The following is a 72,089-nucleotide window of genomic DNA, read 5'->3' on the forward strand; positions in this document are numbered from 1 at the left end:
ACATTTAAGAATTGCATTCATGTGTGCGTCCCTGATGAGTCTCACTCCTAGATTTTCCTGAAAGTTGGCAGCCCTTATCAGACATGCAGCCTTCCTATAAACCCACTGTAAGTCCTTTTTAATCATGTTAGATTCACTGAAAACACACTCTGGTGACTGATGTTGTCCTTCTAATGAATGAGGGGGCTGTGTTATTTACTGTTTTCTTATTTTACATATATATCTTTCAATGAAAAAAAAAGAATACATTAGATAAATAAATCTCCCCTAGACTTAGTAAACTGGGCCTGAGTTGGCTGGAATGATTCTGCAATCTGCCTTGGCCTTGGGCACACACTGAGTGATTGAATTGAACCCTCTTTCATGCTGTTTTAATTTAAGTAATCCCCCAGGTGCCCCAGTATCCTCCCCTGTGTGTGTGTGTGTGTGTGTGTGTGTGTGTGTGTGTGTGTGTGTGTGTGTGTGTGTGTGTGTGTGTGTGTGTGTGTGTGTGTGTGTGTGTGTTCCTGTCTGTGGCTCACTCACCTGCATCCTTCACACCTGCCTTCAATCAGGTCTTCACCTCCCTCAGCCATCAAGCCCAGCCATCCCATATGCCTTCTAGAGAAAACACATCTCTTCTCTTTCCACTAGTGAAATAACATCCTCTCTCCTGCATAGGCTGTAAACCCCAGCTGTTATGGGTCCACACCAAGCATGATAACTTTAATGATAATTATGTGAGCATCCATACTGATGTTGTCGTTGGCTGTGGTGTGTTGTGGTGTGGACTCTGACATCCACTTGAGTTAGAATTATACATTTCTAAACAATATGTAGTTATAAGTACCGTGCTTGGTGTGCACAGCCCATTAGTAAGATTGTTGACTCAGCTCCAGTGGTAGTAACACAGCTCCAGAGACCAGAGTTCATTAGTTCTTCGTGTTCGATCCTTGTCTGGTAACTTGCCACTCTGCCTGCCCTTCCAGCCAACCCTCACCATTCAACCCCCAGCCATCCTCTACAAATACGCCTTCTTATGTCTCTGTCTATAGGATATCTGCATATTCTTTTTTTAGGGTTCTTTTTTTTATAAAAGAATAGCTGAGCTTCAATATCTGCTAAAACTAAAACAATTTCACTGTCAAAACCGCACTGTTCTTTTTTTGTAATTACGATGTGGTTGTTGAGATTTGACATGTCATTTGAGAATGGCTTGTAGCTTGCACCTGTGTGTGTCATCTCTGTATCGCCTGATACCTTGGGTTTACCAAGATATGGTACAGCTAAAAGGACAAAAGGCTTTTTAAATGTGGAATTCTGGATTGGAACTTTATTACTCTACATTATCCAGACTCCATGTGTGCCAGTTTTCTGTTTTTTTTTTTGGGGGGGGGGGGGGGCTGGAGTAAATCTGAGTTGAGGAAACATATTACATATTAACTATGTGGCTCTCTATTTTGCCCACCTTTTGGACCCTTTAACCACTTTTCCAAAAAAAGATTAAAGTAGAAAATAGCCGATCTACAAGCTCACAGGGCGTTGCATTGCGGGGGTTGTGGTCTTGTAGCTTGGCTATTTTTGCTATTCATCGAAAGTCCAAGTCTATAGGGTTTAAGTACTTTATTATGTTGATATGAGGGCTTTAAGGTGTTGTGAACAGATAAGGGAATTCATTCAACCTTTAAGATTATCTGAGCAATCATTGAGTGACCCTCATTTACAATGACGCCAAGATTGCAAAATATAAATAAAAGTGAAAACACTTTTGAGTGTATTTCTAAATCGGCCAATACCTAAGGGTATTCAGTTTTAGGTCACGTTGCAAGAGATTCCATGAGTCTGCTGCACAAATACTAAAAGCAGTCAGTAGGTCAGACCTGGCATGAGGTACCTGAAGGACCAGCCCGTTATTGGAGTGTGCTAAAATGTGACCGTGGTTCCAGTGATGTGATGTATGATGGTAATCAAGGTGAGTGAGTGAATGACATTCAACCAAAACAGATCGATAAGTGGAGGAAAGGTGGTAGCTCTCAGACATGTAGAGTTGTTGACCCAATGTGACTTCAATGTGACCCAATGTGATTTCAGCTTTCAATTAACTGTTCCATAATCAATCAATCAATCAATCAATCAATCAATCAGGTAAATAAATATGAATCTATGCAAACCATCTACATAACTTTGTACCATGTGGTAATCAACTTAGTCATAGTTCAGTTAGAAATAAATGATGATTGCTGTATGTCTTGTATTTTGCAAATTTTACTGCAAAGTAAGTAACCCTTATGCAAATTGTGTCCTTCACATTTCGTGTTTTTTAATTATGCTGCTCTATCTACAGGTGTTCATGGTGAGACAAGTGTGAGCCATTTATTTGCTGTTAGAATAATTTAACCCTGGCAGAAAGATTATTAAAACACACTCACTCACGCACACACACACACACACGCACACTCCATCCAATTAAGCCAAACTTTTACTTAGTCTTGCAAAGGTGTCCCGCGTAAAAAATAACGGATCTATAATCGTCAAGTTGTAGCTCTGCCATTTCTGCCGCGGGCGACAACAAATAACAGTACGTGACATGTTCCATTTGAATGGGGCCAAATAAAATGTTGAACACACTCATGTGAGCTACAGAATGCATATTGGTGACTGATAATAATAATAACAATACGTCATGTGTGATGCTAGATCATCAGTGTGCAGGTAAACATCATGATGCTGTGTGAATGTGACCCTGCAGCCAGGAGCCAGAGGGGGCAAAGAGCAGCCTGTGTCATACACAAAACAAAGACACACGCTTATGAAAACACAGGCAGAGTGGGACCCGCTGAATGACACACTGTGGACCACTGACTGACTGGTGTGTGAAATACACCTGGAAGACCGTGAGTACAATATGACTCAAACTTATTACTAACCTCTTAGTATTTTTGGGATATACGCAGCAAATTTCTGTCTGCCTGATACAGCCTATATTATTTGATCTGCTTGTAATTACTGCAATATTTACATTGATATAAAACAAATACATATCTCCTTAACATTCAAGATTGTTGAAAATGTACTGCAGTGGGTAATGTGAATGTACTGTAGGCCAATATAAACATTTTGTCAGTCAATCAGTATGTCTATTGTGCTTGTATAGGTTCTCTAGTGAGAATGTGACATTCCATTTCATTCAATACATTGGCGTATGCTTAAATTACACCCCCATTAGGCCTCTGCCTGCCATTCCAGATACTGCAAAGATGTTTTTTTTATCAGCAGTTCATACGTTTTGGATTACTGATCATGTCCATTCATGATGAAATCTCATCCACTATAATATAAAACATAGATTCATTTAGACATGTCTCTTCTTTGATATGTGATTTGGTGTGTGTGTGTGTGAGGGGTCCCCCAGGGGTCTATCCATGGCCCCTTCCTTTTCTCCCTCTGAGTCTACACCAAATCTCTTGCCCGGAAATAGCCAATCTACAAGTCGTGTTGCAATGCATCGTGAGCTTGTAGATAGGCTAATCTCGCAGAATTTTAGTTTATTCTGACAAGCCCAGAAAAGGGACACGAAGGTTCATGTTAATAGTTGTTTGTGTGTTGTGCTTGATGATCCAGTTGTTTGTGTGTTGTGCTTGAGGACCCCCTTGAAAACGAGATGATGAAACCCCAGGGGCTTATCCTCTCAGTGAAATTTGTGGTTCACCCAAAAAATTACTTATTGTCTCCGACAGGCCAAAAGGCATGGTGAGAGAGTATGTTTTGCACCCTATCCGTCCATCCGTCCGTCCGACCGTCCGACCGTGTGTACTGTAATTGAAGAAAAATAAAGTAATTTTTTGGGTGAACTACTCCTTTAATGGCAATAAAAAATAATCTATAGTTTTGTTCTGGTTAAGCTTGTATAAGGAATATGAATATTTCCCTACTCATACTGTACAGTATAGCAAACAGCATAACTTAAAAACAACAACAACACATATTTTAGATAAACCCAAGTAAATCTTGCCAGTATGCCACATTCCCTCATAGTGAAGGATGGGATCAATGCATTATCTATGGCATAATTTAAAAACAAATCCCTCACATAATGGTTTCCATGTGTCCACGTTTGACTGAACTTGAGGTTTAAACATAAGTTGCGCTTGGGTGGTGCAGTGTTAAAGTTCCTGCCCACCACTGCGCAGGTCGTAGGTTCAAATCCACCGTGGTGCATCCGGCTTTGTCGAGCGTCTACATGAACACAATTAGCCTGTGTTCAGGGTAGGGACGCCGGGCGGGAGAGTGATAAATGTCACTGCACGTAATCCTACCAGCTGGGGCGGCACCTGTCAGCCATGAGTGTTGGGCATGAGGAGTAGGATGAAGGCTCTACATCCTCCCGGTGGGGGCTCCTCACTGGTAGGTGAGTCAGTAGAATACAATAGCAGTGACAACGCAGAAATGTGTGTGTACTTGGGGAGAAAAGGGGGTAAAAAAAAAACTAAACATAACACACCTACGTTTATTTATTCCTTTTTCTGTGACACATATATGAGACACCTGTATCCGGGCTTAGGTTAAAATATGCTAAAACTACAAGGGAATTGAGGGAGGGTCATTTTCAGCCTCGACAACCATTGAGTTCATATAACAAATGTATTATCAGGACTGGACCAAAGGTCACACCCTCAGGTTCACAGGTTAGATTAAGAGCTTTAGATAAGACCATCGCCTAAACAAATTGTCCAAGTTGCCCAATCAACCTCTCCTTCCCAGCTAGCGTTCAGCCCCCCTAAAACCCCTTCCCTGGATATAGCACCACAACCCCCCACCCCAAGGTCTTCACCCTGGGTGTTTGTGTCAAGTGCAGGGTGTCACACTTACGTTACTGATAGCAATGTCTTCATTCTCAATAACGGGCATATTTTGCTGGCCTCTCATTGATTTAATGATTTATTTACGTTTATATTGACATAAATACATATAAATGAACATATATTTGTACAAACAAACAAAAAAAGGCTCCAAAGCTTATTTCCATTGTGGTCCTTTGAGTGCAAATGTGTGTTCATCAGCACCAAGTGATTCTTGAACCTTCCCAATTCCTGTTTTGACGACCAATGGATATACTGTAGAAACCTGTGTTACATGTAATTTGACTCTTGTACTCCTGTACAAATGTAACTAAATTACAGTACATGTATACACTCTCTGAGTTGCAAATGCATAAATTAATACTGAGGATTTTACTGTGCTCTTTTTAGGCCAAATTATAAAAAAAACAAAAACAACAAAAACAAAACCACTCACCATAATTATGCGGATGACACTTAAATGTATATTAATCTCTCGCTGAGTGACTATGGTCTCTCTTCGCTGAGTCAGTGTATTGGACTAATCATTGACTGTATGAGCCAAAATTTCAACTAAACAAAGACAACACTGAGATGACTGTTTTTGATGCCAAGGATGAGAGGCCAAGACAGATATCTTGGTGTAATTATGGATTCATATATCTTAATTTTATTAGCCATATCAAGTCAATAAGAAAGTCAGCCTATTATTAAGAAGGGCTCCAATAATGTGGCCAGTCTATGACAGTGGTTCTCAAAGTGGGGTCTGGGTACACCCAGGCGTCCTTGAAGGGGTTTCAGGGGGTCCCCAGTAAAATTAGATAATATAACATCAAATTCAGTTCTACCACTTTAACCCTATTTTGTTCTCTGGCTATTTTAGGGGAAAAAATAAGATTTGGAAGAATTTTAGATTTGGGGGTTCTTGACATGAAAATATTTGAGAGCCACTGGTCTACAGTATATAGTAGCTTACAATATCTGTGAGGAATGACTGAGATGGCTTGGCACCCCCCCTCGCTTAAATTTGGAGAATCCAAGCCCTTTTGATTTCTATTATTAACAAAGTGAAAGTTAAATATCGTCACTGTTTGGCGCAAACCTTGTATGTCCAAAAGTGCCGATGCGACACTTTGTGAGTGCGTAGATCTACTATTTTCAATTCTTTACGAAAAAACAATAAAAGTTTAAATATGGAGGTACTAGGTCTCTGTAATAATATAAAAAAAAGTATAGAACATAATGTGAACAAACAAATTAGTGGCACTGCCTAGTGGCAGTGTGCACATTACATTACATTACATTACAGTCATTTAGCAGACGCTTTTATCCAAAGCGACTTACAATAAGTGCATTCAACATAGGTAGGGAACGAAACTACTAATCACCAGAAGTCTTAAGTACATTTCCTGCAAAAACAAGCAACCAAGAGTATACCTAGCGCTAAGGTAAAAGTGCTATATATCAGCTACCTACTTTCTTAAACAGATGAGACAAAATAGCAAAATCAAATGAGCATGAGCTAATACAAAACGTGTATCGACTAAACAAGATCCAATAAAACAGTACAACAATAGAACAAGAGTTCGTACAACTAGTTAACAACAAGTAAGCCAGCCAAAGAGGAAGGGTAGTGTTTCCTGAAGAGGTGGGTTTTCAGCCTGCGGCGAAAGATGGGCAGTGACTCTGCTGTCCTGACTTCAGTGGGAAGTTCATTCCACCACTGTGGGGCCAGAACAGAAAAAAGTCGTGACCGTGTCGATCGACCAGAAGGACCCTTGAGTGACGAGGCAATCAGTCGCCCCGAGGTGGCAGACCAGAGTGGTCGGGCAGGGGTGTAGACATCAACCATAGGCCAACCATAGGCAACCAACCATTATTCTGGCAGTGAATGAGTTAATATCAATGCATTGTTGTATTGACATGCCACTGATCTATTCTGTGGTTAGCAAGAGATTAGCTTCGGACAGACACACGGACAGACCCGACTCTATCAGAGTCACGCTGTAAAAATGCTTTAGTCAACTATAATAACCCTGGTTTGGCCAGGGGGTTAGAGCCCCCTTTGGTGTGCGGGTTAAAGTCCCATGTGTTTTCTGAGTATGAAATGCTTACACAATCCTGAAAAATATGAGTTTATTGCTGATAATGTGAAAAAAGTTCAACCATATCACACGTTGACCTTTATTTTTCATGCCCATCCTATTTATGCTCATCTTATCCAAGACATGAGTGCCATTCCGAGTCATTGTAAGTTATACTACACTGCAAGTTATACTACACTAATGTAAACAGATCATAAGCCTAGTCTGCCTCCCTGCATGGATGTTGACCCGCTATACATAACTATGCAAGAGAGAGCGGGTGATTAGGAACGTAGAAACCTCATCTATCTTCGGCGAGGCACGCCGCTTGGGGAACGGAAGGTTACTGGTTCGATCCCCGGCTTTCCCTCAGTTAGCATCGAAGTGTCCTTGAGCAAAACATTGAACCCCTAACAGCCCCCGATTAACAGATTGATGCCTTGCATGGTTTCCTCCGCTGTTGTTGTGTGAATGGGTGAATGTAATGTACATTGTAAAGCGCTTTAGATAAAGGTCCACTGTAGCAGTTGGGGGTTCAGTGCCTTGCTCAAGGGCACTTCAGCGGTGTTGGGGGTGAGGTTAGAGGTTGCCATTCACTTTAGTTTATTTATTTCTCTATTTTATTCCGTCTTATCATGCTTTTTAAATACCCTTCTTTTGATGTCTTTAAATGCCTATTTATGCCTCATGTAAAGCATTTTGAATTGCTTTGTGTATAAAATGAGCTGTAAACCTACCTGGCCTTGCCTTGTATAAACTAGAGGTTCTCGAATTGGGGTCCAGGGACCCCCAGGGGTCCTTGTGGGGATTCCAGGGGGTCCCCAGCTAAATTAGTTGAATCAAAATCTGTTTAACCACTTTAACCCTATATACATTGGCCATTTGAAAATTGTCGATCTACTAGCTTGTCGTGCCGTGTTGTGATCTTCTATTTTCAAAATGATTTGGAATCATCTGAAACATTTTAACAACACAAATCTTGTATGGGGGTCCCTGGCACAAAGTATTTTCTGATGGGGGTCCGTTCTAGTCAACGCCAGTGTCATTTTTTAAATCTCTTATCTTGATGTCTCACCTTGTGCACTGGACTGCAATATACCTCAAACTGTATCAGCATGGAGTTTCTACACTGCCAATCGAGCCCTCTCTCTTGCATAGTTATCTATAGCCTGTCAACATCCGTGCAATGGACGCACACAAGGCTTATCATCTGTTTACGTTGTGTAGTATAACCTCCTGCAATGACTCTGAATGGCACTCATGTCTTGGAGAAGCACTGTGGGTAACCACAGTTCAAAACCCATAACTTATATACTGTTTCTCAATGTCAGCTCCGGGGATTACCAGGATGTCTGTGTCCTATTGCATATTAAACTGGTGGTCCTTAAAATTAAAAAGGTTGAGAATCACCGTTGTACTGTATACAGTATATACGCTGTGTTATACATAAATAATTGGACCTCTTGCTCATTAAAAGAGGATAATCTTATTGTATGTGAACCTGATACTGTTGAGCTGTAGACCTTCACGTGCAGTAAGCTGACAGTAATTAGGCTAATCAGTTGTATCACAGTCCAAAAAAGGCAGCATATATTCCCAATAGATGCTAACTAGGAAAGTCAACATTAGTACATGAACGTATTGAACGTGTCTTGCATGACATGGAGAGGCTTTCAACTGTCAGCACTGCAGTAATATCTTTAACCACATGAACCCTAGCATCCCTGTTCTCGTCATAATAGACGAACATCCGGGAAAACAAGTGAACGTTGGGTTTCAAAGCTTGTAGATCGGCTATTTTCAGCCAAGACATTAGTGTAGAGCGTGGGCTCTACGAGGGTATTGCAAGAGGGCCCCTAAATTATTGGCAAAACACTACAATTTGAATGATAATATAACATTAATATTAAAAGCAAATATGTGTTTCCATTGTGATACTGATAAATAGGAACTTACTATGTTGGTTTAATTGATACCCATCTGTCCACTTAACAAGGCTGCCATTCGGCTGCCGTGTTAAGTGGTCAAGATGGGTGGGCCGGGAATGCTCTCAAGATTTTCAATGTTGTTGCAGGTTCTTCTTGCTGGATCTCAGCAGACAGCTCTAAAGTGGTGTATCCAACAGCAGGTGAAACCATGGCAACTGCAGAACCACCTAATGGAGTGTGGCACAGAAAGAACTTCAAAGGCCTTCATTCTAATGAGATGTCCAGTCATGGTAGGGTCAATATTTGGAAATGAATACATTATTCCTACGTGCACAAAGTCCCTTACTGAAGGAAATGTGGTGGACAGGAGGTGTCATGACGAAGCCCCATTGAGGAGAATCATAAGGCCTGATTGATACTTAGTTGCATGCCGGTGTAGCAAGTAGCACAGCCATTCTCGTCCTGTGAGCCGGGGCACACTGATGAGCAGTGAGGATATTGCAAGTGGGGCCCCAAATAATTGCCAAAACATGGGTGAGCCACGTGCGATCCAGAAAAGGTTGGGAACCACTGAAATAGCAGATCTACAAGCTCACAAGGTGTGAGCTTGTAGATCTGGTATTTCCGGTGCATGACACGATATGTAACCAAGTATAAATCAGGCATAACACATGTCGTCGCTTCAACAGTATTTTTGGTTCCTACACTTTGAAATGGACTCTGAAGTATATATATATATATATATATATATATAGGCTATATACAGTATACATAGTATTCCTTTCACGTTTTCTTTCTTCAGGTGAGAGTCTTAATGAGATGCAGGTAGAAGATTTGAGACAGTGGCAGACACACTTAGAGGTAAGCCAGTCGTATCCATTAGCTATTCAGATCATAACTCACCCTGTGCCAAATGTCTTCTTGATATCAGATTGTCGCTGTCGGGCAAACCTTGTACCTCAATATCATTTTATGTCATCTTAAATGAATGCTGTATTTTATACTTTGTGGTATGATAGTGTAATACAAAGTTAGTGAAAATTGCTGATCTACAAGCTCACAATACGCTGCAATGATACTCGTTGTGATGTTGTAGATTGGCTATTTTTGAAAATATGCCCAAAATAGGTATCTATTTTAACACAGGATATTTTTTTCATTTCCTGAAAAGTAATGGTTTTGGACATACAAGGTTTCTGCCTGAAAGTGACAATGCCAATATTTCCCATCTCCCTTAAATGGACTGCCTTTGGCCAGGCACAATTGGAAATAAGAATCTGTTCTTAATTTGTTTAAAAAAGGTAACCACTTCCAACATGGCATCATAAAGTATACTGTAAAATAAATGTGATTAATTTGGCTATGTTTTGTTCCATACCATCCTCTCACACAGGGTGAAGTGATACAGCAAAATATCTTTATGAATCCTCTTAGCTCTTGTCATAGTCTTGTCTAATTTATACTGTGTGAGACAAGCCATGGCTCATGGCTCATGGCTGAAAGCGCTGGGCATTATTACAGAGCTATCAGCCATGGCTTGTCTCACACAGTATAAATTAGTCTGATTCATGTCTATATCCCTTCAACACTATCCATTCCATTTTTCTGGGATCACAGGAATATTGTACATGAACTCTATGGCTCTCATTTGTACTCCTTACTATTGGTTTCCTGTCATTATTTTGACCTGTAATTTAAATCAGTGGTTCTCAAACCTTTTCATGTCAAGGACCCCCAAATTGATATGTATTTAGCCACGGACCCCCATCCCCAAAATAGTGTGCGAGGGACCCCCAGAAGCAACGATTTTAGTTCAAAATGTTTGCTTTAAAATGATATTTAAAGATTTGCACACATTTTCACAATTTTTCAAAAATAGCAGATCTATAAGCTCATAGAGCGGCATTGGTGCCGCGCTATGAGCTTGTATATCTGCTATTTTTGAATAGCCAAAGAATAAAATATGGTTAAAGTGGTTAAAATGATTGTGACGCTTTATTAGATCATTTTGTTGGGGACCCCCTGGTACCCTCCAAAGGATCCCTGGGGGTCCCCGGACCCCACTTTGAGAACCAACAATTTAAATCTCGTTCCACTGTCGCAGACACAAAAAAGCCACTCTAGACACAACAACCAGCTCACTGAAATGTAAAGGCTGAGGACAATTGCACTTTTTATGGTCCGTCTCTTCTCTCATAGAAAGTGAAGGCGACAGTCCTAGAGCAGGTCCATGGTCAGCTCAATGACCTTCTAGACAAAGCCCTGAATGAGTCAGTCCAGCTCTTCACCCAGAAGAACCACACAGCAGAAAAGAAGACAACAAGCAGGTGAGGAGACAATGAAGGAAGAAGTACTCAGATTTTGGACGTTGGTAAAAGTAACAATACCACCATGTAAAAATACTTGGTTCCAAGAAAAAGTCCTTCATTAAAAATTACTTACCACGTCCAAGTACAAAAGTATCAAAATATACTTAAAGTAACAAAAGTAAAAGTGGTCATTATGCAGAATGCCCAATTCAGAATCATGCATATCATGTTAGCGAAAACATTTAGAAGAAGTAACTAGTAACAAAAGCTGTCAAATGGACGTAGTCGAGTAAAAAGTTCAATATTTGTCTCAGAGTACAAGAAATGGAAATACTCAAGTCAAGTAAAAGTACCTTGACATTTTACTTAAAGATGGAGTGCCATGATATTTTTCAATCCTAAAACCTGATCATAAGGTATTATTATTATGTAAGGATGTTTTTCAAAAAAAAAAAAGTGTACAGAAATAGTTTAAAAAAAAAATGTTTATGTGGACACGCCTCCAGTTCATTAAGTATGCCTGGTTCTCACCTTAGCACCTCCTCCACCACCTTAGCACCACCCACCTGTCCTAGTCCCTCATCCTCCTCATGCCCACACCTGTTGTGTTATGATAATGACGGGGAGGGTATGTTTTTTGGGGGCTCTGTGATGTCACTATGCCCCTGTTTTTGGATTGGCACGTTTGACTCTCAAGGTTTCAGCCTCCAGGAAAAAACTCCAAATAGTCAGAGAAGACATGAAACACCATAAAACCACCAGCGGGGGCCTTAATGAAGTTCTATCAACCTCATAGACACATGAAAAACAGAAAAAGTGCAAAACCATGGCACCACCTCTTTATGTACAGAACTTGAGTAAATGTACTTTGTTACTTTCCACCACTGTGAGGAGAAGTAGGAAGATAATTCCTGTCCCATATGGGGAGTGGGTGCATTATGTCGAGGCAGGTGCATGCTGGGTGTCACAATTCTAAGTAGGACCCAAGCACAGCAACTGTTGCATGAAACAAGTTTACTTTCAAAACAGGCTTAATACAGGAATAGGACACACAAGCTGTGTCCCAATTCAGTGGCTGTGTGTGCACTTCGAAGGGTACATTACGTCACAGCGGCGTGCCAAGACCTGTCCCGTTTCATAGGCTTCTTCAGGCGCACCCTTACAATGCGCTCTGCTTTTCCCCTATTTGAAGTTTGCAGATGATGGTCACCAGTGATGGACAAAGTACTCAACCTCGGTCCCCGGTACAGCAGTACTTGAGTCAAAGTATTGGTCTCCCTGCTCTTCTATTGAGACATTTGATCCTGTGCCTGACTTGACAAGACTGGTTGACAAGTGGTACTGCCTGAAGGTCAAAATTTAATTTCTCCCCTGAGCAAGCAGGCAGACTCTATAGACCCCTTAACAGACGACATCACACTGATAAGAACCAGTATGCGCGCAACCAGTATGCGCTCAATGAAACCCATTCTGTCAGGTCTCGCTAGGACGTGCCTCACTAGCCAACACACAAGAGGGGGTTGAGGTGTGCTGAAACCAGTGCACCCCAAAACAACAGGTTGAGAATTGATTGCATGAAACAATCACCTGTGTCCAGTCTCAATGTTGGTAAACAAATAATTGGTCTATTAGCTCAGTGGTAAAAACTTTAGCACCTGCACTTTACTTTAATTTATTTATTTATTCATTAAGGTCGGGACAGTGCACATTAATGAACACAAGACAGGTGTAATACATACACATGAGCAAGTGTAAATGTGCCGGATTTAGCAAAAGCTACTTTCCATCCGTAGCCCCTCCCCCCAAAACAATCAGCTTTATTGTCACATCACAGGTTTACAGAAGTTAAAAAAGTGGGTGAAATTCGTTTTCGTGCATAGTTCCCAATCGTATCGTTGTTTCCATAGAAAAAAGAAAAACGGAAGAAGAAGAGGGGGGGGGGGGCAAGGGGTAAAGGAGATCAAACAAGAGAACAACAAAAAAAACGTTATCCACATATTTCACATGGTACCTGAGATAAGATAAAATCGTATCTCTTATAAAACATTACAATATAACAACGATACAACATAAGTTAACAACAACACTCAAGGTACATCAACAGGAGACCAGGGTTTGAATCTGGGGTAGAACAAGAAAGAATGCAGCTGTAACACATCATGAGCGAACAGTGACATCTGCTGGACAGGTAGGAGCAGTACAGCCATGACACTAGGTCACAGAAGCACTATTGTGGGGGGTTAGTTTGCTTAAAAAATGCACACACTTAGAGTAGCCTAGACATCTTTAATGCCCCATTAGTTGATACCCCTACTTTTGAGGCCAGTCCTGCTATGCATCTGTATTGAGGTTGAGGGATTTGTCCTCCCTCGGCTGAATTTTATAGAGATGATGTGTACCAATTTGCGTGATGTTTGGACAAAATCTGTAGGAGTAATATCAAAACATTTGTTTAGGAAAACTCTGCCTCCTGAATGTAGGAGTAATATAAAAAAATATGTTTTGCAAAAATTGGGTGGTGCTGTAGCACATGTGAAACATTTGGGGCAGAGGTTCTGCTCTGGCAACCAGGGAGTGTGTGTGCACAGTTTCAGGCCGAATAGGCCAACGGTGCCGGAGATTAGCTGTCCACACGGACGGACAGACACAAACGTATGTGTGTGTGTGTGTGTGTGTGTGTGTGTGTGTGTGTGTGTGTGTGTGTGTGTGTGTGTGTGTGTGTGTGTGTGTGTGTGTGTGTGTGTGTGTGTGTGTGTGTGTGTCCGTGCATGCGTGCGTGCCGTGCATGCATGTGTGTGAGAATCCTGTGGGTGGGAATGGAAGTTCTCTACGGCAGGTTATATTTAGCAAATCAATATTTGAAGGGAGCTTACTGTACTTCATACATATTTCAAAGAGCTATGGGGGGCTGTTAGAAACATTATTACTGTAGTGTTTGTACTTTCCGCCTTGCTCAAGGTTCAAGGTGCAAGGTTGTATACTTTATTGTTACATCCTGTGTAAGGGTAATAACTCATTGTTGTTCTGCGTCCTTCAGACAATGTAGCGGCATGGGTAATAATAATAATAATGATAATAATAAGTAAAGAAAAATAAAGTGAAAGAGAGATATTTTAGGATACCGAATCAAATAAATCCCATGGAAATGATCAAGCTCTTTCTGTCTGTCTCAATACTGCTTTAATGATCGAATCAGTTCCTTTCCTCCATAACACATCAAGGATCTAAGCTGTTGTCCAAAGAAATGTCTCTAATGATAGTGTGCTTTGCAGACCCAGCCTTGACAAAGAGTGATAACAATAAAGCCTGTATGGGAATGTCAGAAGTGGATTAAGAATGCCAATACTAATCTATATACTAATCTCTCATTGTAGACCAGCGGGGGGATTACTGTATGACTGCCAAAACAGTTCATTCAGTCCAGTGTGTGTGTGTGTGTGTGTGTGTGTGTGTGTGTGTGTGTGTGTGTGTGTGTGTGTGTGTGTGTGTGTGTGTGTGTGTGCGCTTGTTATGAGACCTGTCAAAACCTTCATCTAACTTCACCAAACTCTCCAATATGAATGTGCGTGCATGTGTGCGTGCATGTGTGCGTGCTTGCGAACCTCATTTCAGAGCCCATAGAATGGAGGACGGTAAAGTTTTCATGGACAGGAGATCACTTTTAGAGTAAGTATTTCAGTTCAATATATGTACAGCTCACAGTACAATGTAGGTAATGCCTCAAACACTATAAGCTTAGTATACTGTGGTGGGAGACCTCTCTCCATAACGCTGTGGCTATTAATGCGTTTCTGACCAAAACATCTTGCAGGTATAGTTCTGAGGCATGACACAGTAAACATGTTATGTCCTCGCTCTCCATCTTGTTGCATGAAACAATAACATGTGTTTTGTCCTCTCTCCATCATAATGCAGTTACATGTTTTGTCCTCTCTCCATCAGTGAGCTGTTTGAGATCAACCACATCAGAACCATTCAGCACATGTTCATAGCTGTGCTCGTCCTCTTCTGTGCCAGCACGCTGATTGTCGACTATATTGACCAGGGCAGGTTTGTGAGTTTATGTGGCGTTTGTGTGTGTGTGTGTGTGTGTGTGTGTGTGTGTGTGTGTGTGTGTGTGTGTGTGTGTGTGTGTGTGTGTGTGTGGGTGGGTGGGTGGGTGGGTGGGTGGGTGGGCGGGCGGGCGGGCGGGCGGGCGGGCGGGCGTGTGCGCGCGCGTGTGTGTGTGCACACACACGTGTGTGAGTACTCGTGCGTGTGTTTTTATGACATTGACGTGATGCAAACCTCATGGCCCTGTACCAAGTCTCACAGAAATGTCACCCTCTGGCATAAACAAAAATCTCTCACTTCTTATCTTCTTTTCTGAAAACGTCAAATGTAATCTTTATTGCCTCTCTCCCTCTCCCTCTCTCTATCACACACACGCACGCGCGCACACACACACACACGCACGCGCGCACGCACACACACACACACACACACACACACACACACACACACACACACACACACACACACACACACACACACACACACACACACACACACACACACACACACACACACACACACACACACACGCACACACACACGCACGCACATTCCCTCATAGCTTGTCTGGGCGTCTGGCCATAGATAAATAGAGCAATCAATCCATTTGAGAGTATCTGCTGTTGCTTTGGGGCAGCACTGTAAAGATTTGGTGAGTGTTTTCACATGCAGGGCTGTGGTTTTGATTCCCACAGGGACAGCTGCCAGGGGCAAATGCAATTAGCAAAGAATATTCAATAGAAGTACTTACCATTAAATTTAAATTTACAAAAGATGTAGTATTTTCCCCTACACATTATCCTGGAAGAAAATCACCGTGAATTTCTTGTATTTTATTATAATGCAAACATGGCACAGGTGAACATGCGAAGCATTATGATTTTCTTAATTAGTTCAGTGGTTCTCAAAGTTTTCGTGCCCAAGGCACACTAATGGGCAAGTCAAAAACCCCACCCATAGCTGTATTCATAGCAGAAATAGCAGTTCTACAAGCCCACAGCGCATTGCGTTGTTTCATGTTTCTTCCCACGTACATTTTCAAAACAGCCTATTTGCAATTTTTGTACAGTGAAGCATATTGTCGCTGTTAAGTGGAAACCTTGTATGTCCAAAACCGCTACTTTTAAGGAAATAGAAAAAGGAGCCTGTGTTCTAATGTATCACTGTAGTTATCATTTAGTGACAAGCTCTTGTAAATACTTATCATTGGTTCAGTATTTATAAAACCCACAGATAGAATTAACACTTTAACTTTCACTTCAAACATTTTTCAAAATTTGTGAAAATAGCAGATGTACAAGCTCACAATGCACCTGTGACGTGACATAAGTCAACGCAGTGTGACGCATTGTGAGCTTGTACTGTACTTCGGCTATTTTAGCAATTTTGTGCAACACTAAACACAGCTGTAGGATGAAGTAGTAGGGCATTAATTTACAAAAAAGAAAAGCTGAAATATGGAAATACATGGTTTCTGCACAACAGCAACAATATAGTGGTTAAACTGAGCACCCTTCCATGAGTACATCCCTTGATTAGAAAACAGAGGAGCACTCCCTCCACTCTATCTTGTTAAACTGTTACTGTCAGGAAGAAACCTTGTATGTCTAAAACTGTGACTATTCAGTTTAGATCTGCTTTTGTTGCTGCTTGGAGTTATTTATGTTTTTTGTTAGAAGAAAACATAAAAAATAGAAATATGGACATACAAGGTTACTGACCGACAGTGGCAAAATGTGATCTCTTGTTGGGTTGTTGTTCTTCTTCACTCTCAGGCTGGTGCTGGACTTTGATCTGTTGTTCTTTGCCTTTGGGAAGCTGGGAACGGTGACGTGGGCCTGGACGGTGATGTTCTGTTACACCCTGGTTGTTCCCTACTACGTCCTGACCCTCTGGGGGGCTCGCTATCACCGCTCCTCCTTCAGGATGGGGCTGAACCTGGTCACCGTGCTGCTCATGTCCGCCCTGCAGGGCTGTTTCCTGGGGCTGTTCCCCATCTATGTGGTCCGACGCAACCAGCTTCCTCCTGCCTCCGGCTTCATCGTCATACTGGAACAGGTGTGTGCGCGTGCGTGTGGCATGTTTTGGAGTAGATCCTGATATTGGCCATGATCCTGACATCATCAGTATCATCGTCAGTATCATGGCCACTGTTCAGTATCATGTCAGTATCATTCAGGGCCTGTCACAGCCATGTCAGGCTGCCGTGACAGTGTGTGTGTGTGTGTGTGTGTGTGTGTGTGTGTGTGTGTGTGTGTGTGTGTGTGTGTGTGTGTGTGTGTGTGTGTGTGTGTGTGTGTGTGTGTGTGTGTGTGTGTGTGTGTGTGTGTGTGTGTGTGTGTGTGTGTGTGTGCGTGCGTGCGTGCGTGCGTGCGTGCGTGCGTGCGTGCGTGCGTGCGGCTCCTCAGATTCGATTCCTGATGAAGAGCTATTCCTACATCAGAGAAACGGTTCCAATGGTCATGAAGAGTGAGCTGAAGGAAGGTACTGTAGCGTTCTCTGCCTTATGGTGTTCTGTTTTAGTCCTCTCTCTAAATAGGTTTGTAGTGTCACAGCCTGGGGAGTGACATCTCAAAAGTGTCTCCCAGGGAAAAGTACAAAAATACATTATGAATCAATCACTTGAGACCTATTAAAATACAAAAGGTGAAAGGAACCTGGCATCGCAATTTGGGACATGTTATTATGTCTAATTATTGCTCATTCAGTGCCAAACATATTTCTGGCTTTATCATCCCTGTGCCAAGGCCAAAATTACATTGTAAAAAAAAAGTGCGTAGGAAGCGAGATACAGCCTTTTTCAGTAAGATGTTAAACAAGAAGTGAATGAAGTGAATGGAGCAGCAACTCTTCAAATCATGATATCTTGGGTTCTGAACATTTAAAAAAAAAATAATAATAATAATAATTTCATGACGTCGGCGTCGTCATTGGCACTCTGGGCTTATAAAAACGTGATGTCAATGGCACTGAATGAGTTAAACAGAGAATAACATAGCACTATTATGGTAATAACTAACGTCAGGATGCTGTGTTGGTTCTGCTTCTCAGGAGAAACCCCTCGGTTTCCTACATTATCCAGTTATCTCTACTTCCTCTTCTGTCCCACTCTCATCTATAGGGAGTCATACCCCAGGTATGGAACATAATGTACACAACATAAACATAAGTGTTCAATTTACTGGGTAGGATGGGGGGGTTTGTTTACATAAAACATGCGAAAAAGCACGCACATCCGCTGTCTAAAGTGCCAGGCGCAGGGCAGAAGTCAACATCTAATAAAAAAGGCTGTATACATTTTTATGGCCAGTAGGGATGGTCACACTGAATTAAATACATGATTTTCCCTTTGGGAAATGTAGACTGTCTGCTTGATACTATCACTATTTAACAATTCACCACATTAACCAGTGCTGTTTATGGAAATGTGTTTAAAAAAAGTTTCTTTAATTCAAAATTAGTGAAAATAGCACATCTACAAGGTCACACTGCAGATCTTTTTGCTATTTGTCATAGAAGTGTATTAGGGCTTAAGTGGATAAGAAAATGTAGCCAATTCAAACCTGCATAAACACTATACATCCATGATTAGAAATACAGTTTTTGTGACATAAATGGGTCCTCAATGAATAGTGCTTTGAAATGATAGAGTAAAAAGTCAAAAGAAATCCTACAAATAAGACCACACTGACAGATTACTGACTTTGGGCAGACAAAATGGGTGCATTTCGGCTGAAGGATGCAGTTTCTACTTTTTAATAGTTGCTCAGAAAGTATTCTAATATCTAATATAATTCCTCAAGTAAGAAAAGCCTGCTCTCTCTCTACAGGAATCCCTACATAAGATGGAATTATGTTGCCGCTACCGTTGGTTTGGTAAGAGGACATTTTTTGCTTTTTGAGCTGCACCCATTGCAACCACACATGATTGCCCTCTCTTGGTAGAAATGTGGAGCGCAGGTTGTGTGATTGAGGTTAACGACCCAGATGAGATAACGGCTGCTCCTTTGACCCAAAATATCCAGCCTATGCTCCAGTAACCTTTTCAACTCATGTCTGCTTACAGATGTTTAACCACTTAAACCCCATATGGTTGACCGGAGTCCCTCAGGGCTCTATACTAGTGTATTTTCTGTTTTCTGTTATTGTGGGGAAGGTTTTCGCAGAAAATAGCCGATCATCAAGCTCACAACGCATTGTGCTGGGGTTTAAGTGGCTAAGAGCCTATATGGCAGGGGTTCGAGCATTTACATGCCAAGGACACCCAAATAGCAGTGGTGGAAAGTAACTAAGTTAATTTACTCACATAGGCCTTGTGAGCTTGTAGATCTGCTATTTTCTAAAGATTTGTATACATTTTGGAAACTTGTGAAATGGGACATTCTGCCTAATGAGTACTTTTACTTTTGGAACTTTAAGTATATTTTGACGTGGCTAAATACTTAATAATTTGGGGGGTCCTTGACATGAAAAGGTTTGAGAACCACTGCTGTACTGCATGGTTTTCATTATCTGATGCGCTGTTTGACTGTTGCCTCTGTGCAGCTCCTGGCCTGTCTGTTCTACGGCTACTTCATCCTGGTGCGTCTCTGTGTGCCTGTGTTGAACACCGCCAACCTGCCCTTTAGCACACGCACCCTGGTTCTGGGTATTTTTCACTCCATATTACCAGGTAGTCACTCAACTCACTCAACACATGAAGACATGTATGAATTGACTGCATCGCCTGTGTACAGTAGCACAGTGGTTATCAACCTGTGGGCCGGGGCCTACTGGTGGGCTGTGACGATAGTGCAAGTGGGCCCCCAAATAATTGGTAAAACAATACGATTTCATTGATAGCATTACATTAATGTAAAACAGATGAAAATCTTTAAAATCTTGAAAAAGGCCCACCCATCTGGCCACAGAAGTGGCCAGATGGGTGGACTGGGGACACTTTTGAGACGTTCAAGTAGGCCCTGATCTAGAAAAGGTTGAAAACCAACAAGGCCTGAACACCACCTGCGCCAGGCTGGCCTGTCGCACTGGAATATTTCCCTTTACGTCGGTCTAGTCTTCCTATGCTGGATTATTTTCCTGTGGATTACACGCTTACATGCTTCCTCAATGAGATTTATCTTGCATAGTTTTTCGTTTTTCTTTTTAGACCTGAGGTGGTTAGCATCTTCCCTTGTTGCACAAACTGGCCTTTTGAACTGCACCTTAAGTACACTGTACCTGCTGCTACTATCTACTATCTCACCTCACACCTGCATATGATGTAAATGTTCCTAAAAAGGACATTCACACACTTGCATATGTTAATGTGCCAAAAAAGGACATTCACACACCTTCATATGATGCTAATGTTCTAAACATGTACATACCTGCTACTACACATGCTATCTGTATCTTTGATTATTTGACCTTCTGTTCTTTTCCTTTTTTTTCCCCTTCTTACCTCTACCTACCCTACGTCTCTCCTCTCTCTTCTCATGAAAACTACAAAAAAATGATACAAAAAATAATTTCACCCACTTCTTTACACCTGTGAACCTGTGACGTGACATTAAAGATGATTCTGACATGAACGCGAGCATCCCTATTCTGGGCATGTTATAATAAGCAAACATTCAGCGAAAATAGCAGATCTGCAAGCTCACAACATGTCGCAACATGGCACGTTGTGAACTTGTAAAACGGCAATCTTTGGCAAAGAGATTGGTGTACTGTAGAGGCAAAAAAGAGGGGACCAAGTACAGACCCAGGTCAAACAACTATATAGGTTTTAAGTGGTTTAAAGTCAGTGGCCTGTTTGATATCAGATATTTCTTATCTGTATGTGTTTCTTGCTATGGGTGCTAATGGAGGCTTTTCCTGTTCAAGTCTTTCTACTGAAAGATTGAATCATAATAATGCTGTATAAAGATTGGTATATATATTATACTATAAAGTGAATAACAGTTAGTGCATATTGTAAAGATTATGTTCTGATAACACAAGGTACATCTGAGGTTACAACATCCCTAAACTGGGAACAGTGCCCAGAGGCTGAATGTCCCTCATAATCTCTTTTTCTCTCTCATTCTCTATTTCTCTCTCTCGCTCTCACGCACTCACTCTCTCTCTCTCTCTCTCTCTCTCTCTCTCTCTCACCGAGTGGTGGAAAGAATACTCTTTTTTTACTTGAGTAAAAGTACCAATTCCACATAGAAATACTCTGTTACAAGTAGAAGTCAGGCATTCAAAATTTGACTCAAGTAAAAGTGCAAAAGTATTGGCATAGCAATATACTTACAGTACCGAAGTAAACGTACCAACGTTTTTTCAAGTATAAAATAGGGCTGTGTTTTTTTGTAGTAATATGGAGTAGAAGTAGCCTATAAAGATTTGAAAAATTAAAATACTCAAATAAAGTAAAAGTACCTCAAAATTGTACCTAAGTAGTGTACTGTAATTTCCACCACTGCTCTCACCACCCATCTCCCTCTCTCTTTCACCATGTTCTCCTTCTTTCTACTGCCTTCCAGTTGCACTTAATTGCTTTCTTTGCACTCTGCTTAAATTACCATTTTACTGAACCATTTAATGACCAGTCTTTTATTGACTATGCTCGTTCATGCCACTCTGATCTTGCCCTGATCTTGTTCTTGTAAGTCACTGCATCCAAAATGCCTAAAATTGTAAATAGTCTTTCTATTTCTCTCTCTCTCTCGGTCTCTCTCTCTCTTCTCTTTCCCTACCCCCTCTCTCTCTCTTTTCCCTCTTTAAAATGTTGGATTTCAACTTATTGACATGACAAGTGTTGCCAAAGCCTCATAATTAACTGAATGTCCCTGTGTCTCAGGTATAATGCTGTTCCTCCTGTGTTTCTTTGCCTTCCTCCACTGCTGGCTCAACCTCTTTGCAGAGCTGCTTGGCTTTGCAGACCGCATGTTCTACAAGGTGTGTGTGACATCATGGTTATTATAGTTAACTAAAAACGAACGAAACAACTCTTAAAAAAACGAAATAAAAACAAGGTTATACAAAACTAACTGAAACTGTATTGTGTGTTTACAAAATGAAATAAAACAAACTAAAACCATAGAGAAAATATCCTTAGTTGTAGTCTTGTCTGTATTCAATATTTTTCTTTAAATAGCCGATCTAGTGTCCGGGTAGCTCAGCTCGCCTTAAGACCACAAGGTCATGAGTTCAATCCTGGGCACCGCCAACTCAGCGCATGAGTAGCACGGCATGGGTGCGTAAGTCGTGCGGTAAGTACTGGAGCTGAGGATAGGTGTGGCGCTCCACCTCAGCAATCCATCTTCCAGGGGAGTACAACTACTTTATGGGTGGGTTGTGAATTCTTTCAAGCTTTTCAAGTGGGCCCTGATAAAGAAAAGGTTTGGAACTGCTGATCTAGAATAGATCAGTTGGCCAGGCCTACTATTTCATTCTTCTGTTGTTCTGATCCACTCACATTGTTGTCATTGACATTGATTTCACTGTCTTGTCTATTGGTTTTGTAGGACTGGTGGAACGCTACATCATTTCCTAGCTACTACCGCACCTGGAACATAGTGGTTCATGACTGGCTCTATTACTACGGCTACAAAGACTTCCTCCGGGTAAGCACAGCCAGGTTAGCAGCAAATAATACAGTACAGTGATCAGGTAAATAAAATGAAAGAAGTGTAGATCAGTCCAACTTTTCAGTTTGACCCTCAAAATACAAATACCACAAGCTCTGAGGCATTCACACATAAATACATAATCAGCCCTAAGACTCTTTAAACACATGTTTAAATGTGTAGTAGTCAAAACCCATCTCTTAATGCCAGTGAAACAAATTCCCCTCTGATCCAACACGACCCTTGAAACTGGCAGTGACACCTCTCTCTCACACTCTCTCTGATTCCTGCAGCTGTCCAAGAGGAAGTTCCGCACAGCTGCCATGCTGACTGTGTTCATGGTCTCTGCTCTGGTCCATGAGTATGCCTTCACAATGGGCTTTGGCTTCTTCTACCCTGTCATATTCTGTCTCTTCACTGTGTTTGGAGGTGAGGGCAGTAGGCTTTTTTTTGTGGGTGGGGGTCATGGAAACCTGTGTTCTCAGATGAAATGCATGCAAGGTCTATATTATATGTATGTATGTGTGTGTGTGTGTGTGTGTGTGTGTGTGTGTGTGTGTGTGTGTGTGTGTGTGTGTGTGTGTGTGTGTGTGTGTGTGTGTGTGTGTGTGTGTGTGTGTGTGTGTGCGTGCGTGCGTGCGTGCGTGCGTGCGTGCGTGCGTGCGTGCGTGCGTGCGTGCGCAGGAGAGAGCAATGCTCATTTCAGCTGACTTGGGGGATAAATATCTCTATTCCACTTCCTCAATGTTAGTCCTCATAATGAAATGTAGCTCATTTAATAGTCAGCAAAAGTCGAAAGAACATTACGTTTTGTCTCCATTCCATCTCTTCCTGTTCAAATGAACAAATCCACTGTCGGCTGTTTCTGTCTAGGTATGTATTATATAGCGTTAGCGTTTGTTGTTGGAGATGGAGGGTGGATTTTTCATTTATTTCTAGCTTGTTTTGTTTTTTTATTCTGAACTGTGCTTTCAAAATTAGAACCTATTATTCAACTCCAAGTGACAGTATATGAAAGGAGAATGTATTTGTTTGTATTCGTAGACTAATTACAGTACTCTCTCTCTCTTTTCGGGTCTGGGGATCTTAGTATAATTTGTATGTTCAATTTGAACCAAACGTAGAAAAAAACTTTTTTTGTGATTTTTGTCCTCCCAAAACAAACACAAATTTGCTACGTTTTTTTTTAATTCTGAATAGTTTGGTTCAAATTGAACATACAAATTGGCATTTGAAAACATATGCTAAAACAAAATAATGTACCGTAGGTATAATTAAAACTGAATAAAGACATTTGTAAACAGAGCTCTGTTAGGCAAACTACTGTAGTTTACAAAACCAAACGTGCATTTGCTGTCAGAAATAGTTAAGTAGGAAAGGTTAGCTTGGTAAACTTTTGAAACAAATAGCAGAAATCTCTCTCTCTCTCTCTCTCTCTCTCTCTCTCTCTCTCTCTCTCTCTCTCTCTCTCCATTCTGCTTCTTTACTTCCTTAGTGGGGTTTAACTTGGTCCTGAATGACAAGCGCCAGAGTCCTGTGTGTAACATCTTCTTGTGGACGGCTCTGTTCTTGGGACAGGGGGTCCAGGTGTGTCTGTACTGTCGGGAGATGTATGCACAGATACATTGTCCTCGGACGGGGGTGAGTTTTCTTTTCTTTTTGATTGAATATTTTATTGACAGTTTAAAACTGTGATTCTCAACCTGTGGTCCAGGGCCTACTGGTAGGCTCTGAGGATATTGCAAGTGGGCCCCCAAAATAATATGATATTAACAGAAACAATTTCATGTTATCCAGACAACGTTATATGGAAACGTTGTCCCTACCTGTATCAGAGATGTTATAGGTTGAAACCTAGGCCACCACCTAGGTTTCACATGAACTCTGCAGCTGCACTGAGGCCACTGCTGCGAAGCATCCCAGCCCAAACATTAACGTAGCTAATAATTGGGCCATTTGACCCGGAAATGACCGTAATAATCATACCACAGGAGCTAAAATATTTTTCAAAAAATATGGGTGGCCCACTGGACCAGCGGCCCACCGGACATATGCCCGATACGCCAAATGGCCAGTCCGCCCCTGTTGTTATCTACAGCTATCTCAGTCTAGATATATTATTTTTTGAAGCTATACTTAATGGCTAAACAGTAGATTTGGCTCTTCTTGTTCCTTTTCTTTTTTGCACCTTTATTTTTGTCAACGCCAGGCCGAAAGGCATGGCCGAGATTATGTTTTGCACCCTGTCTGTCCGTCCGTCCATGTGTGTGCCTGTGTGTTGGTCTGTGAACAACTAATCTCCGGCACCGTTGGCTTGATCCCAGCGAAACTGTGCACACACACTCCCTGTATGCCAGAGCAGAACCTCTGCCCCAAATCTTTCACATGGGCCTGTTATAGCGCCACCAGGAGGCCGATTTTTGCAAAACAAATTGTTTTGACAGTACTCCTACAGATTTTGTCCAAACATCACGCAAATCGGTACACAGTATCTCTATAGTCATTAAACCAAACTTGTCTTTCAGATTTTTCATGTTCCATCCTGATTGGCTAAAAATGGCTTCCAAAGTTTGCAGGATTGGTCCGTTTTGAACAAAACGCCTGCCCTCAAATCATGAACACAGCCTGCGATTTCCAATAACTTTTGCACGCACATTCCCACTAGGCAGAGGAAGAAATGCCACTTGAAAGTTTTCAAATCACCCTCATGGTGGCGCTACAACAGACCGATTTGTGTTTTTACCCATAACTGAACCGATCTGTGTAAAACGTTGTATTCGCACTCCCTAGAGGCCAAGGAAAAACATTTGCCCTCCACTTTTCACATCTGCCTTTTATAGCACCACCAGGAGGCCGACTTATGTAAAACTTTACTTACTCCTTCCGATCATCGGTACACATGATCTCTATAGTCATGTGATCAAGACGGATCTGTTTGAATTTTTTGCAGGAGTGGCCCGTTTTGAACAGAATGCCGCAAATCATGAACGCAGCGTTCGATTGCAATGAAACTTTGCACGCACATTTGAGGAACAAATGCCACCCTTTTAACATTGCCCTATTATAGCACCACCAGGAGGCAGATTTTTGCCACAAAAAAATATATATTTCTCCTAAAAGTGTTGTCCAAACATCACGCAAATCGGTACACATTATCTCTATAGTCAAGTGATCAAGACGGATCCGTCAGATCTTTCATATTCCATCCTGATTGGCGAATTCCGAACATTGCTGGCCCACAATAACCTACCTGACCTGGTGGAGACCTGTGCTCTTAGGAGCACTTTTTCTAGTTGATTATGTTTAATCTGTGCTTTCCTTTATCTATGTGGGTTTGTATGTGGGAGGAGGGAGGGATGTGGGGGGGTTGTATGTGTACTTTTGTGAAGATTTTAAAATAAAATAAAAATATGCCCCAAAAAAATTAAAGAACAGTGAATCGAAAAGGGAATTGGACTTGATAGTTGACAACAAGCGCCTGGAGTTCCAGCAAGCCCCAAAGTACCACGGTGCACGCCTGAATAGGACACTGTCTCAAGTAAAAGTACCTCAAAAGTACAGTACTTGTGTAAATATACTTGGATCATTTCCATCACTGCTAATCGGATTGTAAACAATGACTGGTGCATGATAGAGCAGGGATTCTTAAACGTGTTCTATTCAAAGACCAGCATTTTGTCATGCATTAGGACACACACCCCCATTTGATATGATCCTCTCTGGGGCCCCACTCTACACTGTAAAATCCCCAGTGTTCATAATCATTTAACTCTGAAGAGTGTTGGAATGGTTCCAATTGTACACTCTCAGAGTTACAGACCAGTAAGGGTCCTTTGGTTCCGAACCATCATTCATTTAGCTGGGGACCCCCTAGAACCCCCTCCGCCCCACATTGAGAACCAGTGCGGTAGAGGATGGCCTGGGTATATCCGCTGGCTACAACGGAAGCCCAGAAACACTGTCCCTTTGCCCCATGTCTCTCAAGCCAGACTGTTGACTCACACAATTTTCAAATGCTTCCGTCATACAGGAAGCGCTGAAAATGATCTGGGAGTAAAGCGGATGTCCATGTTCATCAGCATAAATACATCTGTTGAAAAATGTTTAAGAAATAGTGGAAATAGCAGATCCACAAGCTCACGTGTCTCAATGCGACGCCTTGTGAGTTTGTTGATTGGCTATTTCCACTATAATCTTTTCTCTTAACATCCTATTTTGGCCATAGTAATTATTTATTGTCAGTCATTTCTTTGTATATTTAAGTCATTTGTCTGCCCTATACCATTTTTGTTTGCAATGTCTAAAAGCCAAACAGAAATTAAAAAAATAAAAATTATATAAAACTATTTGTACTAGTCCATACCCGTGGGGGGATATGCGCACATGATCTGGCAACCCGGGAGCCAGCTAACACAAAAACGCTAATAAACAGCTCACATTTGGGGAAAGCGAAAAACGGGTTTCGCTGTTCCGTGCACATGGTAATGGTCAATGGCTGTGTGCAAATTCAGATCAATTGCTCCAGCCACTGAGGAGAACCGGGCAGAAGAGATTTGGGCTCACCACCCTCACACCACCCTCACAGAGCTTTGTAGAATTATAGGAGGATGACATTCATCAAGTAAAATGTCATGATCGTGACAACCCTAGACACGGCCTCAGATCCCCAGCAGATGACACTGCCCCCATTTCAACTATTTCTCCAACTTACGCAGCAACCTATATGAGAGTGGCTCTACAGCAGCGCACGTGGCTCTGGTTTGACCGTTTGGATGTCACACAGATGCTAGTAACCTGATTAATCTGACCGTTGGAGCCCACGCTGGTCTTTCCCTGGTTTCATTATCCCAGCTTTGGTCAGTCTGTCTCTTATCCGCAGTCCTAAATGAGAGTGCATGCTTGTGCACAAACTCATACAGCACATACCGTACAGTACATACACATGCAACACATGCACATGTGTGCAAAATGGCCACACATGCATATCATCGCTAACAGATGGAAATCTTGTATTTCCAAAACCGTTCCTTTTTTATTATTATACAAAAAGTAAAATAGTGAAAATAGTCCAACTACAAGCTCACAACATATTGCAATGTGAGCTTGTAGCTCCGCTATTTTCTTGTGGAACACTCTTGTGTGATGAAGTAAGGCATTCATTTACAAAATAAATATACGAATTTCTGCCCGGCACACGCACGCACGCACGCACGCACGCACGCACGCACGCACGCACGCACGCACGCACGCACGCACGCACACACGCACGCACGCACACACACACACACACACACACACACACACACACACACACACACACACACACACACACACACACACAGTCCAGTGCAGCGCAGACACACATGTTGAATGCTGGAAATGTATAAAAAGCTGTGCATGGATTACAGACTGGCCCTTCCCCTTTCCCCGGTCTAAAGCATTTATAAAACTCCAGATGTGGAGTCCTTGGATTGACGTGACAGATGTGCACGGATGTACTTACACACTAACTCCACTCCCCCCTTCCCACCCCACCCCACCCAACCGGATCTGTGTGTGACACCCGCCCCCGAGCCTGTGGTTTCATTCACCGTTTAACACAGATACACAGTAAAAGTCTCAGTGTTCATTTATCTCAGGGAGTATAATGGTTGTATTTTTCTATTTTCGTCTGAGTTAAAATAAAACTGAGGATTTTACAGTGTAACTACTGCTTATGTCTATAAAACAGCAGTGGCACAAAAAGAGAGTTGATTACGCACTGATGATGAAATGAAGTCATCATTATTAAGATGAATTATGGTAGATTAGTTTTGACTATTGTAACATCCACTCTGCTGTCATCTGTAACATTACCTGTGGTTTGCGCGGATGTCATATGCTTAACGCTGCAGCAGGCAGGATGACTGTATAGGGTTAATACGTTTATATACTTTTTATTGTATAGGGTGTATACTTTTTTGTAAACTTTTTATTAATAATTGATGGTGTTTTTGTTGTGATGTTACTCTTCCTATGATTTTATCTTACTGTACTGTGCTGTCATTGGTGTCTGAATTTTCCCCCACAGGATCAATGAAGGTATCCATCTATATAACTGTGCTCTCTGCCAACAGGACAGTTTCTGGGAGCTGGTGACGCCAAGGTCTTGGAACTGCAGCTACTAGAAGTGGCGGTCACAGCGTGACAGCTGCCGTTCTGTGATGGAGGGATGAAGGAATGGTGGGATGAGGAGGCGAAATGTGTACACACACACACACACACACACACACACACACACACACACACACACACAAAATAGAAAACTTAACGGAAGGAAGGACAGCGGGATGAAAAGGACAGACAAATGGGAAGAAAGAAGAAAATAAGTAAGGTAGAAAGAAACTACTGTATAAATATGACTGTATATTGGTGTAAACATTAGTTAATATTGATATTGTTTATGTGTCTTCAGTGGGTCAAATTGATTTGTATATTATTAATTATTTTACCTGTACTGTGGCATGTCATGTTTTGATCCATAATTCATGCTGTAGTAACTTTTCTAAATTAAAACTAGAGGCGAAGACAGGAGAAGACGGACTAGAGAGAGTGTGTGTTTTTGCTTTTAAAGGGGAACTAAACCCTATAGGTTAGTTCCAGTCTCATGAGTGAACCTTCCAGGTGGGGGGGGGGGTCTGGCAAGCTGGCACGCTGGGGGGCGAACCTTGGACATTCTGATGCCCAGCTGGCCTTTCTACCTACTCCACCCCAGCTAGGAGGAGGACCCATCTAGCACGGTTGTGACACTATCACATTGACAAAATCTGTGTGCATGAGCGTCTTTCCATCGAGTAGTACAGCAGGATATGATGGAAGATGTGTGTGTGTGTGTGTGTGTGTGTGTGTGTGTGTGTGTGTGTGTGTGTGTGTGTGTGTGTGTGTGTGTGTGTGTGTGTGTGTGTGTGTGTGTGTGTGTGTGTGTGTGTGTGTGTGTGTGTGTGATGTTGTGATGAAGGGTGGAAAGGTCGGGAAGAAGGAAGTAGTCAAAGTGACATTTCAGGAAAGGAAAGTCATCATCTCTGCATTTTCAGAGGTCTACTAAAATCAATTCACATTTCCTTCCCAGGTCAACACAGTGGCTGTGTGCAGTAACGGGCCTGAGGGCCTCAGTGCACAGAGGGGAAGTGACAATGGCTAAATTGGGAGAAAATGAAATAACATATGTTGAAGAATGAAGGCATGTAACAACACATTATGTAATAACACCGAATTATGTAATCACACCGTGTTATGTAATCAATTATTACATATTGGCGTGGCTATCACAGGGTTATTACAAAATATGGGAGTTGCACTTAATGTAAATGTAATTATACAGTCACAGTGCAACAATTGAGTTAAAGTAATGGGGTACTTTAACTCTGCTTTTATTTGATTATTCAAAAGTACATGCTTTTAAACAAATACTTATGTATTCATAAGTACAAATTACAATGTGAGTTATTATTTAGTCACAAGCTCTTGTTAATACTTTTCTTTGTTTCAATATTTATAAAACACAGACACACTTAACCACTTTCACTTTAAATGTAACATTGCAGATCTACAAGCTCACAAAGCGTTGAATCGCGATGCGTTGTGAGCTTATAGATCGGCAAATTTTGCTACTTTTGTGTGACACCGTAGTATGTGGCAGATTTTGCTACTTTTGTGTGACACCGTAGTATGACGAAGTAAGCCAGGGCATTCATTTAAGGGGGGAAAACACATAAAAAGTCAAAATATAGAGATACCAGGTTTCTGGCCGACAGCTACGATATGATGACCTGCTAGAACCCTAAGAGAATGTCCTGCTTGATGAACCCCAAGATGATGCCGTGTAAAAAACACATATACAATTATTGCATATTACAGTATTAAACTGCTCGTGAACTGAAAAACAGCATGCAGTTTGCACATCATGAAGTACCACTTGAGTTGAATATCAAGTAGCTGGTTTATTGACAAGTGCTTATCTAGTGATCTTGGCGCACACACACACTCTGTCCTTGACTATACCATCAAGCATTCTAGTGGGGGGAAAAGAACCTCCACAAGTGGGATGATGGGATCTTGAATTCTTTACTCTCTTAAAAGCCTGAGGTTCTGAGGGACACTGGAGATGCTTTTGGAATATTCAACAAAAACTCTGTCAAGGGCTTCAATGTCACTTCTCATATCAGTGGTTCTCAATGTGGGGTCCTTGAGGGGGTTCCAAGGGGTCCCCAGCTAAATTTGTTAATATAGCAGCAAAATTATTTGAATCACTTTAACCCTATATACATCGGTCTATTTGAAAATAGCCGATCTACAAACGTGCATCGATTGTGAGCATGTAGATCTGTTCTTTTCAAAGAATCTTGATTTCTTTTTGACAAATTAGGAATATTTTTGTCATATTTTAACAACACAATTCTTATATGGGGTGTCCCTGGCACTAATGCTGCATTCACACTGGCAGCTACAAATAAAGCCAGCAACATAGATACATACGACGTTTGTAGCTGCTGTAACAGTTACAAAGATACAAAGCTACAAATATGCTGTGTAGCTTTGTATCTTTTGTATCTGCCAGTGTGAACGCACCATAAGTCTTAAAAACAAAAACATTATGCTAGAAATAAGACATTTATAAAGAAAAATGGAGAGCAAAGTAAAAAGAAAACCCACAAAAAAAACAAACAGAATATATACACCCATAGAAACGGTTACGTGACCAAATGGACCATGACCCTATGTTAGATAAACAGTATCTTTTCAGGATGCCAACGAGCATGTTTATCTTTCCATGTGAAGTCAGACAGGAAGAAGTGGGTTATTGTTGGAACAGCATTTACATTAATGACGTAACGCTGGGTCAACTTCTGCTTCATCTGCTATCAAATGAATCCACTCTTGTTTGGCCCAGTGGAATAGAAGGGCCATATTCTGATTAAATATTTCATATTTCAATAGTGACACGATACTGTCATGATACCAATCTGGGAACCCATCGGCAAAAAATAATGATTTGAATTTGCCTCTGGCCCAATTCCCTGTGCAGAGACCGGATGTCGGCCCGTTTACGCTCCTTCAGCCCTCCTCTTCCGGTGGTTCGCCTTTGTTTTCATTCCTAATAACTCCACATGTTGTAATTGTAATTGCCACCAGATTCAGCAGTGGAGCTCTGAATCTTCAGAGATTAACATAACATAACTAACCTGATATTGACATTTTTTATATTTATATTACATTATCAATACATTCTTAGTGTTTTGCCAGTTATTTTGGTGCCCATGTGTAATATTCTCACGGCCCACCAGTGGGCCCCGACCCACAGGTTGATAGTGCAATTTCCAAGCATAAAAACAATGTTCATCAAGATTCTATTGTAGGTGGCATCATAGCACAATAATGACTTACACTAATCACTAATCACATATCTCTGCTTGGCAGGATATAACTTAAGAAACTGCTGTATCTACAGGAAAGTTGGTATAGAATAGATATGAAAGCTTTTCAAATGCCACTGGACAACTTTAGTAGACACTCTGGAAGATGTTCACTGCCCACAAAATGTCAGGATGTACTGCAATACCCTCATTTTCTCTAATGGATCGGCCATTACAGCTTTTCAAAGGATTTTTTGCGTAGTGTCCATTTGCAACAAACAACAACACACACCGCAGTGACATTATGTAGATCTGGAGTGGTTTATTGATTTATTGAATGGCAGCTTTTGCCAAAGCACCATAACAAACAAACATGAACCTTATTTTCTGTATTTCAATGGCTGCAAACTGCAAATGAACAAGTGGTACAATATTAAAGCATAGGTAAACAAGCCATATCAAATATGGCCACGCCTTCACTGAAGTGGTTAATAAGGCTTTTGTTCAGACTGGCAGGCAAATCCAATTTTAGTTATGTGAATTTTACAGTGTTAATTGGGGTCCCAAATATTACAGTTGTTACAGACTCTCAAGGGTCCATTTGGTGGGCCCCTCACTAGACTTGGAGAAGCAGTGATTACGGGACAGTGTTGCTCACCGAAACAGACCATCTATATTTATTCTATGAGCTCACAACGCTTCTCGTTGCATTGTGAGCTTGTAGATCTCATACGAGTAAGTAGAGCTGCTCGTAGATTGGCTATTTTTGGCGAGTGACACCGTCATACAATACATCCAAGTGTACAGATTGAGACACATCTTTAGAAACCACATTTGAATCACATTTCAAACCACCTAGGGATGTGGTTTAAATGTGATTTGCAAAACAATCCTGTTCAGACTTGATGAATCTGATTCCGATCTGGATAGGCCAAAAATCTGATTTGGGCCATTCTGAACATTAGCCTAAAGCTTCAAACATAACATAGACAGTATTGTGCAATGCACATAGTAAAAACAATACAGTGCAACAAAAAATCAAACGTGGCCACTACTGTCACAGGGGTAAATAATACATCGTTTCCGTCGGGCAGAAACCTTGTATGTCCATATTTCAACTTTTATGTTTTTTTTTTGTAAATGAATGTCCTACAACAGTATCTCAACAAAAATTGCTTGTAGATCGTCTATTCCTGAAGAGTGGTTAAGTGTGTCTGTGGGTTTTATGAATACTGAACCAATTAAAAGTATTAACGAGAGCTTAGTTGTGACTAAATAATATGTACATTGGCTCCATTCGAACATAGGTTATTTTCTTTTCCATTTCATGAAAAGTATAACGCTTTTGGACATACGAGGTTTACACTCGACAGAGACAAATTCAGATGTGTGCAAGCCACTGACACAGTAACACAGCGAGAGAGAGAGAGAGAGAGAGAGAGAGAGATAGAGAGGGGGGGAAGGGCAGCAACCATCAACAACACAGGGATTACAGAGCAGTGAACACGCCCATACAGTACTCTTCCTCTCTGAAAAGTCATTCAGCATTGTATTTCTGATGCTACTGAGTGTGTGTGTGTGCGTGCTTGCGTTCGTGCATGCATGCGTGCATACGCGCGTTGTGTGTGTGTGTGGGTGTGATCACACAGGACAAAAACAGCTTGACTGCTGGGGCGAAGTGGCTGAGGAAAAACAAAACAAAAAAAGGAAGAGACGTGATTTGTTTTCCTAAATGTTCATTGACAACATTTGTAATCAGGGCTTGGAGAGACTGCAGGTTTGGGGAGGAGGAGGGGTGGTTACAAAGAGAGATTTCCACTCTCAGTAGTAAACCAACAGAGGGAAAGACTGTTAAGATGGAGACCGAGAGACAAAGTAATGCATGTCTCATTACATAAACAGGGAGAGGACCTAAACATATGAACGCCCAATTCTGCCACTGAATTAAATGAAACACTTATATCCTATTTTCTTTTTTATATGTAAAAAAGAAAAGATGATCTACATGTTCACAAGGTTGTAGATCTACTATATTAAAAATGTAAAATCTTTTGTTCACAGTTTTGTTTTCACAAAAAAAGAAACCCTCTTTTCTGAGAAAAACAATTCAGGCCCTTTTTAAATTGCATTCAGTGGCAGCAATGGGCCTCATATAGACATGAAATGAGCATCTATTTTCACAATACACTTTCCATCCCATCAAATGAGGGGAGCTGACAGTAATTCATCAGTAGTCATTATTCGGAACCGCTTGCTTGACTGTCTGTCTATAAAACAAGAGAGGAGGATGGAACCCATCCATATTTTAAGTACTTTGAAGTACTTTAGCATATGTCTGGTAGACAGATTTCAGTAGGCCAGCAGCAATAAGTAGTCATCATTCTTGGCACTAGACACGCCTGGCTAAAAACCACATGATAAATGTTGAACGCTGATATAAAGAGGACCTCAGTGAACCCTGCTCGCTCATGTGACTATGACTGAGGACTTTTTTTTTTACCTCAGGGACAGAGCAATCAGGAGTAATGCCTGATTTATACTTAGCTGCATGCCAGTGTCGCGCAGAAAATACGTGTGTATTACTGATAGCAGTCGAAAATGCATCCAGCATAAAGCTGCAATCCGGAACTTTAATGAATAAAACGTTAATTCTAAGAAATCTGGACGATAGCACAGTGGTTCTCAAACAGTGTGTCGAAACACGCTGGTGTGCCGGGAGACAAGTCTAGGTTTGGGTTTTTGTGATACATTATTGCAATAATACTAACTATACAAAAGGTTATATATAATTATTTTATCAGTACTTTGTGCGTACTCATTTCCCAATAGAGGCAAATTCCTATATCCTAAAAAAATATATTTCAACTACTTACAACCAGGTGCCCCTATTTTGGGCATGTCATTATAGGCAAAAGTTGTATAAATATTTTAGAGATAAGGAAAATAGCTACAAGCTGAGCTTGTAGATCGGCTATTTTTGCTAGGAATACAGGTGTGCCTGTATGTTTGAAAACCACTGATGTAGAGTAACTGTTTTCGTGTATTTACTGATAGCAGTAGAACAGAAGTACTGTTCGTTTGCCTCAACCACATGACAGCAACAGAAAAAGGAATCAGCGATCGAAAATGGCATGCATACTAGCTTAAATGTTATTTTATGAAAATTGATACAGTACTGGTAATTATAACTAGTACATCTGTAGTGGTCTCCCTACTCCTCCATTGACAAATGTAGACCCTGATGTCGGGTAGGACACTTATTGGTTGACAAGTAGCACTGCCTGAAGCTCATAAGTGCAATATCTCCCCGGGACAAGCGGGGATTCAGTCTTGTTGAAGCGGTAGGTGTTTGGTCTCCCACATGTGAGACCCGAGAAGGACATGAAAGTAATGGATAGCAGCCAAGAACAGCAACATGACTTATCAGCTGGGGGTGGGGGGGGGTACTTATTGGCTTTCGCCCCAGTTCCATTTTTGTCCAAGTGCCTCAAACAAACTGCTGCAGAATGTTAAACTAGCGCGTCCTGCCAAAGACAAACGCGGCATTTCAAGTAGGGTCTCGCTTATTTAGTTAGGTCACGTCAAATAAAAACAGAAGAACTATCTTGGAGTATTTACATAGTTCAGCTCAGTGCATGACGAATAACTCTACCAGTTCTCTTTGTCCACTGTGTGTGTACACAAGTGGCATAGTATATACAGAAAATTTACTTCAGCAAATGCGCTGAGATGAACAGCTAAGGGAATGCTTTCAGTTTGAATGCTATGCAACTGGTCTTAGCAGTCCTGGGCCAGTGCCGTCCTTATTAAGTCATAAAGAGAGAGGCTTTGTTTACATGTAGGTCTTACATGTAGATCAGCGCTTTCACTGCAGGCAGTGGAAAGTCCTCACGCCTCATTTATAATTTGTCATACACCGGTATCTGCAAGCTCAGAACGATGTGTTGTGAGCTTGCAGATCGGCTGTTTTTGTATGACGCTATATAAATTATGCATTATTCTCAAAGCTTTTCATGGCTGCTGTGCCACTCACATCTGCATTTTGAGCGACTTTCTGAAAGCAGAGATTAAAACATGCAGGCAGTGTTTAGACATCACCGGTACGGTACTGTAATAAAAAATAGCATGCCATTCGATTTGTGAACATTGGAATCAACAGACTTAAACAATATCAGCAATATTTGTGTTAAAAAAAAAAGTTTTGTGTGAAGTACTACCTGAATTGTCTCCCTCAATATTTTGTGGTAATGACATTTTCTTTTAGTCTAAATATTACCATATCCACGGAAACATCTAGGTAGGTTGGTAAATGTTACAGAAACAGGCAACATAGAAAATATTTAAGGGACAAAAACAGGTTGGTTGTTCTATATCTGATGTTCCAAAATACTGTATGACTTCTGAGCAGGCAGTTTTCTTTTCTGTTCCACAGGACCAATAATCTCTCACTTGTCCAGCGTCTTTGAGATGGATCCAACCATGGCTCGTTACCTCTTCAACAGAGACTAATTAAGCTAAACGAGTCCAATTCACCAATCATTGTCTGGATCATTTCATCCATTGTGTTGCATGTACCACCGCTGGCTGTCGCTTCATAAACATGAAGATTTCACATCTACTTCTGGGCACGCTGCCTAGCCAGTCGTTTCATGAAGCAACAGGTTACGGTAGCGATAATGAAAATGCCCACAAACAGAGCTGAGCACACTCCAATAATGAGCGGGATGAGGAGGAGGTCAAGAACTGGAAAGGAGGAATAAACAGAGGAAAAGAAAGGTATCATTACATGTTTGTATGGAAGAAACAGAGCAAGGCTTAAATATCTGCGGGTTGAGCTGAGAAATAGACTAATCTAAAGTGAAAAAAAGCATAGATTGATTTCAAAAGTCTAGCCAAAAATAGATTGAAAAGATTGATTTACTAATTAGATTCAATCATCCATGACTTAATAACCACATGATGATGTTGGCTCAATTACTGCTGTGTACTGAGGTGAATAAATGCCTGCGTGGTCTTTCCTGTATTTTTCTTTTTAAGCAAACAGTGAATAAAACACGCACATCTAAAGTTAAAAAGGCAGGCGCTGGGAAGAGACAAGAACTACCACTAAAGGTGATGTGTAAAGCCGAAGTTACCACTTTCGGCTCACAACTTTTTATTTTTATTTTTACAATAATAAATATTTACTTTGGCACGATGAACAGTAAGCTGCTTACCTCGGGCGTACAGGTACACCGTCACATCAGATGAGTCTGCCTTAGCCCCCGTGTTGTACCAGCTCCCATGGGGGTCCTGCCCCCACACCTCAGCCTGGCACACGTACAGACCCTGGTCCTCCTGCCTGGCAGAGTGGACCCTCAGTCTGTAGCTGTTGGCTGACATCCGGTCAATGCTGACCTCGCTCCCGTTGGTGTAGATCTGAGCCACGCCCTCATAGGTGAGAGAGGCTACCAGCCTGGGTGTGTCTTCCACCGGGAGGTTTATTGGCTGCACTCCCTTGGTGATAACCGGCTCTGGGATTGGCCGCCGTAGCCACTGGAGCTGCAGCTGGGCGGGGCCTGTGGTTGTCACGGTGACATTGCAGATCACGGTGATGGTGCTGCCTCTCTTCAGCAGCGGACCTCGCGGAAGCTCCGCCACGGCATTGACCAGCACTTCTGTAGAGGATAGAGGTGGATGTATTCAGTTATGGCATGGTGGATGGACAACACAACAAATGGACGCATTGGACGGGCGTTATATTTTCACTACATTCTGTTTGTCTGTTAGCATAGGGTGACCATATTTTCAACTCCTAAAACCGGGACCCTTAAAAGAATGCGCACGTTTGTGCACACGTGCGCCCATTCATGCACGTTCAAGCACGTGCACATGTATAGATACGCACCATAGTCGTTGCATACAGGCAACGACTGATTGACACACATCAGGTGTGAGTATGTACATGAACAGAACATAATAAACGTCTATGCAACTGCTGAAAACGACTATTATTATTTTAATTGTGGTGAAAACTGAAAACCGGAACAATTTGGTATTGAACAAAGAGATATTTGTCGGGACTCTGGACACACAGCTTGAAAACAGGACAATCCCAGCCAAACTGGGACGTCTTGTCACCCTATGTTAGCAGGATATCTCTAAACATGTAACAAATTTGCATGAAACTCTGTGGAAAGTAAGGTCATGGGACAAGGAAGAAGTGTTTAATTTTCACACCAATTAGCTAAAGGAGGGGGAGCGGTGGGTGCCGCTTTCTTCTTATGCGTTCTCATAAAAAGACATAACTTCCAAGGGGATTCACCATGAAACTTTATGAAGTTTCCATGAAATGTTGGTCATTTCACACACCAATTGGCCAAAGGGGGGTATGGCGACCCCCCTTTGGCCAGTTGTATCATATAAAGGCTAGTAGGCTACACAATGAAACTTTGTGTGCCCATCAGCAGACATGCAGTCAAGTCAATTTTAATTGTATAGCACATTTTATGCAGGCAAACTCAATGCACTTCAGATTAAAACACAACAATAGTAGCACAATACACCCAAGTAGCAAAAATATACAGTGACCACCCTAACCTCACACACGTACACGCACACAGAAAGCCACTCATCTATATTCACATGGTACAGCATTACCGGTTGGTTTTATTTTATTTTATCTCTGTTATTACTGCGGTTATTTTTATTGTTCTCTTTTTATGTTTTCTTTTTAACATGCAGTCAGTGGAGATGTTTAGATTGTGAAAGCATTTTGAAAGATTCTGAAAATTACCAGTGAAAAATGGGGTAGGAATTTATAAGTTTTAGACTTCCTCCTACTCCTTTTCGGACGTTGCTTTTGTTGTTTTTTTCTGTTTTGTATTCTATTTGTCTTTTTTAAACAATGTTCGAATTAAAATTCATTCATTCATTCATTCAATTAACCTCCCCGCACGCACACAAGCAACTAACACATTCATCCACATAGCGTTTGGCAACACCACACACACAGATACACACATAGACATGTGTACAGTGCGCACACACACTCATACACACGTGTGTAAAGTGGTAAAGCATGCCCATGCACAGGCTTACGGAAGGGCAAGTGCCCTATCAACAATAAGAATTAGTGAATAATAAGAATGAATATACGGTCTGTCAACACATTCAACAGTGAGTATCTGTGTGAAATATACTGTATATGTACAATCTTGACAATTGCATAGCATTGGTGGTGGTGAGATGTAATCTATGTAGTTTCTCTTTGTTACAACTGATGGTCAAATTGCAATGTATAAGGTGGTAATCCTCATGTTTTTACATTTTGGGTTGTCACCTCAATTAACATTGAACACAGTTGAGTTGGCAGCTGATTTAAGGTCGACGAAACCAAAGGTTTATATGCCATCAATCAAAGAACCAAATGATGCCTTGCTTTTTTGTCTCTCCTCTAAAGGCCAAGCCTTCATCCTTCATGTTGACCTTTAAGCTAATCAGCATCATAAATTAAAGCAAACACAATTACTCAGACCAATGGCATACCCAATGTCAAAGCTATGCGTGTTGTCATATGTGTGTACACCTTATCTCAACCAACTTCCGCAAGTCACACACACAGTTCTATCAGCATTTGCCTCGTACATTGCACACGCTATGCTTGGTCAGTGTTTAGGGAAGTCTAACCACTCATTTACATATCTGATTCAATCATCATATTTAAATTATAACTAGCTCATACAATGGCAACAACAGGAAGCAAGTTGGCCTAGTGACACTGAAACATTGAGGTGAGTAGTTTATGTATTGAAAAACAAACACGCAATCGAAATGCAAAAGCCCAACTATCCATCACATTGAATTGATACTTGAACTGAGACTAAGACTGTCTGCATGTGACTGCCAGCATAATAGGGCATAGCAGTGGCGGCCATTTTGTGGTGCCACAGATACCATAAAGGTCATGATTCACAAGGAGCCTGGATGGCTTGGTTCCAGGCTTATAATAATAATAATAATTCTATACAAATACTTTCATAAATCTCTATGGGAAAAATTAAGGGGTTCTCTATCTGTGGCGCAACAAAATGGCCGCCACTGCTATGCCCTATATCTAGGCAAAAACGTGCTTCTCGATTATTCGCCTACAAGATGTTTATTGGTTCTAAATGTCGTTTTCGCAGTCATGGTCTCTTACCTTTGGTCTTGAGGTTGACGGTGACTCCCTCAGACCTCTGGGTGATGGTCGCGGGACTGTAGGGACTGGGGTTGCTCCTACCAGCATACACACTCACTGCACACCGATACACCCCCGAGTCAGACGGGCGGGCGGAGAACAGCCTCAGGGAGTACCTGCCCTCCTCCACTTTCTCCATGGAGCCCCCACCCCCCCGGCTGAGGTCGTCTCCCCAGCTGACAACACCATCTGGGCTCATCCGCGCCACCTCCACCTTTAGGACACAACACAGATTATTAGGCTGATGTTGCAAGATCGGAAAGTGACCTTACTGCCTGCCTGAGGAAGGGTTCACACTTGAAATGCATTGCCAGCGCCTGATTTATAATTGGTTGTGTGCCAATGTCGCATGCAGAAATAGCTGATCAGCTGTTTTCTGTACACAGCTGTTCTTATTGTGTATCTAAGCCTAATCAAAACGTTGTAAAGAAGCAGATTTGAGGCTATCAATAATTAAGTATTTTGGCGTTATATAGAGGCTTTCCTCTTTTGTTCATATGTTGGACCTACCATGTGACTGGAACTCTCTATCCTCCACCTTTTTTGTGGATTGAGAATGAAATCAACCTCAGTTATTTATTCATTCGCTAACGTTTTTGAACACAAGAACGTGGCCACGCATGCACATGAGCGTGCACACCTTTCTAAAACACAACCACACCAAACTCTAACCCTTACCTGAGCCTTAACGTTAACATGCCTATCCCTAAACTAAACACTAACCCTAAGCTTAACCCCTCACTCTAAACCTAAGCCACAAATGCCAAATCACGATATCAATGTAAAAACATGATCCTCCTCCCTACTCGACTCCCTACCAGCTACATTTTTGTGAGTGGGCATAAAAAATGAGAGTAGCCAATGTAGTCGTGCCACTTAATCCTCCCTACACATACCTGTGTTTTTGTCACTGCTGTTGTATCCTACTGGCTCACCTACCAGTGAGGAGCCCCCACCAGGAGGACAAAGTGCCTCGGTCCTACTCCTCCTGTTCAACACCCCCCGCTGACAGACACCACCCGAGCTGTAGGAGTCGCTAGCACAGCGACAAAGAATGTGCTCCACCCCCGGCTTCCCTCCCCTGAACACGGCCTATTATGTTAGTTTAGACATTCATCTGAGCACCACGGTGGATTCGAACCCGTAGATTCTGTGACGGTGGACAGGTATTTTTACCCCTGCGCCACTCCACCTGAGCGCCCACCACTAGCTAGGGCTGGGCATGTGACTCAAAATCCTTATCACGTTGTGAGCTAGTATTTTCACTATTTTTGTACACCACCATTGTGCAACGAATTATAGTACAGTGTTAAGTGGTTATTCAGACTAATCAATTGAGTCGATTATAAAAAATATCGATTCAAATGTTTTCTTGTCGAATTGTTGATTATTCGATTATAAGTCGGTTATTGGTTCTAAATATCAGTTTCAATATACGGTATATTTCAATATATAATTGCCCAGTCCTACCACCAGCTACTATTTATACCAGTGACCAAACAAAGACAGACTAAGCGCGATTACCTCCACGCCTCCTCTAGAACCACCTCCATCGGCGCTTACAGAACCCCTCTTCATCCACTGGACCAGCAGGCCAGAACTTCCTCCTGAAGGCAGCCCTGACACCTCACAGGTCAACGTGAGCGGCGAGCCAGCCTGGAGGGTCACCTCCCCTCTAGGAGTGGAGCTCACACTCAGGGTCTCCACTGGAAACATGAAGGCAGAGGGGGAGAGACGTTAGACTAGAGCAATGGTTTAACACTAACACACACACACACACACACACACACACACACACACACACACACACACACACACACACACACACACACACACACACACACACACACACACACACACACACACACTCGTTATGTCCATTACATCTCTAGCCTACTGATAAGGTAAAATGGTCTTAGATCTCTATCAAGAATAGGTGAATTCAGAGATAGTGTGACAGGTGCCTGGATACACGTAAACAAATAGAACATTATACATTATTGTGTAGGATACACTCAGTACAAGTAAGTAGAAGAAACAAACATTGGTATTGGTTCATTTATCATTCAGACACTCCCATTCAGACCGTATACGAAGGCAGACATTTGTTCTCTCGCCTGCAATCACTTGTAATTATATAGCAATTGTGAACAAGACAGCATTTAACTACAGTAGCACTTATCTAAATAAAGAACTGCTCAATAAAGAACTGCTCAACAACGGATGAATTATGCATAAAGAAATGGCACAGTGCCAGGCCATAACACACAATAGGCAGTGCAGAGACAACTACTGCATAAAACACTGGTGCGTCTGCCTGAGAAGATAACAATGAAAGGCATTGAGGAAATGCAGTGATAAAGCTGAAGTAGACATGCCATGTGACCTCATTCACATCTCGCTCAACTAGCCTACATGTCTTGTTAATCTGACGCATACATAGTTGCTTGAAAAATCATCAGAATTCTGCAAATAGGCTAGTATCATGACAACAATTGTTTTAAGTCACAGTGTGAAAGAGTGTTGGCAAAAAAAGGGAAGAGACCAAGGTACTCTTGTGGAAAAACCTGAAAGCCTTTAATAGTCTGGCTAATGCATGGGCAAGAAGTTTAAAAAATACACCTACGCGTTGTGGCAACAATGCCTTCATCAGGGTGATTCACCCAGTCTATTAAAGGCTTTTTAATTTTTCCACTTGAGTGCCTTGGTCTGTTCCATTTTTGCCTCCGCCAGGCCAAAGGCGTGGCTGAGACTATGTTTTGCACCCTGTTCGTCCGTCCGCGTGTGTCCGTATGTCCGTCCGTCCGTCCGTCCGTGAGCAGCTACTCTCCAGCACCGATTGCAGCAAAACTGTGCACACACTCCCTGGATGCCAGAGCAGAACCTCTGCCCCCCCAAAAAATGTATATTACTCCTTTTGTCAAAACACCACGCAAATCGGTATCTCTATAGTCGATATGATCAAGACAGATCTGTCCGATTTTTGATATTCCATCCTGATTGGCTAAGATTGGCATCTAAAGTTTGCAGGTGGCTCGTTTTGAACAAAATGCCTCAAATCATAAACGCAGCGTCCGATTGCCGTGAAACTTTGCACACACATTCCCACTAGGAAAAAATGTCACCCTTTTCACATTTTGGGATATGACTCCTACAAATTTTGTCCAAACATTACGCAAATCGGTACACATTTCACACTTTATAGTCAAGTGATCTGATTTTCCATATTCCATCCTGAACATTGTTGGCCCACAATAACCTACCTGACCTGGTGGAGACCTGTGCACACTTTTTCTAGTTTGCCAATAGATTCTGTCACCCATGTGCACCAAAGAGCACCTTGTTGGGGATTTTTACCCTGCCAAACAGATGCGCCCCTTTATCCCTTTCTTCTACATTGTGAAAGAGTGTTGTTTTCCCTCTCTGGCTTTTAGAAAGGCCTAGCTTTAAACCACATGAACCCTAGCGTCCCTATTCTGGACATGTTATAATAATTATGTTATTGCAAAAATAGGCAAAGATTCAGTGAAAATAGCCGATCTACAAGCTCACTGCTTGAACAAAGGCTATTTTTTGGAGAAGGATTTAATGTAGAGGGAAAAAAGGAGGGGGCCAAGTACAGACCCCTGGGGGACCCTAAATACAAAGTACATTATATAGGGTTTCAGCGGTTAATGTTGTCAGTGGTGTTTCAAATCCAAACCCATCCTGCTGATGGAAGATTCTACTCAATCATAGAATCTTTTGGAGTAAAGACTCTTGTAACCCAGGCTGAATCCCTGACGCAAAGAAAAGGCACTCATGCTGACTGAGTGAACCGACTCATTTGTAAAAGTGCTGCAAATGCTGCCACTCAAGACTGGAGGCTCTTGTGGTTAAAGTCTCACTAGCGTTTGAGACAAGTGGACTGCCACTAGTGTTGTTCTGAAAGGATTGGTCATGTTGGTCTGACTTAAAGATAGGTATCCATGTATTTCATGGCTTATAAGACACAAGTAGGGTGGTAAAGATTGCATAATTCTTCAGTGCTACAAAAGCTCCTTAGAAGTCAAAGCGAGCTAGGCACTAGGCAGTCAGCCAATCTGCTAGCTACCCAGCTATACATACAAGTATCAAAGCCAGCTGGATATTCCGCAAGGCAGTAAAGCATCCAGCATGTCAGCCGGCAGTCTTGAAGCCCAAGTGCAAACCTTCCGGTCATTTAGTACATCTGAATATTCGCTCACCAGCCATATAAATCGGTTAAGCCAGCCAGCCTGTCCTGTAACCAATGTGCCTCATCCGATCCAGCAATCCAGTCAGTCAGCCAACCATCCATCCAGCCAGTCAGTTAATCAGCCAGCAAACAAGGCTTCCGGCCATCCGATCACTTACCCAAGCAATAAACCGCCCTCACCAGTCAGGGCTTGTGTCTGGATTTTGGAAAGTGACCAATGAACCCACATCTACAAGACCAAGCCTATTGTTACCATTTCCTTGACAACCTAATAATCCAGTGCTATAAACTTGACAAGCAGAGAGGAAACCGCAGTCGTTTCTCAAGACCCAGGCCCATGGATCCTCAGTCTCCCGGTGTGTGTTCAGGGAGTTATACAATTTCCACTCTGTTTATTGTAATTACATTTTGTATATTAAGATCAGGGGTGTTTCTGCAACTAGAGCTAACCTGCTTGGGTTAAATTCTTACTGTTATGCAATGATGTTTTCTAATAAAACTTGAACCCAATATTGTACAGAATCCATCCGAGTTGCTAAAGCCGGTGGCTAAAACCGCATGGACACATTTGTGCATTTACTGGTTAGTTACACTGACCTAGTCACTGGACGGTCAGGTTGCCATATAACTTCTAATCAACATCATGATTCATGATTATTTCAAACTTTTGCTTGGATTAGGATGAATGAATTATCATCATTCCAGTGAGGAACGCGGTGTGTTTTGAGCTTGTAGATCCGGTATCTTCACTATTTTTGTAAGTAATTTTGGTACGCCACCATTGTGCAACGGAGTATAATACAGGGCTTAAGTGGATAATCAGACTAATCGATTTTGTTGATTATTTAAAAAAAAGGGTTAGTTTCGTTTTTTGGTTTCTATATATTAGTTTCGGTTAATTGCCCAGTCCTTTTGACATAGTTGTACTGTATAATTACACTGACCTAGTGGCTGAACAGTCAGGTTGCCATAGTTACTGTAAAGTTACTCTGACCTAGAGGCTGAAAAGTCAGGTTGCCATAGTTACTGTAAAGTTACTCTGACATAGTGGCTGAACAGTCAGGTTGCCATAGTTATTACTGTATGGTTAGACTGACCTAGTGGCTGAACAGTCAGGTTGCCATAGTTACTGTAAAGTTACACTGACCTAGTGGCTGAACAGTCAGGTTGCCATAATTATTACTGTATGGTTACACTGACCTAGTGGCTGAACAGTCACGTTGCCATAGTTATTACTGTGTGGTTACACTGACCTAGTGGCTGAACAGTCACGTTGCCATAGTTATTACTGTGTGGTTACACTGACCTAGTGGCTGAACAGTCAGGTTGCCGATGTCCAGCGTTCTTTGTGCAATCTTCTGCCATGTGCTATCAGGATCCAGAATCCACTGCTGGGCCTCACAGAAATACGACCCAGAATCCTGTGGTTCCAACGCCCTCATCCTCATCACGTACTGGTCTTGTCCACGCACTCCCGCCCGTTTCTCCAACGTGATCTCTCCATCGTCGTAGCGCTTCTTGTAAGTCCCGCCAGGTCCGGGTACGATCCCCAGTAGCCGGTCCACGCTGATGATTTCTCTGACCATACTGACCTCTCCACCTGCCCCGCCGCCAAAACCTTCAACACCACGCTTCCCGAACGTTACGGACACGTGCGTGTGCTGCTTGGATTGGACGCTGGCCGAGCACGTCAGCATTAGCCCCGCCCCCTCCGGCATGGGCTGGCCTGTCAGCGAACGGGTATAGCTGATCTGAAGCGTGTCGGGGATCACTTTGGGAGAACAGAAGGGAAGCAGACAGACGATAATGTTAGAGAGTACGTCTGCAAAAAGAGCCAGATGGACACAAAATGAGTCAAATTGAAATTCTATAGCCACACTGCGACACACTGTTCTTTCTATGTTTAGAACACCCAAGCGAATTATGAAATTGGGGCAGATGAGAGTGAGCCCATCTAAAGGGACACTACTTTAGCCAGGAATGTTTGTGTGTGTGTGGGGGGGGGGATTAGTTGGCTGTTACGGTGATAAACATTATTTGGCTGCAGAAACAGCATAGACCATAATGCTAAAGAAATTGGAAAAGGAAGAAAGTCAACGTGAATAATTCAACATAGTTGCTTTTTTAAAGTGTTTGTGATGCAGAGGCGGGCATTTGAGGCAACACAGAAAAAAATGTTCTGTGTTGATATGTAGAGCATGTGAGAGCGAAACAGAAACTGGGATCGATAATGAAAGTCCAGGCGAACCATCAGAGACGAGTGCCAGTATTTAATTGACATTCGCCAGCTAGACACATGAACTACTGCTTCAAGAAACATGTCACGCATCTAGCTGATAGTACCATGTTAGATTATTAGTTTTTTAATTTGTATTTTAATGTGAAGCATTGTGAGCTTGTAGATCAGATATTTTGGCTCTTCTTGTGTGACACCATTGTTCGACAAAGTATAAAATAGGGCTTGAGCAGTTGATTAGGCGAATTGATTTATTTGATTATAAAACAAAATCTATTAGGATGATCAATTTGTTGATACAGAATTTTGTTTAGAAAAACATGTATTTTGTTTATTCGATTAATCAAAAAAGTAATTGAGAAAATAATCGATAGTTGCACTTGCAGCCCTAACAGTTGCAATATATTGAAACCTTATCACTGAACTGGAAAATGCCACCAACGAGCTCATCCTCTTTATTTTGAGTTAACTTCCCCTCAAAACAAAACTCAAGTGATTCATCTGGTTCTGCCGAAGACAAAGAAAAACACCTCTCTCACCTTTGACAGCAACTGATGCGCTGTAATTCCCCTGGTAGGTGCTGTCCGTGCTGGGGGTGTAGCACTCGTACTTTCCCTGGTCGTCAGGCCGCAGTCGCTGCACCATCAGCCTGGCCTTGTCCCCGGAGTCCCTCTCCACCCTCACCTCCCCTGACAGCACCCGCTGTTGGAATGGAGCATAGGGAAAGCCCTGGTCCCTGGTGGACACTACTCCCATCTGCCTGCCTCCGGAGTCCTCCCTGTACAGGAACCACTCAAAGTCCTGGGTACGTGAGCCTTCATACCCCATCACAGCACATGGCAGAGCTAGAGGGAACCCTGCCACACGGTAGAGGGGTCCAGTGGGAAGAATAACGTCGCGACACATGGCATACTGTAGCACTGTGGAGGGGGAAAAGGAGGGAGTAGAGTGAGATACAGTCAGTAACATGATTTGCGTTTGTGTGTGTGTGTGTGTGTGTGTGTGTGTGTGTGTGTGTGTGTGTGTGTGTGTGTGTGTGTGTGTGTGTGTGTGTGTGTGTGTGTGTGAGAGAGATTGAGATTGAGATTGAGAGAGAGAGAGAGAGAGTGAGAGAGAGAGAGAAAGAAAGAAATGGTGGGATAAAGAGTAAGGTGCTATAGCAGGATACGAGAGAGAGACTGAGGGAAATGGACACAGAGATCGAAAGGACAGCAATGGTGGTAAATAAATGGTCCAATTGAGTCATGACTCACAGTCTTCCATAAAAGCGTTGTTCAACACATAGGACCAATCAATAGTGTGGGCTGATGGCAGGCCAACAGGAAGTCAATACATTATCACCAGTTGTGGAAAGAAAAGTGGGACTAGGCCAGTTCTGGGTGACCCTGCACGTACACTCACATGATGTTTAATGAGTAACAGGGACAGCTCTTTCAGAGGAAAGCCTGTTTGCAACCTTTCTGCAAAAGACTTATTTAGTTTATTAGATTTAATACATATAGTTAGTTATATCAGTGCCAAGAATTCTAAATGGGGTCAAGTTTCAACCAGTGCGTGAGAGACAGGAGAGAAAGATGGCCGCAGCGTGAAATCGCTCTCTAGTCAACCCCGAAAATAATGATTAAACTTGGAAATAAGAAAGCAAACAATGCACAACAATAGCCTTATTGAGGAATGAATCTACGTTCTGGAGAAACAACAAAGCCTGAGAATTTACAACTAAAAAAGAAGAGACACGGACCAAACAAATCTACTATGGCAGACAAAGGGGAGCTGCAGAAATTGTTTGCTGATTTGAAAGGCACCTTAACTAAAGAAATCCAGGAGTTCAGAGAAGACTTCAAGGCCTTCCGACATGATACAGAAAAGGATATTAAAACAATTATGGAACAAACAGTGGATCTGCGCAAGGACATGGAGAAAACAGCAAAGCGTGTGGATCAGCTGGAGACAAGAGTGAGCGACCTGGATGACTCAGAGAATATACATCAAAAGCAGGTGAAACAGACAAAGACCCGAATGGATGAACTAGCAGACCAGGTGGATTATTTGGAAAATAAATCCAGGCAAAATAATATCTGTATCTATAATGTCAAAGAAAAAAGCGAAGGCAGTAATATGACGGAGTTTCTCCAAACACTAATAACAGACACTTTGGAGGTGCCAGGTGATGCCAATATAATCAGAGCACACCGCATGGGCATATACAAAGAGCAAACAAACTTCACAAGACCGATTATTGCAGCCTTCCTAAGCTTTGACATAAAGAAAAGAGTGCTTAAAGCAGCATGGGACAAAAAAGAAGTGCTGTATGAAGAGGAGCGGATTTATTTTGACAATGACTATACATATAAAACAAGACAGCAGAGAGCTCTGTATAAACCAATCCGGGAATCCTTGAAACAACAAAACATCAAGACGCACATCCTTGCACCAGCTAAACTGAAGGTCTTCAATGAAGATGGAACATTTACAACGTACTCAAATCCAACAGAAGCAGCCAGAGATTTGGAAAAGAGAGGATTAAATAAAGCAGAACGTGGAAAAGACGCTGAAAAAAAGAAGAATGGTTAATTACCAGAGCAAAGGACTCCACAAACGGGAAAAAATGAATTCAGGTACCAAGACATTATAAGACTAATATTTTCATTATCTTAAGTTGAAAATGGCAACAAACAGGACACTCCCTTTCTACTCATTGCTGTGATTATTAATATTATTTTTCATTATTATTATTATTTTATTTATTACTATTATCATGATTATTATTTGATTAAGATGTGCAGTTAGTTAATTTACTGGGTTGATTTTTGCAATGCATTTAAAGTTTAAGTTGTTTTTTTGACATCTTGTTATACTGGTATTAATTTAGTGGTGGTGATGGGGTTAGCTGTAAAGGGCATATTTTTCGTTTAGTTAATTAAGTTACCCTACCTAGTTGTTGTTTTTTTTTGCTTTTTGTTTGTTTTGCTGTTATTATAATTATTATTATTATTATTATTATTATTACTATTTGATTAAGCTGTGTAGTTAGTTAATCTACTGCGTTGATTTTTGCAGTGCATTTAAAGTTTCAATTGTTAATTTTTGACATTTTGTTATACTGGTATTAATTTAGTGGTGATGGGGTTAGCTATGTAAAGGGCATATTTTTTTCGTTTAGTTACTGTTTAATTTATAGTCGTTTTTTGCTTTTGTTTTGTTTTTGTTTATTTTCTTTCACTTCTGTGTTATTTTTGTAAAATAATGTAATTCGTTTTCAATTCGCGGTACAGTAGGATTAGAGAGAAGACTTTAGATAAAGGGAATACGCCCCCTCCTTTCACATAATTTATTTTTGTAAGATTAAGTCACAAAGCAGTAGATTATAGACCTGTTAAAGGGGAACTACTATTTGGTTTTATTTTCTTTTTTTGACCAGAGACAAATTAGTGAATAATGAATTGAACAAATAAATTAAAGGTTAAATTAGAAACAAAGCTGACTTTAATTACATTGTGTTAATGTTTGATACTATAATTATTATCTATTTCGTTTAAATACAAAATAGTGAAGAGAAATGAAATTAATTGGAACTTGGAATTGATTATGTAAGGGTTTTACCCTTAAAGTATTGGAAAGGTGTGGGGGGTGGGGGGGTGAGCTAATGAAGAATGTGGATCTTATTTTTTTTTTTCCCTCCCGTTTTTGTTTCTCCATTCTTTGTAAGAGTTAGTCTATAGGCATAAATATGCAAAGTAATTAAGTGTACACAAAAGTAGGGGAATAGAGAGAATATATTACGTTGATGGCAATGAGAAATTTGATAAGTAAATACATTTTGGCGGCTGCCACAGTCCGCCCTAAGGACCATTTTGGCCTTCCAATAACGGTCATTGATAAACACTACCTGATCTTAAGGTGGTACAAATTGAGCCTGTCCATATGTTCGTCTTTTTTTTGTTGTCTTTTTGTTTTTCCCCTTCCTATTCCTACCTTTTCTGCTTTCCTAGTGCTTCCAAATCTACCCTATCCAATCAGTAGGTTACTTATGAATCAAGATCATTTAAAATGAGGACTATAATCCGTTAACAGGAGATATGATAAAGTTGAAAATAATTTCATTAAATGTTAATGGACTGAATAATTTAATTAAGAGGAAGAAGATTCTCCTTCAGTTGAGGAAAGCTGGAGGGGATGTCCTCTTCCTACAAGAAACCCATTTGAAGAAAAAGGACCACGACAAGTTGGGTAAGGGACTCATTTACTCCAGTTCACATGGAACACAAAAGAGGGGTGTGGCTATAATTATACAACCTCACATAGCATTTAAAGAAGAACATTGCATAATTGATAAAGAGGGCAGGTTTGTTTTAGTAATTGGTAAAATAGAGTCAATTACCGTCTCTTTCTTAAATGTATACTATCCACCAGAATTAGGCCCAGAATTCATGTCAGAAATTATCGAAATGCTAATGACAAAATGTAAGGGAATCATCTTGATGGGAGGAGATATGAACCTTACAATAAATTCTAGACTAGATTCCTCAAATAATAAAGCACATAGAGCAGATAAAACGTCATCAATTTTAAGAGGTGCAATGTCAGAGTTTGGATTGGTAGATACGTGGCGGATGCTAAATCCAACAAAAAAAGCATATACATATTATTCAGGTCGATTCTCAACTTCTAACAGATTAGACTATTTTTTTATGTTTAAAAAAGATATAGAGTTGATTGAAACATGCATCATAGGTACAAGAGACTTATCAGACCATGCTACAGTGACTATAACTATAAATCTTAATATAAAGGAAGGAGAAAAAATATGGAGATTAAACAACTCACTTCTGCAAGACATGGTATTTGTGAGAAAAATAAATAATGTAATAAAAGAATATATAGAGATAAATGATAATGGGGATACTAATCCAATTATCATATTGGAAGGTGCAAAAGCTGTGTTACGCGGACATATAATAGCATATTGTGCATTTAAGAAAAGACAAAAACAACAAAAACAGAAGATGCTTGAACAACAAATACAAATTTTGGAAGATAAATTAAAAAACACAAATGAACCAAGATTTAAAATTGAATTAAAAAAGAAATATAAGGAGTTGGACAAGATCCGTACAGAAGAAGTGGAGAAGTTAATGACATATGCCAAACAGAAACATTACGATGGAGGGCCAAATTCTTTAAAACTTTTAGCATATAGACTTAAGCAACAGAGTAAAAAAGCATACATCACTAAATTGAAGACAGGAGACGGCTCCGAAATATTAACAGAAAAGGATAAAATAGCTGAAGAATTTGCAAAATATTATGAAAATCTTTATAAAAACAACACTGGTAATTTGGATGTGGAACAAATGAAAGGATTTTTAGATGGGTTGAATTTAAAACAGGTAGTGGCAAGGAAAAATGAGGAGCTAATTAAAGATATTGCAACGCATGAAATATTACAACAAATAAATAAATTAAAAATGGGCAAAACACCAGGCGACGATGGATATTCTAATGAATTTTATAAAACATTTAAAAAACAGCTGATACCATTACTCCTGAAAGCCTATAATTTTGCATTACAAACGGGAACATGGGCAACTACTTGGAATTCGTCTACAATAACGGTAATACACAAAGAAGGTAAAGACGCCACAGAATGCTCCTCATATAGGCCAATATCATTATTGAATACAGATCATAAAATAATAACATCAATTATAGCCAATAGATTAAAGGACATTGTGCCGGATATAATAGACAGCGATCAATGTGGTTTCATACCAGGTAGACTGTTGTCAGACAATATTAGAAGGACTCTAAATATAATCGATCATGCACAGAACAATAATACAAACCTTTTGCTCTTGACCTTGGACGCAGAAAAAGCCTTTGATCGAGTATTATGGCCATTTATGTTTGAAATTGTAAGGAGTTTTGGATTTCATGAGAAATTTAATGAGTGGCTTCAAGGAATGTATAAAAATCCAATGTCAAGAGTAAAAGTGAATGGCACAATATCTAGAAGATTCCCAATTTATAAAGGTACCAGACAAGGAGATCCGCTCTCCGCAGTAATATTTGCAATATGCATGGAAGGACTAGCAGTAAGCATAAGGAAAAATAATAACATTAAAGGCATTACTATAAAAGAGGAACAACATAAATTGGCATTATATGCCGACGATGTCATTATTTACTTAACTTCACCAGAGCAATCTTTATCAAATCTAATGGAAGCAATTGCAGAATATAGTAAACATTCCGGCTATAAACTAAATGAAAGTAAATGTGAAGCATTAACACTTGGCAAACAAATAGCATTAGAAATTAAGGGACGATATAAGTTAAAATGGGATTCAAAGAAAATTAAATATCTGGGAATCTATCTTACTGGAGATATAACAACGTTGTATACAGATAATTATCAAACCCTAGAGAATAAAGTGAGACAAGATCTTAATAGATGGAAAACAATACCAGAATCAATAATGACTAGAGTAGAGAGTGTCAAAATGATGATTCTTCCACAGTTTCTATTTTTATTTCAAACCTTACCAGTACACATCCCACAAAGTAGCTTTAAAAGATGGAATACAATGCTCTCAAATTTTATCTGGAATTATAAAAGGAAAAGGAAAAAACTTAGCACGCTAACTCAAACTAGAGAAAAGGGAGGATTTAATTACCCAGATTTAATGATTTACTTTCATGCTACCCAAATAGATAACATAATGAAGTGGATGAATAATTCAGTTAAAACAAAATGGAAATTAATAGAAAAACAATTAATATCAATATCAATTGGAACATTACCCCATTTGAGTTTAAAGGAAATTCAAAAATATATTGGAAATAACAGATGTGTAGAAAATACATTAACAACCTGGAAATCTATTCGTAAAATATATAAATGTGACGACATTTGTATATATTTGAGAGAGATAGCCAGCGATCCAGATTTTCTGCCCAATAAAACAGATAAGATACCAGAAGAATGGGCCAGAAAGGGATTACAGGTATATTCACAGATGCTTACAAATAACATGGTAGACCCTTTTGAAACCTTAGTTAATAAGTTTAATATAAATAGAAATCATTTCTTTAAATATCTACAAATTAGAAGCTACCTCATGAAACAGCAGAGAGACCAGGGACAGATAATGCATGGGCTACTGGAATTTTTGAGCAAAAATAGAAATAGTGAAAAGAGTAAAATCTCAAAACTTTATAAAATTTTGCAAGAAATGAATGTAAAAGAGGATAATACCAAAGAGAAATGGGAAAAAGAACTATCAATAACAATTTTGGAAGATTATTGGAAAGAAGCATGCAAAAGAATATTTAAGACGACACAATCAAAGTTCTGGAAAGAATTTGCTTGGAAAATTAATATGAGGATTTTTTTAACACCCAAAATGTTATCAAAATATAGACCAGCAGGCAGTGCTGAATGCTGGAGGAAATGTGCAGAACTGGAAGCAAATCATACACACATTTTCTATTTGTGTCCAAAATTGAAAAGGTTTTGGGAGATAGTGAAAACAAATATAATAAAGACATTTTCCTTAAGAAAACCCATACACCCAATCAATATTTTATTAGGTATTATCCCACTAGAAATATATAGGGAGGGAGACAAATATCTGTATACAATACTACGTATCGCTGCCTTAAAACAAATCACACGGAAATGGTTGCAAGTAAACCCACCATCTATTAATAATTGGAAAATAACAGTTGAAAATATTAAAGAGATGGAAAGAATTACTTACAAAATGAGAAACCGTGGAGATGAATTTGAAAGAAACTGGAGTAAATGGGACCCAGAAATACATGAAGTGTAAAAGTAGATTAGGGAGTACCGCAGGAAAGCTACCCCCCCCCCCTCCCCTCTCCTTTCCTTTGTTCTCTTTTTCTTTTACTCTCTTATTTTACCTTTTCTTATTTTCCATTTATGTGTACATTTTTGTTGTTATATGTAATAAAAAAATAAAAAATGATGCAGGATTAATGAAACAAGTAAAGAACTTGTAAGACAAATGAAATCAATAGCATGTAATGTAATGTACGAACCTGCAATAAAGTATTAAAAAAAAAAAAAAAAAAAGTTTCAACCAGTGCCTCAGGGATGAGTCTAGACAACTTCTAGGTTCAAATGTCTGAACCTGGTGTTGCTGTATTGTCTGAATGCATATAACTACTACTTCCTCAAACCCTCAAATAGTTGAGGATTTCTGCACAAAAAAACACATTTTATTTATAGCTACAGGAACTGAAACTTCTCATCCTATTCGCGTTCTGAGTCTTCCGTCTTCCAGGAGAGGTTTTCAATTATGCTGGCAATGGGTCAAGAGAACATACCCTGTACCATAGGGGAGCATACAGGGGCATTGTGTCCTACGTTTCTATATACCTTTCTGTTTAGTATCGCCACAGAGTGCATTCCTATGCTTAAGTAAACATACTATAGTAGTGACCCTACTTTTTCAAAATAATCTCAATTTTAAAAAGATTGTAATATTGCTTGCTAGGAGAATCTTAAATGGTTCAATCCAGATACAGTATGGCAATAATGGTAGAATGCTAGCAGAGAACCAAGTCTAATCTGTTAGATTAGTTCAGTTCCGGTACAGATGGTAATTGATAATATCACATGTAGTGTGTCGATTTACCCTTCACGGTGAATGGTGCAACTCCAGGCTATACAGTACATCAGTCGGATACCAACAAGTCTTTGAATCTTTTATTTCTAACGTCTAAATGAACTTATAGTCACCTTCACAAATATCGACGTGTTATCACTCTGTAAATGTTTATTTGTATTTACTAATGCTAAAATGAGTGGACACAAAGTAAAAATGTTAAATAATTTATATTTTTGTATAGTTGTACATACTGCAATAATAATGTGAGGTTTCCAAGGCAGACCTGGACTCACGGCACACCGTTTGTGAATCCATAAAATGAGACAGATCAGAATCTGTCAGAAATAGTCCTGTCATCAACTCTGACAGTGCAGATGAGATGCTATGCAACCATGCTATGACAATACACCCACCCTAAAAACAGGGTTCGGCATTTACTGCGTACGCAACACACTCTTAATTCCCCTCAACATGTTTGCTACCTGAGCAACTAGAAATACTAGACAGGTATGTTTGACACTCCCTGTAGTGTAAGCCTTAACAAAGTGGTGCTGATACACAGACCAAGCTGTGGCTTGATAGCAACACGCCCAAAGATAATAACATGGGAGACTTGTGGATGTCTTAAGAGGATAAAGACCTTATTAACACTAGAGGGTTGGGGACTAAACCATATGGCAGTGATTCTCAAGCAAAGATTCTTCTTGCAATCTCTGGGACCCTCAATCTGCACTGTAAAATCCTTCAGTGAAAATCTAACTCTGAGACTAACAATTAGTCATTTGTACACTCTCAAAGTTACAGACCCATAAGGGTCCATTGGGGGTGGGACCCCTAGAGCAGTGTTTATCAACCTTTTTGGTGCCAAGGCACACCTGGCATAGCCAAAATATCCCAGGGCACACCTAGAATTTAGCGTATTCTGGCCCTGGGTGCATCTCTTCTTTGCTGGTGGAGCTCTCATCATCTTGTAGTAATAATACTGAGTGCCAAAGCATGTACCCTGTGCCCCTTTTATACAGTACCAGGTAGGACAACATATTTGCATTCCTATAGGTGATGGTCGCTACACTGAATGGACTCGGGCGTGGCTGTGTGAAACGGATGATGGCTGTATCGATTGATGGACGATCACCGCTATTGTTCTCGAGGGGCTGGGTTCACACTTTCTTCAAACGGCGCGGCACACCTCAGCAGTACTCGCGGCCCAAAATTGGGCCCTTTGCCAGGGTTGATAAACACTGCCCTAGAGAGTGGTTCTCAAGCTTTTAAAATTCTAGGACCCCCAGTTTGATCATATGCATTAGGCCATGGACCCCCAATTGACACAATCTTCTATCTGTGGGACCCCAATCTACACTATAAAATCCTAAACCCAATCTACACTATACAATCGTAACTGAGAGTGTACAAATCCATTTGGTTCCATTTGTACACTCTCAGGGTTACACACAGACCCACAATTCCTCAAGGACCACTGGGGATCCCCGGACCCCACTTTGAGAACCACAGGCCTAGAGGTCCCGGGACCCAGTGTTGACATATGGGACAATGTTCAGCTCTGTCTGGCATACATAGTATACAATGTTCTCACACAGAATTGAATTAGCATCATTGCAACCATTAACTAGAGTAAAAAACAAGAAGTATTGTGTGGGGGCGCAGCCAGGGAGGGAGTTGCCTGTCCCATCAGTCACGTTGGCAGATGTAATGTGGGCAATGATCTCCAGAGGGGATGTGGGGAATATGGTCCATTGGGCATCAGCATAATTATGTCAACCCAAGTCCTATTAAATGTTGGCTATTTACTACGCACAAGAGGAGAAATAATGAGAATCCTACGCCTCGCTTGAAATATTATGTGTGTAACAAACAATCATGCAAAGACATTGGTGCTGCTTGTGTGACAGATGGGGACGCGGTTTACTCACAGTGAGCATACCGTATTATTATTATTAACCACTTGAGCCCCAGCATCCCTATTGTGAGGGGACACACGAGCCAAAAATAGCAGATCCACAAGTTAACAGCGCATCGCACCAACACCATGCGTTGTGAGCCTGTGGCTGTAGGTCTGCTATTTCTCAAAGCGAATCAACAGCAGGCCAAGTACGGTTGCAACTCAGGTCCGTTTCACTAAAGAATAGAGGGTTTAATAGGGGTGGTTGACAGGTATTATTACTATATAGGGATACTCACCCCATTGTAGGAGGATAAATGCCGTCGTTCGAGATGAAGCCATCCTCATCATCATCACCACCATCAGATGGATTATGTCGACTCAGATTCCTATCTGCTCTGCTGCTTTATGGTCGTTCATAATTCCTCCCCGGCGGTTGCATTCATTCAATAGGGCTGATCTGGGTGCAGCGCAGCCACAGCACACACATGAACAGGGAGGGAATATGAACATCAAGTCAGGTAGGCTACATTTCGTAAAAGCTTCACAAATTCAATAATAACGTGACAATATTTTTTGATTAAGATTTGGCTCCTAAATGGCGCGATCCTCTAGCGCCATAAGCTAACGTGAAATCATGTAGCCCTATATATTAAAGAGTACTAACTTACATCATGTTACATTTTAGAATCATTACCCTCGTCGCGCATCGTTGCGTCCGTGTCAAGTAGATTCATCCAACATTTAATGAGAATCGTGCAAACTTATTGTAATCAGACTATCTCCACCTCAAAAGACATGCATTCTGTCTGTGTGTGTGTGTGTGTGTGTGTGTGTGTGTGTGTGTGTGTATAGTCCACCCGTGGTTGGCAGCATCACACACGGAGGGGGTGGTGGTGGTGTGTGTGTGTGTGTGTGTGTGTGTGTGTGTGTGTGTGTGTGTGTGTGTGTGTGTGTGGGGGGGGGGGGGGGGGGGGTGTCAGTGTTGCCAGATATTGCGAGAGAAATAAGCAATTAGGTCTATGTTACGTGTACTGCCATCAGGCATACACTTGTGTCTGTGTTTGCTGTTTTCTTCCCCCTGCCTTTGCTCTCTTGTCTATCATTCATTCCCAAGTCCCATGCTTCAGCATTCAACTCCGCCTCTCCGGTTGGTCATCCACTCATTTCGGGCCACCAATCATCTCCAGCCAATCACCCTATATAAATCACCTGTGTGGCAGCCATCTTGACATTTTCCTCCTGCCATGCTGCCACCAGTCAATTGTTTGTTCTCCTCATAACCAGTTCAGTTTTGTAACATGCCAACATTTCAGGGAAGGGTAGTTTAGTTCTGGGGCACCCTGTACTTTTCAGCACGTAGGCAACCTTCTGTTATTCACACACTAGTGTAGAGGTGAGTGCCACCCATTGTAATTTGTTTGTTGTTAGAGTAGGAAGTAATATTTTGTTTCTCTTTGAATAGGTAAGATTTTACATTTATTTAGATAGTGAGTTTTATTGCTTTCTTTCCTTTGGCACCACCAGACCTTCCCTGTATTGTTACTTGGCTTATTTCATTTTTGTCAACCCTTAGTTTGTTAATAAACAACCTTTCAGTTCACCTCAACCTCTGGTCTCAAGTTATGTAATTTGGGTATATGTATGTTACTGTCCTTTAACCCTAGACCACCAACTGGGACGTAACAGTCTATGAAGACAACCCTTGGCCCTTTAAACATAACATTGGCTATTTGAAAATAGCCGATCCACAATGTATGACGCATTGTGAGCTTGTAGATATTTCCGCATATTTCGCAACTTTTTGCATATTTAATTTTTTTCACATATTTCGCAACTTTTCGCATATTTCCTTTCCCCACATATTGTGCGACTTCCCGCAATTACACCGCATAAAGTCACATAAAACCCCGGCCTCATATTTCGCAACTTCGCAATTTCACAGCAAAAAAAACTCATAAAAACCCTGCATATTCCATCGCAAAAACAAGGATTTTAGCCTGTATAATCAAATATTTTAGCCCGCAAAATCAAGTCTTTTAGCATGCATAATCAAGGATTTTAGCGTTTTTCTGGAGGGTCTAAAATATTTACAGCTTGCCAGAAAAAACAAGCCCAAAAGTCGCTTATAATAAGCGGACATGGCAACACCAGTATATTTGTGTGCGTGTGTGAGTGATGGTGGGGGTGGGGGGGTCATACAGGCTGATACAGGGAGGAGTCTATTGTAGAAAAAATACATGAGAAAAGAAAACAAATGGTAGCCATTGGTCAAGGAAACGTGGATGATATTTTGAACCAATAACAATGGCATGCCGTTGAGAAAGCAGTTTTTCCATCGTCAAACCACGGAGCGGCGCCAGAATGTAGGCCATCATCTGTCTGCCCTGAAACAACATGAGTGCCCTCACTGCCCTGTCTAGTCTGTCCCACTCTGCATTTACATAAGAACAACTCTTTTGTTTGGAGTGTGAGAAACTGTGGGGCCTTTTGTCAGTTGTCTAAAGGTTGGACCTTTTTAGATATTTTTAGAATAAGCCCAAGTTTAGTTATAGGCTACTGAACCTATTTTTTAAATTTGTATTTATCATCATCATAACGTAAAATTACAACAGAATAAAAAGTAGCTACTTACAACAGTACCAAAAATACAGCTAAACTAAAAACCAAGCCTTAAAAGCATTAACTAATTAATGAATCAATCAATCAATTCAGCATTTGTGTGTGTGTGTGTCTGTGTGTGTGTGTGGGGGGGGGGGGGTAGATGAGAACTTTCTATAATATTCTGAGCACCGTTATGTTATAATGGGGGGAGAAAATCTTATGAACAGAATTTTAACTTAGATTTTAACGGATAAAAAAAATCTCATTTGTGCTCAAGGCATGCACCATGCAGTTGGCAGCAGTGATCCATCCAGCCCTGTGGCTGAAGAAGGTGACCTCCTGCATTGTCCCAGTGCCTAGAAGAGATGCCTGGCCCAGCCAACACTCTCAATAAGCAGCAGTGGTGTAAAGTAATTAAGTACATTTACTCTACTACTACTACTACTACTCTACTACTACTGAGTATTTCCAATTTTCAATACTTTTACTTCTACTCCACTATATCTCAGAGGCAAATATTATACTTTTACTCTAATACAATTATTTGAAAACCGAACCCTAACCCTTAGTTACTATAGTTACTTTGTAGATTTTGATTATTATTACAAAACATTCATTTGGCTACCCACTTCAGTCCTACATACATTTTAGCCATTTGAAAATAGCCGATCTACAAGCTCACAATGCATCTCAATGCGAGCATTGTGAGCTTGTGGATCTGCAATTTTCAACATTTTTACATTTATACACTTGAAAACTTGAAATGGGACATTCTGTATAATGAGTACTTACTCTACTCTACTTTTGTAGGCTACTTTAAAGTTAGGGTAAGTGATTTTCTTTGGTTAAAATAAGTGTTAAATAGCTCTATATTCTGATAGTACTCATTGCTGTAGAGTAGAGTGTTTGTTCAGTAACAGGAGTGTCCTTGTCTCTCCACCTCTTTATTAAACAGAAAATGCATTTTCAGTTCAGTTTCAGTTTCATTTCCAATTTTATCCAATCAGGATACAGAACTCAGTCAGGATATAGATTAAACAAGTGAAATTGGAAGTGATGACACTAAGAAATGAGCAGACAAAATTGGAACTGGAACACTATAAAAATGAAGCTGATAAATGGGTACTTTCCCCTGATTGGCTGAGATTTTGAAAAATGTTCTGTTTATTAAAGAGCTGGAGGTGGGGAGACCTCTGTTACTGAACAAACACTCTATAGCAATATTAATATAATATTAGCATCATATGCAGGCAACGTAACATGCTGCCATGAGGAGGGGTTCAAAGAAGTAGTAGCAGGTACAATATTCTTGCCACCAGCATGGAAAGGTTAAAAAAAACACATATTTCACATGGTTAAACCACCTCAGGTGAAACCACGCCTGGTAAATCTGCATAAGGAAGCTTGAATGTAAACTTGCAGTTCACAGCTTGTAAAGCTGTAAGCTGGTGTGCAAGCTTGACCAGGCAAACATTGGTGTGGATGATGCCATCATCTACCTACTCAGAGCCTACACACAACTGCAGAGGCCGTGTAGCTCTTTGTGGGCACTAACAGAGGAACTTTGCGTATGCTACATGCCTGCCTGTCAACTTTGGAGCAATAGAAAGCTCCTGGCGTATGAGTAAAGGGATTTTGTGTTGTGTAAACACTATCCTGATGAACCCCTCTCTAGTGGTGGACAGTAATTGAAGTACATTTACTTGTACTCAAGTAATATGTTTGAGTATCTGTACTTCACCATATATTACCTGAGATACTTTCTTTTAATTTTATTCTCCTATTCTCTGTACATTAACTGTACCAATTCTGTGTTTCACTCTTACTGCTGTCGCTGAAATTCCACATGGGGCTCAATAAAGGTCTGTCTTATCTTATCTTATGAAAAATATTAGCCCTGAAATACTTTTTTTTAATTTTATTCTCCTATTCTCTGTACATTAACTGTACCAATTCTGTTTTTCACTCTTACTGCTGTTGCTGAAATTCCACATGGGGCTCAATAAAGGTCTGTCTTATCTTATCTTATGAAAAATATTAGCCCTGGAAGACTCATGTAGTAGGCCTATCATGAAATTAAGCAGGGTGTACGGTAAGAACCACAAGATGGCGACATAAAACTTGTTCTGAATCTCAACCGACTCACCCTGATCATCTGAAGAACTGCAATTATAGCAGCAGCTAGCCTACAAACTAATAAACATTGAGTCTAAAATTCAGAATGACATTTGTTTGCTGTTATCGCCACTAATCTGAAAATATACAGGACATTTGACGAGATGTAAAACATGAACATAGCTGTATACAAAACAGTCCTTGGCTATGCCTCCATAATTCCTTTATTCTTGAATCCTAATTCAACCATATCAGAGACTGCCACAAAACCATGATAATGTTTATGAGCTGACAGTGATATAACACAGTGATAAAACCTCAGCCAGTGGCCTGCAAAAAATATTCTGCTACATTCTCTCTCTCTCTCTCTCTCTCTCTCTCTCTCTCTCTCTCTCTCTCTCTCTCTCTCTCTCTCTCTCTCTCTCTCTCTCTCTCTCTCTCTCTCTCTCTCTCTCTCTCTCTCTCTCTCTCTCTCTCTCCCTATCCATCCGTCTGTCTGTCTGTCTGTCTGTCGTCCGTCCGTCCGTCCGTCCGTCTGTCTCTCAGTCGATCTAGCCTACCCCTATCTTCATCTCTCTCTGTCTCTCTCACATTCTTCCCTCTCTAAATACTCACCTTTTTATTTTACCTTTCAGAAAGGAATTGCAACAGTTAATTTTTTAAAGGTAATTAGTTAAGTTATTGCGGTGAGAGGTAGTGAACCCCAGTACACCCCAATACCCTAAATAATGATCAGTAATCCCTCTCCTCTCCTCTCCTCTCCTCTCCTCACCCGGGGCAACATGGAAACATGCGGGCCCGGATGATGACTTCACAATGTGTCTCGTCGGAGAGAGGAGAAGGGGAAGTCATTAGAGTATTCTGGGGCTAACAAGGCGGCTAGCAGGATATGCCGACATCAGCAGGAGCTAGCAACACTGAGGGATGGAGGGCACACATGCAGAGCAAACTTCCTCAGCCCTATGGCTACCTATTGTGTATTGCAATATTTAAGAAACTTGGACAGCTATATCATTCCGTGTCTGGCTGAGCCAGTGGAGCTGCATTGGTTGAGCTTTCATCTGGGACATAATTTGCATTCTCCTCTTGACATATAGGTCCTACCTGTACTTGCTTATCTGTTCTACACAGTGAAATCCTCATTGTTAATTTATTCAATTGTAACTGAGAGCAGAGTATACTTACAGTACAGTATAGCTAAATTGACCCGCCATTGTTAATTTATTCAATTTGAACTCTGACAGTATGTGTAACCAAATGGATCCTCACGGGTCCACTGCATACTCTCAGAGTTAAATTAACGCTCAGGATTTTACTGTGAATCTCTGTCAAAAAAATACATTTTACTTTTATGTCAGCATCTCAAGGATTCTGCAGCAACATGGTTGTACTTTTTCTTTTCTATTACAGTCAAGTTCCCCCCCTCTCTATCCATTCATCTCATCTCCTTCTTTGTCCAATCACTCCCACTCTGTCTCTCACTAAACTGCTACAGACTAAACTGTAACCTGCTACTCAAAGACAGACTGTCTCTAATTACTTTAGTCACTACAGTAGCATACGCCCCCTCATCGCAGGGGCCGACACAGCTGTGTGCACTGTGTGTGGTATGGTTATACTGTGCATACAGAAACACACACTACATGTATGTATCTTGTGCTTACACACAGCCAAATAAATGTTACGTTTTTTTGTTTAGTTCACAAAGTTAAAGAGCTATATTCTGATAGCAATCATTGGTATGGAGTTTTTGTTCAATAACATGGGTCTCTCCATCTCTCCAGCTGTTTAGTGCACAGAAAATAAATGTTCAGTCTGCAATTGTATCCATTGAGGAGAGAGAACTCCACAAAGATCATTGATCAGTTTCGATAACCTTTTTTCCAAAACTTCCGATTGCACTTGTTTATCATCTCTCCTGATTGGATAAAAGTGGTATCCCATCCTGAAAATATAGACTATTTTCTGTTTACTATGTGGCTGGAGAGACCCTCTTACTGAACATAACACTCCTGGTGTTGCTGTGCAGTACTGGAGCCACTCATGGAGTGAGAATGTATTTTCAAGGCCGTAGTATACAGACAAACCTCCTCCTTCTTTTCTGGGTCTGTCTATGTCCCTCTTGCTGTCTTTTTCTGCTCACCACATTTCCCATCCCAACTCCTCATATCTGCATATAGAGAACCACTCTGACTCTGGGCAAACTGCTTCTTTGGTTTCTCTCTCATGTAGACACGCACACGCACACACACACACACACACACACACACACACACACACACACACACACACACACACACACACACACACACACACACACACACACACACACACACACACACACATTTGGGCGCCATTCCTGGGTACTTCTGTGCTCTCAGCCGCGGATGGGTTTTATTTTTTATCACCACAGTACGGCGTCTTGGTCTCGGTGCCACAGGGGACACATTGAACCAGAAATGATGGAGGGATCACTGCTAGACAAAACACCAGAGAAGGAACAGGGATTTCAACACGTATAACTAATTTACGGCTGACAGGATATTAATAACTTTCATTCAGAGGGCTTTTGGTTTTATAGGTTTCCTCTTTCTATTACCGTATGCATCAACAATGTTTAGCTAAAGCATCTGACCACATCGTTAGGCTTTTTGTCAATGTCTCGGACGGCATATGTGTGAGGCAGATCAGTACAACTTTTTTGGGACAAAAGAACTGTTTCTTATATAAATGTAATATAAATAACTGTAGAACACTTTGCGACAGCTTTGAGAACATAGAGAGAGAGAGAGAGAGAGAGAGACAAAACAGATGTCATGGCATGGACATGTAAAGTCACGGCTTGAATGGACACTTTTATATATAGAACAGAATAATTCATATTCCACAAACTGGTTATCTGGTTTCTTGGTTACGATTCGATATGATACGATATAATACGATACATTATGATAAAATGTTATACGACAGTGGTTATGAAAACGTTTTTATGTTAAGGACCGCCAAATTGATATGTATTACACTGAGGACTTTGTGCCAGGGACCCCCAGAAGAAAAGATTTCTGAAAAAATAATTCTAAATTATTCAAAATTGTCCAAAAATGATTTTTCAAGATTTTTCCATATTTTTCAAGATTTTTCAAGATTTTCAAGGTCTGTGCTGCGGCACCCTATCTATACCCTGTTAAAAGCTGGTACTGCACACGGTCGGCAACTGTAACCAATGAAAACTATCTTAGTGTTCTCTGGTTGGACTCCCTTTGAAATATCTGCGACTGGAGCCCCACGTTCTTTGAACACACATTAAGCACTTAAACCATGGTCAACATGGGGGGGGGGGCCTCAGAGTTACTACATATGTTTGTGTGATAGGAATATTTGTATTTTATTTAAAAACAAAAATGCATTACATGAATCCAACATAGTCTATTGTTTAGCAAAGATAATGTGTAAAAACAAAACAATACAAAACAATATATTATTTACACAACACTGATGATGGTGCCTTCAAACAAATCTATGAAGCCATCAAAGCAGCTGCATCCCTTGGAAGCAACACATTGGCACTTAAAAGAAAAACCTGTGGAATACTACCAAGCTAGACTCAAATCTCTCAATGGTCAACAGACATTGATGAGACAATCAACTAATTATGGTGAGCTAGCTTTGAAAGCCTCTCATAAAGTTGCATGGAAGGCTTTCTAAAATATATACGATACGCATATGCAACACAATTTTATACAATGTAGTGGGGGTCCCTGCTTCATCTCTCTCCCAGCTAAGAGAAGGGGACCTTGGCCTTTATGACCATTGAACATTTATGACCCCTGAAAACCCTGTATACTTCAGTTGGCCGTTGTCCTTCAGGGCTCTATACTTGATTCACTCCTTTTTTCCATCTACACCAAATCTCACCAAACGTGTCACACTGCAAAGCTTTGGGAGTTTGTAGATCGGGTATTTTCGCTGAATCTTAGCCTATTTTGGCTGAATGTTCACATATTATGCCCAGTATAGGGACGCTAGGGTTCGTGTGGTTAAATAGTTTAAGTCATTTCGACTTGAGTTGTACCGAGTGGCTGTTGCACGATGTTGTCTGCTGTACACCACAAGAAAGTATGCTCTGAATAACTGAATTGTAGAAAATAATGACAAAATCTGCTTGCTTGCTCAGAAAGGATATCAGTCTTTGAATAAAGTAAATGTGCTGATGTTGTACTCTACATTAAGTAGCCAATACTGTATGTGCAGTCAGAGTGTAGAATCCACATAAACACAAATATGAGACTTGCTTAAACCTTTCATCACTGATGAGGGCTTGTCTTATGATAAGCCACAAATGATTTCCTCTGTCTTATTTGTATTGATGATTAAGAGGTTCTTTCCATTCCAACTTTTCCCTGAAACCAATTTGTTTCTGCATCCCTGTCTTAAAGCGATATCAAAGGGATACAATATAGTACAATATCACTTTGATATCGCTTTAATGTTGTTTTAATGTTGATATCGCTTTCATCGATTTAATGTTGTTGTTGTATAGAGATGTTTCTGTATAGTTTTGGATAACTTCCTGTGAATTTGGCAACAATGCAAATACATAAGTAATAGTATATGAATCTGTCAAGTCTATTGAATTGTCCCGATAGGTGTGTGTGTGTGTGTGTGTGTGTGTGTGTGTGTGTGTGTGTGTGTGTGTGTGTGTGTGTGTGCGTGCGTGCGTGCGTGCGTGCGTGCGTGCGTGCGTGCGTGCGTGCGTGTATAGACTGAGGTCCTGCATAGTAGCCATGCAAGTGAGAGATGTTAGAAGTGGTGGTCTCCCATGGTGTAATTGGTCTGGACTGTTGGATAGTTTTAGCTGGCTGCCACAGAGGGATAGACAAATAGACAACCAGAGAAGCAATTACGTGGACACTGAGACTCGAGAAAGAAAGAAAAAGGACTGGAGACGAGATGAACAGGAGAGGAGAGGAGAGGAGAGGAGAGAGAAGGTCTGTGGGGGGTGGAGAGAGGGGAATTGGAAACACATGGAGTGGTCTGACTGCTGGTCTTCCACGTGCAGAGGGCTTCACCCTATGATTCCACCAGGCAGCATCCAGACAACCACACACAACAAAGACCCAGAGATGGATCAGATTTGGTGTGAGGCTGAGTGTTAACTAAGGTGATGATATTTCAGCAGTGACTTGTGGCGGTTTGGCTACATTGTCTGCAGCAGGGCTGCCGACTGGTAAATGATGGTCAAAATCAATGTGAACGAAACTTTGGAGAGTAAGGAACATATATGTAATGAAAGAGTAGTCTGAAGTAACTTTAAAAAAAGGTCACAAGAGTGGACAACTGGCTTTTGTTAATTTATCGATTTGTAAATCTGAGTAGTGTGCAAATATGGGTCCCTTTGGTTACATTTGTACACTATCAGAGTTAAATGAACAGGATTTCAGTGTAGTGTGTGGTTTGAGTGTGAGTGCAAGTGTGAATCCTCTCCAACTGTAAGGCTAAATTTGAAATCCAGCGTGGTTTGAGATTTAGTTTGAGGTCCAAATGTAATGTAAATGTGAAAAGTTGGATGCAATTTTGGACCATTTGGCAATTGTGTCCTACTGTGGTTATATTGGTTTTGGCGAATACACCTTATGTTCCAGATTATGGACGGTTCTAAAATCATCCTCATGCATACAGTTGAAGGTTCAACCAGGGCAGATGTAAAAAAAAAAAAACGGATTCAGATATCAACTATAGTATGTTAATATCTAAATACCCAGGGTTACAGGAGAAAATAAGTTATTCGGCACCCTGGTTACCGCAAATTCACAGAGCACAGCCTGTTTGAACAATCAGATTATCTGGATCCTGAAACCAAATTGTATAACAATCCTGCGTAATATAGCGGGATATTTTAAACTGTGTTCATATAGAGGATGTTAGCGTCTCTCATCACCATAAGTAAATAGAACTGAGGGCCACACTTGTCAAACCGTATTTATCACTTCATATTTTTATGAGCAGTGAAATGTTTGTGTTTGTATTTGAATTCATACATACACACAGTTGACACACAAGCAACATGCATGTAAAACACAAACACGTCACGGCGCACAACATACGTCTCGTTTTTCCTGACAGAGACGTATGTATGTTATAATTACTGTGCGTAAACACAAACATACAGGCAATTTGATACACGTGCATATTGCATGCATGTGTCCCACAACGGCTTGTGTATTACGTGGTCTTAGTTGTGTGTCTGCACGAGTGTGCGGCCAGAGTGTGCCTGCATGCGTGCAGCGAGAGGGGTCCACAGCGGAGGGAGTCTATGTATCATCAGTGCGGTGGTGCTGGCGGGGTTGGGGGTGGAGGAGGAGGAGGAGGAGGACTGACAGAGAGACAGACGCCAGCTTGGGTTTGGAACCAAGCCTGTGGAGGGACTGTGGCTGACGGAGTGTGGAGGGAAGGGGGGAGAGAGGGAAGGGACGGACGGACAGATGGAGAGAGAGAGAGAAAACCAGAGGGGTTGAGCAAGGGGGGAGAAAAAGGGTATAGTCACATCAGTGTACTGGAGTGTAGAGACGGAGCGAAGGAGAAGGAAGATGTGTGGAAGAATACATACAGGGAGTGAGAGAGACAGACAGACAGAGAGACGGGGGAGGGGGTTGCATAAGCAGTATGAGAGCGATGGCCTGTGGCTCTGTGGAAGGAGGGATGGAGGGAGACAAGAGAGGCAGTGGTGGAGGACAGATAAGGGAAGTTTATAGAGTGGATGGCGAAGGACAAGGCCCAAGAGGACGAGAGTGGAAGGCCGGGTGTGTGAGTGCTGTGCGCGTGTTTGTGTGTGCGACTGTGTGTGCGCGCCGCGCTAACCCTGTCGTATAGAGCTTATTACTGGAGGGATGCCGGAGTTGGAGGTTGGGGTTGGTGGGGGAGGGAGGGGAGAGGGGGGGGCTCATTAAGCAGTGCGAGATTGGAGCCCCAGTGGCTTTGCCTGCACTCAACCACACACGTCCCTTTGATGAGGGCTGGATCCTCCAGCTCAATCAGTCCCACATGAATCCCACTGAGGGAGGAGAGGAGAGGAGAGGAGAGGAGAGGAGAGGAGGAGGGGGAGACAGAGGGGACATATAGGGAGGCAGGGAGGGGGCCGATGGACATAGGAATGGATAGGAAGGAAGGACATAGGGAGGAAAAAAGAAAATAAGTTAAAGTAGGGGACAGGAGGATAAAAAACGAATTTATATTTTGAAAATAACAAAATATATATATATATTTTTTTCTTTAATGAGAAACAGGAATGTTCACAGGTGATAAAACAAAAAATGTAATAATACAAATCTTTGTGCTGACTGAGTGACACTGTCGTACAGCAAAGTACAATTCGTATTTAAGATCAACGGAGAGGACAGAGTTAAGGGAGGACGGTCCAGAGAGGACACAGAAGGAGTGGCAGGCCAGTGAGAAGGAAGAAAAGCAATAAGTAAATGGCTAAGCTTGTTCACACAAAGAGCCTGTTTGGGGACTTCTCCTCCTTAAAACAAACTGCCCAGCATGAAATAGTTTTCATAATAAATCATGAAGGAAAAAACAACAACATTGAATTGGATACAGGAGTCAGTGTGAGAGTGCAGGTATTCACATGAAGAACACACAGATGTTTGTGACTATGCATATATTTGCATCTCCATCAGCACCAGTATAAATGTGGAATATGTGTGTGCATCTCTCTGTGGGTTTTCTTTAGTGTGAGAGCTTGAGTCTGTGTCTGCCTGTGCATGCATGCATGCAGGAGTCTCTCTGTGTGTACAAGTCTCTCTCTCTCTCTCTCTCTGTGTGTGTGTGTGTGTGTGTGTGTGTGTGTGTGTGTGTGTGTGTGTGTGTGTGTGTGTGTGTGTGTGTGTGTGTGTGTGTGTGTGTGTGTGTGTGTGTGTGTGTGTGTGTGTGTGTGTGTGTGTGTGCGCGCGCGCGAGAGAGAGCGTTCATTTTAGTCTGTGGGTTAAAAGTAACTGTCTGATGTGCAAAAATGTGTTCATGTTATGAATCATAAGTTTGTGCATCTTTGGGTGTATGTCTTGTGTATAGAGGGGATTGTCTGTGTTTGTTTGTGGGGGTTCTGTGCCTGCACATGTGTGTCTTCCTGTGCCTGTAAATGTACATGCCTGTGTGTGTGCGTGCGCACATCTGCGCGCGCGTGTGTGTGTGTGTGTGTGTGTGTGTGTGTGTGGCATATCGTGTGACTGGCGTGTGGCATGGCGTCATGGTGCTGGGTGAATGTGGCAGCGTTTAGTGGTTCTCCTGAAGCTCAGCTCAGGGCTCTCCCCCCCCCCCCCCCCCATCTCTCTTTCTCTCTCTGTCTGCATCTCTCCTTTCTCTCTTCCTCTCCCTCCATCAGCCTCTCTCTCAACACCACATCAGCACCAGTGGGCCTAACATCATTACTGCATTACTTTGACTGTACCCGGGCAGGATTAAGCTTGCCATCCCATCTAAAGGGAAGGGAGGGGAGGGGAGGGGAGCCCTTCCCTTCTCTTTCTTAAATGTTAGTGTTCTGCAGGAACTAATTAATTGCTGCTCCCGTCAGCGCCATAATTAGTAAGCATTTAACTACAATCAAAACAGCTCTGTCTTACTGCTCCACTGTTGGGTATTAGCTGTGCTTCCAGAGGAAGTAAACATTGACTTTACCAAATGAAAGGTTATTAACATTGGCACAATCTGAACGCCTCACCCCAGGAACACAGTTAATGTCAGAGATAAACAGCGTATTTAGCACCAAAGTGAAGCCAAAGGACATTCGTTCACTCGCACGATGACATGAAATACTTATGTGCATTTACAGAATAAAAAGATTCACCAAGTGATTTAAGATAGACAGAATATAATAAAGTGAATCAGTCACACTGTGCTCAGTCTGCGAAGGCAGAGGTTGGCAGAAGGCCAGAAATACTGTGTAGGCTATAGCCTAAAGGGTGATTTATACTTATTTGCGCACCAGTGTTGCACTCTGAAAATAGCCGATCAATTAACTCACAACGTGTTGCACTGCAATGCTTTGTGAGCGTGTAGATCTGTTATTTTCTGTGTGCTACAGCATGATAACAAATCAGGCATAACAGCATCTATGGACAGTATATTGCTTAATTTATAGCCTACTCCGTCGGTTGGCGCCACACACCAGAAATAGCAAATCTACAAGTTCACACTGTAGCAGGACGATGTATAAATCAGGCTTAAAGAGTAAGATGTTATCTGGATGATAAGCCAGAGACTTGCCTGTAACCCTATATACCTCCCTGTCGAATCCCCTCTACCACTTGGCAGACGCGTAGCTCTGAGGTTGCTTTATTGGTTTCTCTAATTGGTGCCAGTTTCCATTTTCATTTCCAAAAATTACAGTGGTGTACCGTTCTGCTCATTCTGCGCGCATCCGCACTCTGCATGAGGGGAGAGGGAGGGGGGGGGGGGGGGGGAGGGGTGAGAGAGAGAGAGAGAGAGAGAGAGAGAGAGAGAGAGAGAGAGAGAGAGAGAGAGAGAGAGAGAGAGAGAGAGAGAGAGAGAGAGAGAGAGAGAGAGAGAGAGAGAGAGAGAGAGAGAGAGAGAGGGGGGGGGATATACAGGGAGTTGAGAGATGCTTTGCTTTGGAGACATTTCTGCAGCTGCATGTCGTCGCTGTCTGGCTGAAACCTCATATGTCCAAAACTGTTACTTTTCAGGAAATGGAAAAAAATGTATATCCCAAATGGATCCAATGTAGTAATTATTTAGTCACAAGCACTTTACATTGGTTCAATATTAATAAAAGCCACAGACACACTTGACCACTTTCACTTAAAAAATCTAAAATAGAAAAAATAGCAGACCTACAAGCTCACGAGAGCTGGTAGGCTATTCTTTGTACTTTTGCATGACACTGTAGTATGACAAAGTAGCCTACAGGGCTTTCATTTACAAAAAAAAACAAAAAACAAAACATAAGTTGAAATATGGAGATGCAA

At 41.2% G+C, this 72,089-nt stretch overlaps 2 protein-coding genes across 6 annotated transcripts; one reads left to right on the forward strand and one right to left on the reverse strand.

Annotated features, from left to right (window-relative positions):
- Positions 1-9,037: 9,037 nt before the first annotated feature.
- soat2 (sterol O-acyltransferase 2) lies at positions 9,038-28,956 on the forward strand (the record flags this gene model as incomplete). Its single annotated transcript, XM_084061762.1, has 15 exons — positions 9,038-9,119; positions 9,632-9,690; positions 11,029-11,156; positions 14,751-14,804; positions 15,081-15,188; positions 16,967-17,249; positions 17,600-17,675; positions 18,243-18,327; positions 19,022-19,067; positions 19,737-19,863; positions 22,021-22,118; positions 22,688-22,786; positions 23,083-23,218; positions 24,285-24,430; positions 28,906-28,956. 15 exons carry the CDS (start codon positions 9,038-9,040, stop codon positions 28,954-28,956), a joined length of 1,578 nt encoding a protein of 525 aa, XP_083917888.1.
- A 3,522-nt stretch (positions 28,957-32,478) lies between these two features.
- Positions 32,479-58,211, reverse strand: igsf8 (immunoglobulin superfamily, member 8). 5 transcript variants are annotated; one of them, XR_014601069.1, is made up of 9 exons: positions 58,059-58,209; positions 57,687-57,847; positions 47,391-47,771; positions 45,922-46,386; positions 41,924-42,105; positions 40,361-40,613; positions 37,398-37,838; positions 32,962-36,924; positions 32,479-32,898 (listed from the first exon to the last, which is right to left on the reverse strand). XR_014601069.1 is itself a non-coding variant. In XM_084061285.1 (8 exons), exons 2-8 carry the CDS (start codon positions 57,748-57,750, stop codon positions 36,797-36,799), a joined length of 1,914 nt encoding a protein of 637 aa, XP_083917411.1. In that variant the 5' UTR covers positions 57,751-57,847; positions 58,085-58,211; the 3' UTR covers positions 32,479-36,796. The 5 variants fall into 5 exon arrangements, 4 of the variants coding, with proteins under 4 accessions (XP_083917411.1, XP_083917410.1, XP_083917413.1 ...); XM_084061285.1 differs by having other exon boundaries at positions 32,479-36,924; positions 58,085-58,211; XM_084061284.1 differs by having other exon boundaries at positions 32,479-36,924.
- Positions 58,212-72,089: the final 13,878 nt, after the last annotated feature.

The sequence above is a fragment of the Gymnoscopelus microlampas genome (genome assembly GCF_963454915.1).
Source record: "Gymnoscopelus microlampas genome assembly, chromosome: 7".
Taxonomy (NCBI): domain Eukaryota; kingdom Metazoa; phylum Chordata; class Actinopteri; order Myctophiformes; family Myctophidae; genus Gymnoscopelus; species Gymnoscopelus microlampas.

Coding starts and splice junctions, on each gene's coding strand:
- igsf8 (XM_084061285.1), bottom strand. CDS start 57,750: ATGGTGGTGATGATGATGAGGATGGCTTCATCTCGAACGACGGCATTT. Junction 46,387..47,390: donor CGCATCAGTTGCTGTCAAAG/GTGAGAGAGGTG, acceptor GTTCTCCCAAAG/TGATCCCCGACACGCTTCAG. Junction 40,614..41,923: donor GTTCTAGAGGAGGCGTGGAG/GTAATCGCGCTT, acceptor TGTGTCCTAAAG/GTGGAGGTGGCGCGGATGAG.